General features: G+C 42.7%; 2 protein-coding genes across 12 annotated transcripts; one reads left to right on the top strand and one right to left on the bottom strand.

The window, feature by feature from the left end:
• Positions 1 to 21,459: 21,459 nt before the first annotated feature.
• LOC132503218 (RNA-binding motif protein, X-linked-like-2) lies at positions 21,460 to 24,926 on the bottom strand. Its single transcript, XM_060119636.1, has 2 exons — positions 24,048 to 24,926; positions 21,460 to 21,501 (listed from the first exon to the last, which is right to left on the bottom strand). The coding sequence occupies exon 1, from the start codon at positions 24,924 to 24,926 to the stop codon at positions 24,171 to 24,173; it is 756 nt and encodes a 251-aa protein (XP_059975619.1). The 3' UTR covers positions 21,460 to 21,501; positions 24,048 to 24,170.
• ZNF84 (zinc finger protein 84) lies at positions 24,270 to 58,009 on the top strand. 11 transcript variants are annotated; one of them, XR_009534519.1, is made up of 8 exons: positions 24,270 to 24,465; positions 25,929 to 25,986; positions 29,846 to 30,032; positions 43,549 to 43,675; positions 44,495 to 44,590; positions 46,395 to 49,603; positions 53,023 to 53,139; positions 57,875 to 58,009. XR_009534519.1 is itself a non-coding variant. In XM_060118963.1 (6 exons), the coding sequence occupies exons 3-6, from the start codon at positions 30,018 to 30,020 to the stop codon at positions 48,377 to 48,379; spliced, it is 2,223 nt and encodes a 740-aa protein (XP_059974946.1). In that variant the 5' UTR covers positions 24,270 to 24,366; positions 25,929 to 25,986; positions 29,846 to 30,017; the 3' UTR covers positions 48,380 to 52,443. The 11 variants fall into 11 exon arrangements, 9 of the variants coding, with proteins under 9 accessions (XP_059974946.1, XP_059974945.1, XP_059974943.1 ...); XR_009534520.1 differs by lacking the exons at positions 53,023 to 53,139; positions 57,875 to 58,009 and having other exon boundaries at positions 46,395 to 48,459; positions 49,434 to 52,443; XM_060118963.1 differs by lacking the exons at positions 53,023 to 53,139; positions 57,875 to 58,009 and having other exon boundaries at positions 24,270 to 24,366; positions 46,395 to 52,443.
• Positions 58,010 to 58,519: the final 510 nt, after the last annotated feature.

The raw sequence follows: 58,519 nt of genomic DNA, 5'->3' as shown, positions 1-58,519 counted from the left end.
CAAATGCATAACCTGAATCTAAATTGTGAGGAAATATCTAGCAAACACAAGTTAGGGCCATTTACCGTGAGAATGGCATGCACTTTAAAAAACGTTGAGGTTGTAGAAGAAAAAGGCTGAAAGGCTGCTCCAGTTAAACAAGAGCTAAAGAGACAGGGCACTGCACACTGAACCCAAATTTTGTTTCTTGGACATTATCTGGGCAATTGGTGGGATTTGTATACGTTTTGTGTATTAGGTAATAGTACGACACTTATGTTAATCTCCTCAATTTGGTAATCTTGTGGTCACTAGATAAGAGAACGACCTTGTTGGAGACACTGAAGCACTGGGGAGTGTAGAGGACTCACATCTGCAACTCATGCTCGTGCCTTTCACGAGAAATATGTTCTTTTATAGAGAACGCAGACGTGGTAAAGCATTAAAATCGGGGAAGTGTAAGTAAACGGTATTTAGGAATTCTTTACAATTCTTGTTTTTAATTTAATTTATTTAATTTATACAGCAGGTTCTTATTATCTATTTTATACACATCAGTGTATACATGTCGATCTCAATCTCCCAATTCGTCACACCACCACCACCCTCCCCCCAGCACTTTCCCCCCTTGGTGTCCATACGTTTGTTCTCTCCATCTGTGTCTCTATTTCTGCCTTGCATACTGGTAAATCTGTACCATTTTTCTAGATTCTACATACATGCGTTAGTATAAGATATTAGTTTTTCTCTTTCTGACTTACTTCACTCTGTATGACAATCTCTAGGTCCGTCCACATCTCCACAAATGACCATTTTTGTTGCTTTTTATGGCTGAGTAATATTCCATTGTATATATGTTCCACATCTTCTTAATCCATTTGACTGTCGATGGTCATTTAGGTTGCTTCCATGACCTGGCTATTGTAAATAGTGCTGCAATGAACATTGGGGTGCATGTGTCTTTTTGAATTACGGTTTTCTCTGGGTATATGCCCATTAGTGGCATTGCTGGGTCATATGGTAATTAGATTTTCAGTTTTTTAAGGAACCTCCGTACTGTTCTCCATAGTGGCTGTATCACTTTACATTCCCACCAACAGTGCAAGACGGTTCCCTTTTCTCCACACTCTCTCCAGCATTTGTTGTTTATAGATTTTCTGATGATGCCCATTCTAACTGGTGTGAGGTGATACCTCATTGTAGTTTTGATTTGCATTTCTCTAATAATTAGTGATGTTGAGCAGCTTTTCATGTGCCTCTTGGCCATCTGTATGTCTTCTTCGGAGAAATGTCTATTTAGGTCTGCCCATTTTTGGATTGGGTTGTTTGTTTTGTTAATATTGAGCTGCATGAGCTGTTTATGTATTTTGGAGATTAATCCTTTGTCCGTTGATTCATTTGCAAATATTTTCTCCCATTCTGAGGGTTATCTTTTCATCTTTATAGTTTCCTTTGCTGTGCAAAAGCTTTTAAGTTTCATGAGGTCCCATTTGTTTATTTTTGTTTTTATTTCCATTACTCTAGAATGTGAGTCAAAAAAGATCTTGCTGTGAATTATGTCAAAGAGTGTTTTTCCTATATTTTCCTCTAAGAGTTTTACAGTGTCCAGTCTTACATTCAGGTCTCTAATCCATTTTGAGTTTATTTTTGTGTATGGTGTTAGGGAGTGTTCTAATTTCATTCTTTTACATGTAGCTTCCAGTTTTCCCAGCACCACTTATTGAAGAGACTGTCTTTTCTCCATTGTATATCCTTGCCTACTTTGTCCTAGATTAGTTGACCATAGGTGCGTGGGTTTATCTCTGGGCTTTCTATCCTGTTTCATTGATCTATATTTCTGTTTTTGTGCCAGTACCATACTGTCTTGATTACTGTAGCTTTGTAGTATAGTCTGAAGTCAAGGAGTCTGATTCCTCCAGCTCCATTTTTTTCCCTCAAGACCGCTTTGGCTATTCGGGGTCTTTTGTGTCTCCATACAAATTTTAAGATTTTCTGTCCTAGTTCTGTAAAAAAATACCACTGGTAATTTGATAGGGATTGCATTGAATCTGTAGATTGCTTTGGGTAGTATAGACATTTTCACAATATTGATTCTTTCAGTCCAAGAACATGTTGTAACTCTCCATCTGTTTGTGTCATCTTTGATTTCTTTCATCAGTGACACATAGTTTTCTGAGTACAGGTCTTTTACCTCCTTAGGTAGGTGTATTCCTAGTATTTTATTCTTTTTGTTGCAGTGGTGAATGGGATTGTTTCCTTAATTTCTCTTTCTGATCTTTCATTGTTAGTGTATAGGAATGCAAGAGATTTCTGTGCATTAATTTTGTATCCTGCAACTTTACCAAATTCATTGATTAACTCTCGTAGTTTTCTCGTGGCACCTTTAGGATTCTCTATGTATAGTATCATGTCATCTGTCAACAGTGACAATTTTACTTCTTCTTTTCCAATTTGTGTTCCTTTTATTTCCTTTTCTTCTCTGACTGCCATGGCTAGGACTTCAAAAACTATGTTGAATAATAGTGGTGAGAGTGGACATCCTTGTCTCGTTCCTGATCTTAGAGGAAAAGCTTTCAGTTCTTCACCAGTGAGAATGGTGTTTGCTGTGGGTTTGTCATATATGGCCTTTATTATGTTGCGGTAGGTTCCTTCTATGCCCACTTTCTGGAGAGTTTTTATTCATAAATCAGTGTTGAATTTTGTCAAAAGCTTTTTCTGCATCTCTTGAGATGATCATATGGTTTTCCTTCTTCAGTTTGTTAATATAGTGTACCACATTGATTGATTTGCGTATTTTAAAGAATCCTTGCTTCCCTGGGATAAATCCCGCTTGATCATGGTGCATGTTCCTTTTAATGTGTTGTTGGATCTTGTTTGCTAGTATTTTTTTGGGGGGGGTACGCAGGCCTCTCACTGTTGTGGCCTCTCCCATTGCGGAGAAACAGGCTCCAGACGCGCAGGCTCAGCGGCCATGGCTCATGGGCCCAGCCGCTCCGCGGCGTGTGGGATCCTCCTGGACTGGGGCACGAACCCACGTCCCCTGCATTGGCAGGTAGACCCTCAACCACTGCGCCACCAGGGAAGCCCCTGTTTGCTAGTATTTTGTTGAGGATTTTTGCATCTATATTCATCAGTGATATTGGTCTGTAATTTTCTTTTTCTGTAGTATCTTTGTCTGGTTTTGGTATCAGGATGATGGTGGCCTCGTAGAATGAGGTTGGGAGTGTTCCTTCCTCTGAAATTTTTTGGAAGAGTTTGAGAAGGTTGGGTGTTGGCTCTTCTCTAAATGTTTGATAGAATTCACCTGTGAAGCTATCTGGTCCTGGCCTTTTGTTTGTTGGCAGATTTTTTTTTTTTTCGGTACATGGGTCTCTCATTGTTGTGGTCTCTCCAGTTGTGGAGCACTGGCTCCGGATGTGCAGGCTCAGCAGCCATGGCTCGCGGGCCTAGTTGCTCCGCGGCATGTGGGATCTTCCCGGACCGGGACACGAACCCGTGTCCCCTGCATCGACAGGCAGACTCTCAACCACTATGCCACCAGGGAAGCCCTGTTGGCAGATTTTTAATCACAGTTTCAATTTCATTACTTGTGATTGGTCTGTTCATATTTTCTCTTTCTTCCTGGTTCAGTCTTGGAGGGTTATACCTTTCTAAGAATTTGTCCATTTCTTACAGGTTGTCCATTTTATTGACATAGAGTTGCTTGTAGTAGTCTCTTACGATGCTTTGTACTTTTGCAGTGTCCATTGTAACTTCTACTTTTTCATTTCTAATTTTATTGATTTGAGTCCTCTCCCTCTTTTTCTTGATGAGTCTGGCTAAAGGTTTATCAATTTTGTTCATTTCAAAGAACCAGCTTTTAGTTTTATTGATCCTTGATCCTTGCTATTGTTTTCTTTGTTTCTTTTTCATTTGTTTCTGCTCTGATATTTCTGATTTCTTTCCTTCTACTAATTTGGGTTTCCTTTGTTCTTCTTTCTGTAGTTCCTTTAGGTGTAAGGTTAGATTGTTTGAGATTTTTCTTTTTTCTGAGGTAGGATTGTATTGCTATAAACTTCCCTCTTAGAACTTCTTTTGCTGCATCCCATAGGTTTTGGATCATCGTGTTTTCATTGTCATTTGTCTCTAGGTATTTTTTTATTTCCTCTTTGATTTATTTAGTGATCTCTTGGTTATTTAGTAATGTATTATTTAGCCTCCATGTGTTTGTGTTTTTTAATTTTTTTCCCTGTAATTTATTTCTAATCTCATAGCATTGTGGTCAGAAAAGATGCTTGATATGATTTCAATTTTCTTAAATTTACTGAGGTTTGATTTGTGACCCAAGATGTGATCTATCCTGGAGAATGTTCCATGTGCATTTGAGAAGAAAGCGTACTCCGCTGTTTTCAGATGGAATGTCCTATAAATATCAATTAAATCTATCTGGTCTATTGTGCCATTTAAAGCTTTTGTTTCCTTATTAATTTTGTGTCTGGATTATCTGTCCATTGGTGTAAGTGAGGTGTTGAAAGTCCCCCACTATTACTGAGATACTGTCGCTTATCTCTTTTATAGCTGTTAGCATTTGCCTTATGTATTGAGGTGCTCCTATGTTGGGTGCATATATATTTATAATTGTTATATCTTCTTCTTGGAGTGATCCCTTGATCATTATGTAGTGTCCGTCCTTGTCTCTTGTAACATTATTTTAAAGTCTGTTTTATCTGATAGGAGTATTGTGACTCCAGCTTTCTTTTGATTTCCATTTGCATGGAATATCTTTTTCCATCCCCTTACTTTCTGGCTGTATGTGTCCCTAGGTCTGAAGTGGGTTTCTTGTAGACAGCATATATATGGGTCTTGTTTTTGTATCCATTCAGCAAACCTGTGTCTCTTGGTTGGAGCATTTAATCCATTCACATTTAAGGTAATTATTGATATATATGTTCCTATTACCATTTTCTTAATTGTTTTGGGTTTGTTCTTATTACCATTTTAATTGTTTTGGGTTTGTTTTTGTAGGTCCTTTTCTTCTCTTGTGTTTCCCACTTAGAGAAGTTCCTTTAGCATTTGTTGTAGAGCTGGTTTGGTGATGCTGAATTCTCTTAGCTTTTGCTTGTCTGTAAAGCTTTTGATTTCTCCATCGAACCTGAATGAGATCCTTGCCAGGTAGAGTAATCTTGGTTATGGGTTCTTCCCTTTCATCAACTTAAATATATCATGCCACTCCCTTCTGGCTTGTAGAGTTTCTGCTGAGAAATCAGCTGTTAACCTTATGGGAGCTCCCTTGTATGTTGTCATTTTCCCCTTATTGCTTTAAATAATTTTTCTTTGCCTTTAATTTTTGTCAGTTTGATTACTGTGTGTCTTGGCATGTTTCTCCTTGAGTTTATCCTGCCTGGGACTCTCTGCACTTCCTGGACTTGGGTGGCTATTTCCTTTCCCATGTTAGGGAGTTTTTCAACTATAATCTCTTCATATATTTTCTTGGGTCCTTTCTCTCTCTCTTCTCCTTCTGGGACCCTTATAATGTGAATGTTGGTGTGTTTAATGTTGTCCCAGTAGTCTCTTAGGCTGTCTTGATTTCTTTGCATTCTTTTTTCTTTATTTTGTTCCGTGGCAGTAAATTCCACCATTCTGTCTTCCAGGTCACTTATCCGTTCTTCTGCCTCAGTTATTCTACTACTGATTCCTTCTAGTGTATTTTTCATTTCAGTTATTGTATTGTTCATCTCTGTTTGTTTGTTTTTTAATTCTTCTAGGTGTTTGTTCTTTAATTCTTCTAGATCTTTGTTAAACATTTCTTGCATCTTGTTGGTGTTTGCCTCCATTCTTTTTCCGAGGTCCTGGATCATTTTCAGTATCATTATTCTGAATTCTTTTTCTGGAAGGTTGCCTGTCTCCACTTCATTTAATTGTCTTTCTGGGGTTTTATCTTGTTCCTTCATCTGGTACATAGTCTTCTGCCTTTTCATTTTGTCTGTCTTTCTGTGAACGTGGTTTTTGTTCCACAGGCTGCAGGATTGTAGTTCTTCTTGCTTCTGCTGTGTGCCCTCTGGTGGATGAGGCTATCTAAGAGGCTTGGGCAAGCTTCCTGATGGGAGGGACTGGTGGTGGGTAGATCCAGGTGTTGCTCTGGTCGGCAGAGCTCAGTAAAACTTTAATCTGCTTGTCTGCTGTTGGGTGGGGCTGAGTTCCCTCCCTGTTGGTTGTTTGGCCTGAGGCAACCCAGCAGTGGAAGCTACCCGGCTCTTTGGTGGGGCTAATGGCCGACTCTGGGAGGGCTCACCGCCAAGGAGTACTTCCCAGAACTTCTGCTGCCAGTGCCCTTTCCCTCATGCTGAGACATAGCTACCACCCGCCTCTGCAGGAGACCCTCCAACACTAGCAGGTAGGTCTGGTTCAGTCTCTATGGGGTCACTGCTCCTTCCTCTGGGTCCTGATGCACACACTACTTTGTGTGTGCTCTCCAAGAGTGGAGTCTCTGTTTCCCCCAGTCCTGCCGAAGTCCTGCAAGCAAATCCCTCTAGCCTTCAAAGTCTGATTCTCTGGGAATTCCTCCTCCCGTTGCCAGACCCCCAGGTTGGGAAGCCTGACGTTGGGCTCAGAACCTTCACTCCAGTGGGTGGGCTTCTGTGGTATAAATGTTCTCCAGTTTGTGAGTCACCCACCCAACGGTTATGGGATTTGATTTTATTGTTGTTGTGCCCCTCGTCCTGTCTCATTGCGGCTTCTCCTTTGTCTTTGGATGTGGGGTATCTTTTTTGGTGAGTTCCAGTGTCTTTGTGTTGATGATTGTTCAGCAGTTATTTGTGACTCCGGTGCTCTTGCAACAGGGCGTGAGTGCACATCCGCCTACTTGAACCAATCAGGCATTCTTTACAATTCTTTAAATTCTGTATTTCTGTAGCATTTTTTTCAACTTTCCAGCAGCATGAAATCATTTATAAATAATATAGTTAGGGGGCTTCCCTGGTGGCACAGTGGTTGAGAGTCCACCTGCCGATGCAGGGGACACGGGTTCGTGCCCTGGTCTGGGAGGATCCCACATGCCGCGGAGCGGCTGGGCCCGTGAGCCATGGCTGCTGAGCCTGCACGTCCGGAGCCTGTGCTCCGCAATGGGAGAAGCCACAACAGTGAGAGGCCCGCGTACTGCAAAATAAATAAATAAATAAATAAATAAATAAAATAATAATATAGTTAGGAAGAAAAAATGAATTTAGCAAGGTCACTGGATGTCAGGTCAGTATATCCAAGTCAGTTCTACTTCTACACACCAGAAAAACTTTATAAAATAGGATTTAATATAATGATTTCATTTTCAAAAGTATCAAATTACACAATAAATTTTGTGTGTGTTGGAACTGTTCTGTATCTTGACTGTAGTCATCGATATATAAACATACACAGGTGATAAAATCAAATAGAACTTGATACATATACACATACAACTGTGTGTAAGTAAAACTGGGGAAATCTTAGGAAGTCTTGTGGATTGTATCGATGTCAGTACTCTGGCTGTGCTATTATACTGTAGTTTTGCAAAATGTTAACACTGGGGGTAAACTGGGCAAAGTGTATTAGGGATCGCTTTGTATTTTATTTTATACTGGAGGTGAACTTGCAATTATCTTGATAAAATTTTTAATTAAAACAATAAATCTAATAAGGATGTAAAAGAAGAATGAATAAACTATTATATACAATCAATAGAATACTATGCTGTAACTATGAAATAAACTACAATTGAATAAACAACATGTTTACATCCTAGATATGTAGTATTGAGTAAAAAAAGTCATTCTCAGAAGACTGTATATAATACCATAGTTAAAGTCCAATAAAGTGAAATGGATTATATATTATTTAGACACATGTGTAGGTGATAAGATGATGAAATGAAAAAGCAAGATAATGATAAGCAAAATATTTAGGATAGTGTCTACCTCTGTGGAGAAAGCAGTGAGTTGGAAAGGAGGAACAGAAGACAGAGGCTGCAAGTGATTTGTAATTTTCTGTTTCTCAGACTGGGTGATAGATTCATGGACATTCATGAGAAAGTACTTGTAACTAATATTAGATAAAAAAGGGGACATAAACACAGATAATTTAGATTTTTTAATTATTTGAGAATACTAAGAATAACCACGTGCCACTAAATATGAAAAATTAGATTAAATTTTTCAATTTTCTTGTAAATTATACATTACCAAAATTGACCAAGCAGGAAAAAGTGAGACTGAATAAATCAATCACAAATAAAGGAAACTGAATTGTAGTCAAAAACCCCTCAATGAAATGTAACAAGCCTAGATTGTTGAACAGTAAAATTTTACCAAACATTGAAGGACTTGATCATCATTATATTATACAGCAGTGCTAGAAACATTTTAAAGGATAGATTACTCTCAAATTCATTTACAATCCTGTATAACCTTCACACCGAAATTGGATAGACACAGTAGAAAAAAAAGTAGAGGGCAATCTATAGATGAAAAACTTCTGAATAAAATGGAATCCAGGTTTCTTCCCCCACACATTTGTATATATTAGGTGGAACTATATGAAATCACCAACAATGGACCTGTTATTGACACGTGGCAGATTTTGTTTTCCAAAGTTGACTGTGACAACATGTCCCATCTGGCATCCTCTTCTACAATGTGACTCTGACACTCCCCCCACAGAGAGTCCTGTTGGCTGGTGACTTGTTTGTAGCTAAAAGAATGTGAAGAAAGTTCTACTTTCCTTGCTGGAACACGTGTTCTTGAAGCTTTGGCGGCCCTGTGAGCAGCCCGTCAGGCTGTGATGCTCAGAGAGAAACCTCAGAGAGTGCCGGTGGAGAAACCATGTAGAGAGGCTCTGAGGCTCCATGCAGAAAAAGAGATGCCCATCCAGCCCCACATCTTCCAGTGCCACTGTTTCCAGCTCCAGCCACCAAGGGACAGCGATTGCACGAGGAGCCCTGAACCATAAACCAGCAGCCAAACCCTCCCGGGACTCCTGACCAACAGAAACCGTGAGAGATGTAACATGTTGTTACGTACGCTATGGTTTGGGGGCATGCTTTAGGCAGCAGTACTGACTGGAATAGAAATTTGGTCTTGGAAGCGGGGTGCTACTGCAACAAAACCTTAAAACATCTGCCACTGGTTTGGGTACTAGGTGGTGAGCAGAATCTGGAAGACTTTTGAGGAAAATGTTAGTGAAAGCCTGAAGGGCCCTTAGGAAGGGTGTTAGTAGAGCCTGAAGGTCGTCAAGGAAGTTGTTGATGGGGGCTTGAAGGGACATAAGGAGAGTGTTATGGGAACATGTGGAAAAGGAGACTTTGTTATGAGTGGCAGAAAGTATCTCAATACTGTCGCCTAATGGACATGGAAAATAGAAACGCACCCAATTGTAGCCCAGCAGGAGCCTGTGGGACCTTCCCAGAACAGGACAGCACCCCGACCAGTGCCCTGCCTGCCTCTTGTCTGTGCAAAGCCTTTAGCCTCCTAGGCCTTCCCCCAGTTCCAGAGAACAAATGCAACCAGAGAAGTGAGAAAATGCAGAAAGGAGGGGAAACAGTCAAGCAAGACAAAATAATACTTTAGCTGTTAAAGTCAAAGGTCTTTAGTTCCTCCTCAAGGGCTGTAGATACTCTGCTGAGCCGTGTCCTTGAGCTGTTTTGCAGATACTGAGACCCCTACCAGGTGGGAGAAGTTAACTGTCTGCTGCCCACAAGCAAGTAGACCCCAGACCAGCTGGAACCAGAAGGTTGATGATGCCGACTCTCGATGACCTCACCACCAACCAATCAGAAGAAGGTCCACAAGGTGATCATGCACCTGGAGATCTCCCTCCCTCACTTTGTCTTTAAAAACCTTTCCCTGAAAGCCATCGGGGGTTGGTGTCTTTCAAGCACTAGCCAACCTTGCTCCTTGCTTGGCCCCACGTTGGGCGCCTGCATCAGCGCTGCCCTTTCCTTCACCACAACTGGTGTCAGTAGATTGGCTTTGCTGTGCAGGGGCAAGTGGACCCAAGTTTGGTTCGGTAACATAATGACCTCAAATGGTAGAGCTAAGAGTTTTCTTTCTTTTTTTAAAATTAATTAATTAATTAATTAATTAATTTTTGGCTGCGTTGGGTCTTCGTTGCTGTGCGCAGGCTTTCTCTAGTTGTGGCGAGTGGGGGCTACTCTTTGTTGCGGTGCGTGGGCTCCTCTTTGCAGTGGCTTCTCTAGTTGCGGAGCACGGCCTCTAGGCGCGCAGGCTTCAGTAGTTGTGGCAAGCGGGCTCAGTAGTTGTGGTGCATGGGCTTCATTGCTCCACGGCATGTGGAATCTTCCCGGACCAGGACTCAAACCCATGTCCCCCGCATTAGCAGGTGGATTCTAAACCGCTGCGCCACCGGGGAAGTCCCGAGCTAAGAGTTTTCTACGCACAGTGTTACTGTGCTACCTGGCTTATTCTCACTGCTTATAATAAAATGAGAGAGGAGAGAGAGGAGCTAAAAAATGAACCTGTCCATGAGGAAATGACAGTGGCCCAGTACAGTCTTTTCAGCCAGTTAAAGTGTTCTCAAAGTGAGAAAGGTCCTCAGGGACTGTAAAATCCTTAGGCAAGATTTCAGAAAGACCTAAGGGGGTGCCTCGTGTACCCCTTCAGAGAAAAGAAAACCCTTCTAAGTACTTTATGGGAAAGCCTCTGTGAACCCTCTCATAAAAACAGAGCTTCTGCCAGTGTTAACACAGAATGTTCACAGAGAGCCCAAGGCAGACAAAGTCTTATCTCTAAGAGATATTTTGAAGATGTGGCTTTTGCCTAATTGATATATTTAAAAGCCCACAAAAAATTTCCCCCCATTTCCTATGTATCCTCCCAACAACTCATATGTACATCCACAAAACTCCTCCACCAAAATACTCTCAAAACAGAAATTTGAGAGCTTCGTCTTTAAGAATTGAGGTAAATCAACAAGCTCTCAATGAGGCAAGCTGTGGAGTCAGCTGGTGAATTCTAAGGTCCCAGTTGCAGATCTGGGGAGAATCATTTTGAAGAAAGTCTCATTACAGCCTCAATTCCCAAGAATATTTTCCATTACTTGAGGTTGCAGCCTTGCTAACTAAAGAGATAACATGAGTGTCTACGAAAGCAAAATGGTGAAATTGGGACATGTTTGAGTAGAAAGGAAAATACAGGACAGAATTACCATAGAAGCGTGGCTAATTGTAGGGTTCCCAGCAAGAAGTGGGAAAAGTGAAGGCTACTTGTAAACTGAAAGATAGTATAAACACATACATACACACCACAAAGTTTAAAACCAGCCATAATTGGAGAGGGTGTGGAGAAAAGGGAACCCTCTTGCACTGTTGGTGGGAATGTAAAGTGATACAACCACTATGGAGAACAGTATGGAGGTTCCTTAAAAAACTAAAAATAGAATTACCATATGATCCAGCAATCCCAGTACTGGGCATATACCCAGCGAAAACCATAATTCAAAAAGACACATGCGGACTTCCCTGGTGGTGCAGTGGTTGAGAGTCCGCCTGCCGGTGCAGGGGACGCGGGTTCGTGCCCCGGTCTGGGAGGATCCCACATGCTGCAGAGTGGCTGGGCCCGTGAGCCATGGCCGCTGAGCCTGCGCATCTGGAGCCTGTGCTCCGCAATGGGAGAGGCCACAACAGTGAGAGGCCCGTGTACCGCAAAAAAAAAAAAAAAAAAGACACATGCACCCCAATGTTCATTGCAGCACTATTTACAGTAGCCACGTCATGGAAGCAACCTAAATGCCCATTGACAGACGAATGGTTAAAGAAGTTGTGGTACATATATACAATGGAATAGTACTCGGCCATAAAAAGGAACGAAATTCAGTCATGTGTTGAGACGTGGATGGATCTAGAGACTGCCATACAGAGTGAAGTAAGTCAGAAAGAGAAAAACAAATATTGTATATTAATGCATGTATGCGGAGCCTAGAAAAATGGTACAGATGAACTGGTTTGCAGGGCAGAAGTTGAGACATAGATGTAGAGAACAAACGTATGGACACCAAGGGGGGAAAGGGACAGGGGGTGGGGGTTGGTGTGATGAATTGGGCGATTGGGATTGACATATATACACTGATGTGTATAAAATTGATGACTAATAAGAACCTGCTGTATAAAAAAATAAATAAAATAAAATTCTAAAATTCTAAAAAAGAATATATGTATGAATATATACATATATAAAACAGTCACTTTGCTGTACAGCAGAAATTAACAGGACATTGTAAATCACTATACTTATGTAAAATAAAAAAATTTAAAGAGATCTCAATGAAACTAGGAGATCAGGGAGGGGGGTGGGTGCAGAGCAGAGCCTGTAAAAGACACTAAATGCAATCTTGAAATTTTGCAGGGATTTCACATCCCTGTCACCACAGTTGGACAGAGGGTACCCAGGAGGCAAAGAAGAGGTGGCTGAGGTTCGAGGGTCAGGGCTCTGAGCTCTCTCCAATAACCCCTCCTTTAATTCCCCCCATCTACTCTGTAACACTGCAGTGAGCAGGTCTTAAAATAAATAAATAAATAAATAAAATAAAATATACTTTGTAAAAAAAAAAACCAAAACAAAAAAACCCAGCCAGGGCTTCCGTGGTGGCGCAGTGGTTGAGAGTCCGCCTGCCGATGCAGGGGACGCGGGTTCGTGCCCCGGTCCAGGAAGATCCCACATGCCGTGGAGCGGCTGGGCCCGTGAGCCATGGCCGCTGGGCCTGCGCGTCCGGAGCCTGTGCTCCTCGGTGGGAGAGGCCACAGCAGCAAGAGGCCCGCGTACCACACACACACAAAAAAACCTAAAAAACCCAGCCATATTAACTTGAAAAGACAAACCCTGGACAAAATAAAAAGAGCTCTTTGGGCTCCCAACGTTTTTTGGGCAGGAAGGAGACTGAGAAGGGCACTCTGGCAAACGTGGATCACGTTTAGGATAAGGAAGCGTGGCTCGGCAGAACCAAGCCCCAAGGTGCCGCTAAGAGGTACAGAGAGCTCCATGCGAGGACCGGACCCTAATCAGTTAACTGGTAACACGTACCCAGCAGGATGTGGAATTTCTGTGGACCAGCGGCTGCTGTGTGGGGACTCCTGTTGTCCCCAGTTTGGAATAGGAGTATCTATAGAAGTCTTCCTCTGTCTGCCCCACTATCGTATTCCAGGTGTGTAAGACGAAGACTGAGAGAATAGCACGTAAAGAGCGGTACCCAGGGGAGCAGTCCTGAAGACCCTCACCTGCCACAGGGCCTGATTTCGAGAATGAGATCCTGGAATTCAACCTGACACCGCGATGGAATGGGACATTTGGGGTCTTGGGGCAGGAGATGGTTATGGTTTGCGGATGTCAATGGTCAAAGCCAGAGGGCAGTCTGTGGTAAGTTTTGTTTCCCTGAGATGGCTACAAGAACACCTCCTACACAGCATCCTCTTCTACAATGTGCAATGTGATTTTGCCACTCCTCCCACAGGGAAGAGAGGTTTACGCACCCTGCCCCTTGAATCCAGATGGGCTGGTGATATGTTCATAGTCAACAGATTGCAGCAGAAATGAAGCTGTGTGGCTTCCAAGCCCAGGTCATGAAAGGAAATGCAGCTTCACACCTTGTTCTCAGAAGCTCTCCCTGATGAAGAAGATTTCAGCAGCCGGGTAAGCAGTCCAACTGCCCTGAGGCTGCTGTGCTGTGATGAGGTTCAAACAGCTCACACGAAGAGACCAGTGAAGAGGCCGGAGGCTACGACAAGAGCAGGAGCCGCCTACACCACCCGGGTGTTCCAGCTCCGGCCATCACCTAGCTGCAACCACATGAGAGACCCCCCAAGACAAAACTGCCTAGGTGAGCTTGTCTTGGATTTCTGACCCAGGAAACTGTGAGATATAATAAGCCACTAAATTGTCATCTATTATGTAGAAGAGGAACTGGACCAGCCCACAAAAGGACAATTTCATATTGTTCAACCTTATAAGTAAATAAATAATATGTTCAAGATAATATTAGACTTTATTAATGTATGCATATTAATCTTAATGTAGAAATAGGTTAATAAAAATACATAACTACCTATATAGCTAAAGAAAAATATTCAGTACATTTCAGCAATTCTTCATAATCACATCCTTAACAAACTCAAAATGGAAACTAACTTCCTTTTAAGATAATAAAGGATAGCTACCAACCCCTACAGGAAACATCATACTTAAAGTAAAACTTTAGAAACATTATAAAATCAGGAACAACTGAGTTGACCCCCCTACTTCTCATACTCTTAAGCATTGAACTGGCACCCTAATCAATGCACTAAAAGAGAAGAAATGAAAATTAAGAAATATACAGACTGGAAAGAAAGAGGAAGAATTGTGGTTATTAGAAGCAAGATCTGAAAAGGAATTTCAGCACTGTTGCTAGGTACAAATCAATTCTCTTCCTGTACACCATCTCTCTTAGTCTGATCTGGTTCCTGTGACAAAATACCACAGACTTGGTGCCTTAAACAGCAGAAATTTATTTTCTCACAGTTTTGGAGGCTACATATCCAAGATCAAGGTGCCAGCAGGGTCGGTTTTGGGTGATACCTCTCCTCCTGGCTTGTAAATAGCCGCCACCTTCTCACTGTGTCCTCACATGGGTTTCCTTGGTGTGTGTGCCAGTGAGGCAAGAGATAGATGGGCCCTGAGCTACGCATTTGCAACTGGCCTCCCGTTTACATTTCATGGGGCAGGAGAACGTGGCCTTCAGGCCGGACACTTACAACTAGTCTCCTGTTTGCATTTCCTGAGATAGGAGATAGGTGGGCTCCAGGTTAGACATTTAAAATCAGCCTCCTGTTTGCCCTCTGAAATGGAAGTAACAACAGAAACAGGGTAAATAGCCAGGCTTCATCTCCTGTGGACGCCTTAAGATAAGAGTCGTGGCAGGAACAGAGAGGGGCTAACCCTTGTTTGGGTAAGAGGTCACACATTTACCATCCTTGGGGCAAGGGAGACACTGCACATGTGCAGAAAGCCTCCGTGGGTGTCAAAAGGAGGGGACACCACCCCATAATAGGTGATGTTAAGGCCATCCCATAGGCCTCTGGGCTGGAATCCATGTTGGAAAGAAGCTGCGCACGCATGCTGGGGAGGGTCCTAGGGCAGGGCAGGTGTGGAGAAAGAAACCAGATAATTGGCCAGAGGTGAACAGAGACCCGGAAGAACTGCCCTATATAAGTGACTTTACCGCCTCTTTACTGGGGTCCTCCTCATTAGGGGGGACGCCCACACCCTTGCTCTCCGGGTGTGCGTCTCTGCCCTGCTTCTGTCTTAACTAAACAAGCTGTTTCTCTGTGTGCTCTCCCACTTGTTGTTGTGCTGTGTCCCTAATAATAAACTTTGCACCTGTTTTTACAGTTTTGCCTCCATGAGAAATGCGTCTTTCACTGGGGGCAAGAGCCGGGGGGTGTGGTGGCTGGGATTCCTGTTTTATTTTTTTTTTAATAAATTTTTATTTATCTATCTTTCTATCTATCTATCTATCTATCTATCTATCTATCTATCTATCTATCTATCTATTTATGGCTGCGCCGGGTCTCTGTTGCTGCGTGCAGGCTTTCTCTAGTTGCGGCGAGTGGGGGTTACTCTTCGTTGTGGTGCGCGGGCTTCTCATTGTGGTGGGTTCTCTTGTTGCAGAGCACGGGCTCTAGAGCTCAGGCTTCAGTTGTGGCACACGGGCTCAGTAGTTGTGGCTTGCGGGCTCTAGAGCGCAGCCTCAGTAGTTGTGGCGCACGGCTTAGTTGCTCTGCGGCATGTGGGATCTTCCCGGACCAGGGCTCAAACCCGCGCCCCCCACACCGGCAGGCGGATTCCCAACCCCTGCGCCACCAGTGAAGTCCAGGGTTCCTGGTTTTCATCCAGGCTACCCAGGTTCAATTACTGGACAGGGAATTAAGATCTCGCTTCACACCACCACTCACTGCTGCCTCTCCGAGATTACCAGGAGAGCCAGCTCCCTGGTGTCTCTTTTTTTTTTTTTTTTTTTCTTTTTGCGGTATGTGGGCCTCTCACTGTTGTGGCCTCTCCCGTTGCGGAGCACAGGCTCAGGACGCACAGGCTCAGCGGCCATGGCTCACGGGCCCAGCCGCTCCGCGGCATGTGGGATCCTCCCAGACCGGGGCACGAACCCGTGTCCCCTGCATCGACAGGCGGACTCTCAACCACTGCGCCACCAGGGAGGCCCTGGTGTTTCTTTTTATAAGGACATTAACCCTATGGGATCGGGGTTATGACCTTATGACCTCGCTTAACCTTAATTTTCTTAGAAGCCCCATCTGCAAATACAGCAACATTGGGGGTTACGATTTCAACAAATGAATTTTGGAGGGACACAAACATTCAGTTCATAGTACAATTAATAGGCGATAAGAAATTATACTGGGGAAAAAAACCTTGTCTTCATAATATCACTGGGAATGATAAACTACTTAGGAATACATCTGATACAATGTTGAATTTAAAATTAGAACTATCTAGGAATAAATCTTTTTAAAATTATTTATTTATTTATTTACTTTTGCTGCACCTGGTCTTAGATGTGGCATGCAGGATGGTTAGTTGTGGCATGCGGGATTTAGTTACCTGACCAGGGATTGAACCCCGGCCCCCTGCATTGGGAGGGCAGAGTCTTATCCACTGGACCACCAGGGAAGTCCCTCTAGGAATAAATCTTTAAAAAACTATATAAACTGAGAATTTATTAATAAAATTAAAGTTCTATAAAAGTTCATAAAAGAACTGAAAATTGAAAGATATACTATCTTAATGGAGGAATAGAGTCAATATTGTAAAATATTAATTCTTATAAAATATATATTTAATATAATTTAAATCAAAACAAAATAATTTTTTCTTGAAATGTGATAAACAAATTCTAATATTTACATGAATGTTTACAGGTCTCAGATATACATGACAATAATGAACATGCATAACAATCAGTGAAGCTTTCCCTCCTAGATACAAGAGGACAAGAGGTTTTTATTAAGCTAGAATAGTAAGACAATGTGGTATTCACATAGAACTTCTCAGACAAGCAAAAACTGAAAGAGTTCATCAATACTAAAATGACCCAACAAGAGCTGTTAAAGGATCTTCTCTAAGTGGAAAAGAAAAGGCTACAACAAGAAGTAAGAATTTTATAGGAAAAGTAACATTCCACTGGTAAAGGCAAATGTATAGTAAAGGCTGAGGATCAACCACTTAAATAAGTTAGTAGGAAGCTTAAAAGACAAAAATTGTGAAATCAACTCTAAGTACATTAAACTGTTAAGGGATAGATATGAAGATGTAACATAAGACATCAAAAACACAAAACATGGGGGAAGGGAGTAAAAAAATGTAGATCTTTTAGAATGTGTTGAACTTAAATGACTATCATTTTAAAACAAGTGGATATCATTATAGGTAACATGTATGAACTCCATGGTAACCACAAATCAGAAACCTACAAAAGATAACAAAAACTAGAGAGAAAGGAACACAAGTGTACTACAAAATAAAATCATCAAACCACAAGGAAAGAAACTAAAAGAACAAAATAGAAAAGAATTTGAAAAACCAGAAAACAAATAACAAAATGAGAATAAGTACAGACCTATCAACAATCACTTTATTTTTTACTGTTTGTTTTTATTTTTGTTTCATTATGTTTTGTTTTTATTGAGATACAGTTGATTTACAATATTACTTTAGTTTCAGGTGTAAAACATAGTGACTAAAATTTTTTGTAGATTTTACTCCACTTAAAATTATTATAAAATATTGGCTATATTCCCTGTGTTGTACAATATATCCTTGTAGCTTATTTATTTTATACATAATGGTCTGTACCTCTTAATTCCCTTCCCCTATCTTGTCCCTCTCCCTGCCCTCCCACCACTGGTAACCACTAGTTTGCTTTCTGTATCTGTGAGTCTCTTTCTGTTTTGTTATATTCATTCATTTTTTAGCTTCCATGGATAAGTAATAACATACAGTATTTGTCTTTCTCTTTCTGACTTATTTCACTAGGCATGATAATACCTTGTATTTCCATCCATGTTGTTGAAAATGGCAAGATTTCATTCTATTTTTTATGGCTGAGTAATACTCCAGTATATATATCACATCTTCTTCATCCTTTTATCTACTGATGGGCACTTAACATTGCTTCCATATCTTGGCTATTGTAAATAGTGCTGCTATGAACATTGGGGTGCATGTATCTTTTTGAATTAGTGTTTTCCTTTTCATCAGATATATACCAAGGAGTGGAATTGCTGGATCATATGGTACTTTTCTTTTTAGTTTTTAGAGGAACCTCCATACAGTTTTCCATGCTGGCTGTACCAACTTACATTCTGACCAACTGTGCACAAGGGTCCCCTTTTCTCCACATCTTCACCTGCATTTGTTATTTGTTGTCTTTTTGATGATAGCCATTCTGACAGGTGTGAGGTGATATCTCATTGTTGGTTTTTATTTGCATTTCACTGATGATTAGTGATGTTGATCTTCTTTTCATGTGTCTATTGGCCACCTGCATATCCTCTTTGGAAACATGTCTATTCAGGTCTTCTGCCCATTTTTTAATTGAGTTTTTTTTTATGTTGAGTTTTACGAGCTGTTTATATATTTTGGATATTAACTGATTATCATATCATTTGTAAATATTTTCTCCCAGTCAGTAGATTGTCTTTTCGTTTGATTGATGGCTTCCTTTGCTGTTCAAAAGCTTTTAAATTTAATTAGATCTCATTTGATTATTTTTGCTTTTGTTTCCTTTGCCTTAGGAGACAGATCCAAAAGAATATTGCTATGATTTATGCAAAAGAGTGTTCTGCCTATGTTTTCGTCTAGGAGTTTTATGGTTTCTGGTCTCACATTTAGGTCTTTAATCCATTTTGAATTTATTTTTGCATATGGCATGAGAAAATATTCTACTTTCTTTTATATATAGCTGTCCATTTTTCCCAGCACCACTTATGAAAAAGATAGTCTTTTCCCCATTGTATATTCTTGCCTCTTTTGTCATAGATTATTTGACCATAAGTGTGTGGGTTTATTTCTGGGCTTTGTATCCTGTTCCATTGATCTATATGTCTATTTTTGTCCCAGTACCATACTGGTGGGTTTTTTTTTGGGGGGGGGGTGGGAGCTACGCTGAGTGGCCTTGACCAGGGATTGAACCGGTCCCTCAGCACTGAAAGTGTGGAGTCCTAAGCAGTTGACTACTAGGGAATACCCTACCATATTTTTTTTTAATTAAAAATTTATTTATTTATTTATTTTTTGCTGCATTGGGTCTTTGTTTCTGCACACGGGCTTTCTCTAGTTTTGGTGAGCGGGGGCTACTCTTTGTTGCAGTGCGCGGGCTTCTCATTGCAGTGGTTTCCCTTGTTGCAGAGCACAGGTTCTAGGCACGTGGGCTTCAGGAGTTGTGGCATGTGGGCTCAGTAGTTGTGGCTCGTGGACTCTAGGGCGCAGGCTCAGTAGTTGTGGTGCATGGGCTTAGTTGCTCTGCAGCATGTGGGATCTTCCTGGACCAGGGCTTGAACCCGTATCCCCTGTATTGGCAGGCAGATTCTTAACCACTGTCCCACCAGGGAAGCCTCTTTCATATAATTTTAAATAGGACTTTTTTCTTGCTTTTCTTTCCAATAGTTAATTATTAGTATATATAAAAGCATCAGATTTTCTGTATATTAATCTTGTCCTGCAACTATTCTGAATTCATTTATTAGTTCTAATAGTTTTATTTTTTTCCCTTCAAAATGGCAATAATTATTAGTATATATAAAAGCATCAGATTTTCTGTATATTAATCTTGTCCTGCAACTATTCTGAATTCATTTATTAGTTCTAATAGTTTTTTTCCCTTCAAAATGGCAATAATTATTAGTATATATAAAAGCATCAGATTTTCTATATATTAATCTTGTCCTGCAACTATTCTGAATTCATTTATTAGTTCTAATAGTTTTCTTTTTTTTCCTTCAAAATGGCAAAGGAGGTGGGGGAGGGTAGAAATAGGTGAGGGAGATTAAGAGGTACAAACTTCCAGTTACAAGATAAATCAGTCATGGTTATGAAATATACAGTGTGTGGAATATAATCAATAATTATATAATGTCCTGTATGGTGACAGATGGTAGCTAAACTTATTGTGGTGATCTTTTTGAAATGTATAGAAATATAGAATTGAGACAGGCTGGCACCTGGGATCTGGGACCCTTTGCTGCAGTGCTGGCACCTGGACAAACATCTCCTTGAGCAACAGATACAAAGAAACTATAAGGGACTAAAAATAACTGCATGCATGCACAATTGGGGCAAATTATGAATAAGATACTAAAAGGCTAAAAACCACCTGATGCTTCTGAGGTGCAGTGAGCAAAAGCAGGGTACTGTGCATGATCCCTGCACCAAAGGGGTGGGCAGACCACCTCAGCCACCCCTCTGGCCCGACCCACTGATCTGCCCCTACCCTCACCCCATTTAGGGGACCAGCTTGCCCCACCTCAGAAAGCAAGCAAGGGTACCTGTTTCTTGTATTGCAGAGTCCCGGTAAAGCCTTGTTTGTGAGTTGTTCTTGTTCTTGTTTGTGAGTCCCAGTAAAGCCTTGCCCGAATTCCTCCTCTGGCCACTTACCAATTTCTGTTGATTAAAGTGTCCAAGGACTGAAGTCAGTAACAGAATCACTGTGTTGTGTAACAGGAACTAACTTATAACTTCCAGTTATAAGACAAATAGGTACTAGGGATGGAATGTGTGACGCGGTAAACAGAATCAGCACTGCTGTGTGTTGTGAATACTGCTCCAAGTCGTTAAGAGAGTAAAGCCTAAGCGGTCCCATCACAACGAGAACAGACTTCTTCTATTTCATTAAATTTGTATCTATATGAGATGGTGGATATTCACTGAATTTATTGTGGTAATCATTTCATGGGGTAGGTAAGTCAAATAATTATGCTGTACACCTTAAATTTATACTGTGCTGTATGTCCATTATACCTCAATAAAACTGGAGGAAAAAAAGAGGAGGAGATTAAGATGCAGAAACGCACAGAGGGAGGACCATGTGAAGACACAGGGAGAAGACGGCCACCTGCAAGCCAAGGAAAGAGACCTTCGAAGAAACCAAACCTGCCAACACCGTGAAATCAGACTTCTAGTCTCCAGAATTGTGACAAAATACGTTTCTGGTGTTTACCCCACCCAGTCTGTGATATTTTGTTATGGCAGCTCTAGCAATTGAATGCACTTGGGATGAGGAAATTGGCTTCCCATGTGGAAAGAAAATGAAATTACAGGGACTTCCCTGGTGGTCCAGTGGCTAAGACTCTGAGCTCCCAATGCAGCAGGCCCAGGTTCAATCCCTGGTCAGGGAACTAGATCCCAGATGCCGCAACTAAGAGTTTGTATGCTGCAAGTAAAGATACTGCATGCTGCAACGAAGATCCCACATGTGGCAGTGAAGATCCCATGAGCCACAACTAAGACCTGGTGCAACCTAAACAAACAAACAAACAAACAAACAAACAAATAAATTTATATATATTTTTTTTGCGGTACACAGTCCTCTCACTGTTGTGGCCTCTCCCATTGTGGAGCACAGGCTCCGGACGCGCAGGCTTAGTGGCCATGGCTCACAGGCCCAGCCACTCCGTGGCCTGTGGGATCTTCCCGGACCAGGGCATGAACCCGTGTCCCCTGCATTGGCAGGCGGACTCTCAACCACTGCGCCACCAGGGAAGCCCAAATAAATATTTTTTTAAAAATGAAATTATATCAATATCTACACTACATGCACACACACAACTTCAGACAGATTCCAACTTAAATGTGAAAGCAAAATGCTGAAACTATTAGAAGATAATACATGGAAATCTTTTGTGATACCAGGATGTAGAAAGATTTCTTAACAAGACACATAAGTAAACCACAAATGAAACCATAAAGGAAAAGCTAGATAAAATTTATGTCAAAAATAAAGCCTACGGGATCAACAATTTTATAAACAAAGTTCAAAGACAAGGAATAGGGCCTCCCTGGTGGCGCAGTGGTTGAGAGTCCGCCTGCCGATGCAGGGGATACGGGTTCGTGACCCGATCTGGGAGGATCCCACATGCCGCGGAGCGGCTGGGCCCGTGAGCCATGGCCGCTGGGCCTGCGCATCCGGAGCCTGTGCTCCGCAACGGGAGAGGCCACAACAGTGAGAGGCCCGCATACCGCAAAAAGAAAAAAAAAAAAAAAGACAAGGAATAGACAGAAAAAAATTAAAATATATATTGCATACTGAGGATTAGTAAACAATATACATTCACCTCCATGAATAGATAACACAATAGAAAAATGGTAAAGATAATTGACAATTTATGGAATAAAACCCCCAAATGGTGTAAAAATGTGTTTACTTCAGCAGTGATCATTGACACACATCCTGTGTCATAGGGAAGAACAAATCTGACTCCATATTTGATCTGTTTCTTTTAAGCTTTGTATTCTATTGCTTTTGCCATAATACAAGTTAAGAGTGTAGCCTATAGCCTGAAATTTACAGGATAACCCATTCTCAAGGTTCTGAGAATTAAGAGTATAACATTGCTATACTTATTAAGAGTGTAACACTGTTCCATTCATATAGAGATAAAAAGTTGCAGAACAGAGAATAACATTTGTCTTGTTGGGGGTTTAATGGAACATTGTGACTGGACAGCTGCAAGAACAAAGGATTCGGGCACCAAGAAGTTCACAACAACCAACCACTCCCCTCCCCTTTTAGTATAAAAGAAGCCTGAATTCTAACTTGGGGAAGATGGTTCTTTGGGACACTAGTCCACCATCTTCTCCGTCTGCTGACCTTCCAAATAAAGTTGCTATTCATTGCCCCAGCAAATCACCTCTGGATTTACTGGCCTGTCGTGTGGTGACTGGCATGAGCTTGGACCTGGTAACACTTGTGTTCTGCATTTTAAGTATTAGTCCATTTTATTTGTGTGTTTTTGTTTTTGTTTTGGCTGTGCTGCATGGCCCTGGGATCTTAGTTCCCCGACCAGAATTGAACCTGTGCCCCTGCAGTGGGAGCGCGGAGTCCTAACCGCTGGACCGCCAGGGAAGTCCCAGCGTTAGTCCAGTTTTAAAAATCTTAATCCTGGGTATTGGTACCTTGTTCCTAACTCCTCCTTATATTCCACACTTAAGCAGCATACTGGCTTCAATGGCTGAAGTCTGTATCTTTCATAAGGCTAAGTTAGGAAACAACTTTTTCTGATTTATTTTTTAAAGTCTAGAATGTATTTTTTCAGTTAAAATTTGTTTTCATTTTACTGAGGTAATTCTATTTTCCCCTTATGTATTTATATTAATGTATATCCTGATCACCCTCATATTTCTAGAATAGAATCCACTTGGTTTCTATTCTACAAAAATATTTCTATTTCTACAAAATATTGCCAAATAGTCTACAAAAATTATCTGTTGATAATTTCTCAGTATTTTTGCATGGGCAGCAATAATCAAGTTTTTTTCTGCGCTTCCTTTTCAAATCATACATCTGTCCATTTTGGTGCCTTTATGCTATTAAATAAATAGAAAATTTCCCTTCTAATTCCTCTGTAACTATTTAAATACGAGTTCTCTGATCACTGGATGTTTGAAAGAATTCACTGGAAACTCAATGAACGATGCTTTTCGGCGGAGAATCTCTGACATTGTCTTCATTTCCATTCACGTTTGGGTTTTTTTGTTTCTTGGGTCGAATTTGACACATCTACCCTTTAAGAATCATTTGTGTCACAGAGAATTTCGAATTTATTAACACAAATCGGATTCTCATTCAATCTCCTATGTATCTGTGATTATTCCTCTTTTTTCATCCTACCCTTCACTCTCTTTTTTAAAAAATTAGTGACTTGTAATAACTCCCCCCACAGCCCTTGAATTATAAATTAACGTCCCTTTTTTTCTGCTTTACTATCTGCTTTTTGTTGTTTTCTTCAATTGAATTCTTAAGCCAATTCTCTATCACATCTGTCTACATACGTACCTATCACTTACCAATCTAGCTGATTTGGATTCCCGGTCTTTTAAAAAATCCTAATTCTTTACGTTTCCCCCGAACGCGCGTTCCCACAGCTCGCTCTGGCGGCGGCCGCCCGGGTCTCTAGGCGACCAGCGCTCCTACGGCGCTGCACGCCGCGTGCCGCGGAGCCTCCTGGGAAGTGTAGTTCGGAGGCTGCTCCCCGTCGCGCACGCGCAGCGCACGCAGCAGGTTTGGCCCTTCTCTTTGTCCTTCGCCGCCACGCGAGAGGCCAGTGGGCGCGTGTCCGCGTGCTCGTGCTCGTGCGCGGCCCACCAGGCCAGCTCCGGACCGTCGGTATCCCGCGGGTCCGCCCGGGTCGCGCAAAGGCCGGGGGCGGGGCGGTCACGTGGGTCCCGGTCCCGCGCGTCCGTGGTTCCGAGGCCTTTTTTGCAGGTTCCGGGGCTGGATTCCTGTGGGGAGGGCGGCCGGGGCTGAGGGGGCCCGCGGGGGAGGGGCTGAGGGTCGTGCCAGGGCCGCCAGTGGGCGTCAGCGCTTGGGCCGGGGTCTCCGCGGCTGGGGTGCGGTGGGCACCGGTGGCCCCCGGGGGTCAGGGGGAGGCCCTTCGTCCGCCGCGGTCGGTGCTCGTCGCGCCGGGGCGTCTCCTGCCAGGCCGGCTTGGAAAGGCGGTGCCTCCCCACGCGCGTCCCTGCGCGTCCCCGGCCGCGAGCCCTGGGCGGGCGCGGTCGGAGCGCCGTCGGAGCGTCATCGGAGCGTCGGGACCCACGGCGGGTCGGGGAGCGTCCGGCGAGTGTCCGCGGCGTGACCCGGTTGCAGGGCCTGTGTCGCCCCTCCACCCTAGCTCCACCCAGCTCGCCTCTGCCTTTATCGAGAGGGTTTTTCCGAGGCTCCTCCATTAACGAGAACCCCCAAACAACTTTGACAGTAGCTGGCGGGGTGGGCACCGCGTTGGCTCAAGGCCTTGTCTCTGACGTGGACCCACGTCTGCCCCTTGGAACAACAGCCCACTCACGATTTCTGGGTCTCAGGCTTTTCATCTGAAAATGAGGGAATGGAAAGAAGTGAGCTTTTCTGCCCTAGCCCGGTGGCTTTTTGCTGTCATCAAAACGTACATTAGTTTATTTTATTTATTATTTACTGTTTACTTTGTTTCAACCACGTGGTGCTGGACTGAAACTGCTCGGCTTGCCTGTTTCCTTGGGTTAAGGACTTTGAAATATGTTCACTGTAGTTAATTTAGAGTATCTTGATAAACAGATTCAAATGAAAATCATTCATGATCCCATCAACAGGAAACAGTCACTGCTAACATTTTGTGCATTTATTTTAGTCAAGAAACGTGTGTATGTTTTGAATACACCTTACGTGTTCCCTTTAAAAAAAACAAAATTGGGAATATGCTGCAAATCCTGCTTAAAGACCTTAGAGTATATCACAGATATGTTAAGTTGAAATATTTTGTCCCAAGTGGGGAGTTTAAACTTACCAGGGGAGTTTTTTTCAACTTGCCCCTGAGAACTTATCTTTCTCTTGTTATTCTCCTTAGTCTGCCCTGATGCCATCATTTCTGGGCAGGGGACCGTGTCATGCATGTACTGGGACTATAAACAGGGACTCCCAAGGCCTTTGCCCACCGCTCCCAATACAGTTGTTGAGTGCCTGTGGTCACAGGCTCTGGGGTGGGCTGCATGGGGACCAATGGCCCAGATCTGCCACTTCCTGTGTATGTCATCTGTTTTGGGCATGTTATTGAACTTCTGTGCCTTATTGCTTCTTCTGTGATGAGAACTGAATGCATCAAAAAACACAGTATGGTGTGTAGAACATCTGGCACATAGTAGGTGTAAGTTAATGTTATTTTTTTCATTATTCTTTCCCTTTCCCTTGCAATTCCACAGAATTTGATGCTGAGTGGGAGCTACAGGATGATGATGAAGGTGCCCCTTCCTCCTGCAGGTAAATGTGAGTGCGTGGCAGGGAGAGCTGCAGTGCTCTGCGGGAAACTGCTGAGGTAAAGTCACACCCGTGAAGTTAAAAGGGGCCAAATTGTACAACGAAGGGCGGGCGTAGGCTTCCATTTGCTGAAGGGACACATAAGAGTCAAGTGTAAGAGCATTCAGAGAGAATGTCTCCCTCCAGGGCCAACTTGCAAAAACATTTGTTTAAATTAAATGAAAATAAGGTCCAATCTGTACTGTGCTGAGCAAGTAATATATCAGAAATATTTTAAAACTACACACTGATGGCGTGTCACACCCTGTCCACCTCACATTCTCAACTCTGTTCTCTGCAAAATCTGCCTCATTTTGACATAAGTGTCTCTACTCTTGATAAGTTTTTGCTGAAATCCAGCTAAACTTTACCAAATAGTTTTTGACAAAGCTACAAAGAAAATTTAAAAATCACACTGTGAATTTGGCTGTCTGCTTAAGGAAATAATTTGAATGTAAACATAGTTTTATTTGTCAGAATGCCGGAGTTTTTATTACATGAAATGAGATGATGTGAAAGCATAATGCAAAGGAAATGACGTATTCACTGTTGGTATATTTTCCTTGTCTGGGGTGTGTGTGTGTGTGTGTGTGTGTGTGTGTTTATGTTATGATTGATTTTTCTTGAACCACTCAGAGTTTATTATGTTTTTTAGTGGTTAAATTTATTGACTTTTAAAATAAAATTTTATGGCTTTTGCCTTTGTATCATGTGTTGGGGAGACATTTCCCCCCAAATTATACAAATATTCACTTGTGTTTTCTTTAGGTACTATCGTGGTTTCCATTATTTTAAATTCTGATCCATCTGGAAGTACAGTTGACCCTTGAACAATGCGGGTTTGAACTGCATGGGTCCACTTATATGCAGATTCTTTTCAATAAATACTACAGTACTATATGATCAGAGGTTGGTTGAATCTGCAGATATGGAACCTCTGATACAGAGGGCCAACTATAAAATTAATTATATGAGGATTTTCGAATGCGCGGGTGGGTCGGTGCCCCTAACCCCCAAGTTGTTAAGGGTCAACTGTAGTTTGTTGTAATGTATGAGATAGATAACTAGCTTAATTTTCTAGCTTTATTTTCTCTCAAGTGTTAATCACTTCTGTTCATTAAGTAATCCAGTTTTACTTTGCGTGTGAAATGCCACATTTATTGCATGCTAAATCCTTACATATTTGGGCCATTATGCTTTATTTTTTTATTTTTATTTTTTTTTTTTTTAATTTTTTTTTTTTTTTTTTTTTTTGCTACGCGGGCCTCTCACTGTTGTGGCCTCTCCCGTTGCGGAGCACAGGCTCCGGACGCGCAGGCTCAGCAGCCATGGCTCACGGGCCCAGCCGCTCTGCGGCATGTGGGATCTTCCCGGACCGGGGCACGAACCCGTGTCCCCTGCATCGGCAGGCGGACTCTCAACCACTGCGCCACCGGGGAAGCCCCCATTATGCTTTATTTATCTATATATCCTTTCTGGAGGCAGTGTGAAATACCTTTTTGATAATATAATTTTATAATATACGTTAATATTACATGGGCCTGTTTAAACTCATTATTTTGTATTTCCAAAAGTGTCCAAAGCTGTTCCTGAACCTTTTTTCTTCCAGGTGAACTTTAGAATTGCTTGTTAAAGAAAAGCTTTTTGAGATCGTGATTGGAGTTGACTAAAGATATAAATCATTCGGGACTGACTTATTTTTACTGTATGAAATCTTCCTATCCCAGAACAAGACCAAATTATGCATGTTTGAAGTCTCTTCTTATAGTCCTCATTGGTGTTTTTAGTTTGTTTCCTATGAACCTTACATATTTCTTGTCAAGTATATTTCTGCATGTTTTATGTATTTTTTTCTGTTATGCGTAGATTTTACTTTCTACCTTTTTATTTGTTTAAATAAGAAAGTTGTTGATATTAACAGAACTGTGTCTGTTGATCTGGAAAGATGGTTTGCATAGCGGGAAGAAAACAAAAACAGTTTTTAAATGTGACCATATACCTCTTAAGAGTGGTTATGTGTGGTCATAGGTTATAGTTGTTTCTTATTTAGCTTATATACATTTCTAAGTTTTGCCATCATATTTTACTTTTTTTTTTTTTTTTTTTTGCTGTACGCGGGCCTCTCACTGCTGTGGCCTCTCCCGTTGCGGAGCACAGGCTCCGGACGCGCAGGCTCAGCGGCCATGGCTCACGGGCCCAGCCGCTCCGCGGCATGTGGGATCTTCCCGGACCGGGGCACGAACCCGTGTCCCCTGCATCGGCAGGCGGACTCTCAATCACTGCGCTACCAGGGAAGCCCCATATTTTACTTTTTTAATAATAATTATGGCTTATATTTGTTTAGTGCTGATGTGCACCAGCTCCAGTTCTAAGATGAGTATATTTTCACAATTTAAGATATATAAAGGAATCATTTCTTATGTAACCGGGAGGAACTTCAATATATGTTTCTGAGTTGGCACCGAAGGTTGAATCACAGGAAGACATGAAAGGGAAGAGCTTGGTGTTGTAAGTGCTACTTTTTGGTCCTAGGGATGAGCAGGCTGTTCTTCATTTGTATTTCTGTGGAACTAAGGGGACTGAATGTCTGCATGGAAATAAGAGCTAATTCCAGGATATATGGGGTGTGTGTGTGTGTGTGTGTGTGTGTGTACACATATGTGTACATGAATACACACAAATGACATTATGATTTTGGTAGTAAATACCTTGAACAAGAGGTAGCAAGAAAGAGAAATAACATTCCATTTCTGATATTTAATAATTGTGCAATTATGGGCACATTCTAAGTCTCAGTTTTCTTTCTATAAGATGGAGATTTTGTTAAATGCCTTTCGGGTTGTCTGTGAGGGTTAAATTGTAAAGTGCTTAGTATTTTGTCTTATATATAGAAAGCACTCAGATGTTAGCTATTATTATTACAAGGAACTAGTCACTTTGCTTTTAATATCTTATTTATTCCTCAGAATCCCAGTGGCATTACATAATGATTAAAGAATAATCCTCCAGGGCTTCCCTGGTGGCGCAGTGGTTGAGAGTCCGCCTGCCGATGCAGGGGACACGGGTTCGTGCCCCGATCCCGGAAGATCCCACATGCCGCGGAGCGGCTGGGCCCGCGAGCCATGGCCGCGGAGCCTGTGTGTCCGGAGCCTGTGCTCCGCAACGGGAGAGGCCACAGCAGTGAGAGGCCCGCGTACAGCAAAAAAAAAAAAAAAAAAAAAAAAAAAAGAATAATCCTCCAGAAGTATATAACCTCTGTGCATCAAACAACATAGCTTTACGCATACAATCAACAGAATTGCAATCTATAATTATATTGGGAGAGTTTAACACACTTCCTTCAGAAAATGATAGGATTGGCAGACATAAATTAGGAAGGTTATAGAAAATTTTAATAGGAAACTAAGGCTCAGAAAGATGAGCCTTAGTTTCCTATTTGTTTTTCCCCAAAGTCACAAAGCCAGCAAAGGGAAAAGGTTGATTGAAACTCAGATCTGTTATAATACAAATCACACAAGCTTTCCACAATTCCATGTGCCTAACACAGAGCTGTCATGTCCTTCACAGCACCTGCTCCTCAGTGTCCTCAGTGGACACTGACTGGATCTCAGGATTACTTACTGCTGGTACTTCTTTATTTGTGTGCAGAGACTTTTGCTGTTCTTTTACGTTACATTCTGTTTCTGTTCCTGGTAGTCCTGTTTCAGTTATATAGGAAACACACTCTGGCCTTAGATGATCATGAATTCCTAGTTCCTAGCAAGAGAGGAAAGGATTTTTGGTGCAGCGTGAATATACCAGTTGAAGTTCGTTTGTCCCCAAGTCCACAGATCCTGGTTCCACACAAATAAGCCTGCTCGTGTGAGATAAGAAAGGCGTTCCCAGAAGCAGAAATTCATTCCTAGTGTAAAAGGCCTCACACCAGAGCTTCGGGGCAGAAGCAGAGGCTGCAGGACAGAACAAATCTCAGACTTGCTACTCATCGTGCAGCAGAAATGACCATGTTACAGGTGAGTTCATGTTTATTCCTCATTGTTTTTCCAGGGAATTAGAAGAGGTGTGTAAGACCACTAGTGAAAAAGGAAAGAATAAATGGTTAAGAAATCAGGGGAAAATACCCTCAGAATGGAAGATCCAAGTTGGGACAAAATTGAAGCAGCGATATGTTAACTATAGGGCCTTGAGAAATTCTTAAAGTTTCAATTTTTATAAGCCTTACTGTCCTACATAATTATTGAATTTGAGCTGTAAACTTGGTTTTCAAATTTTTGACAGGTGTAATGAGTATGTTTATATGAATTGAATTATCCAAAGGAAAAAGCAAACTGATTTTTCATAGAAAGTAAATGTTTCTTGGTCATTCCTTGGTGAAGCCTTTGAATAAATGGGTATAGTGGGTAATGTCCTTAGGAGAAAGACTGTAATAAATACATGGTATTATAGCCATTTTTCATAGTTTTCCACAGAGTGTGACCCACGGGGAAAATGCCAAAGCAGAATTTAGTCCCCGTAATTATTTAAATTATTTATTTACCTCTTTAGTTGTGAAGCAGAATTCACATGGAGAAAAGTTCATAAAATGTAAAAGTACAGCTTAATGTATTATCAAATGAATACCCATGAAGCCACCATTTCATTTCAGGAAATAGAGCATTCCCAGCCCAAATGAGGCCCTTCCTGTGCCCCCTCCCAATCACAACTTCTCCCTCCTGACAGACGGAGCCAGGACTCCATCTTTTGTAACCATTTCCTTGCTTTTCTATATAATTTTACTCCTAAGTGTTTATCCTTAAGCACTGCCATTTGGTTTTGTCTGCTGTTGTGTATACTCGTTTGTGTTTTGCTTCTGTCACTTAGCAATTGCAGCCTTCTCTCCAATTAAGGTAGCGTCTCAATATCACCAAATCCAGCCATTATCAAATTTCCAATTGTCTCATAAATTGTCCTCTGTTTGAATCAGAATCTAAGTAAAGTTCATACAGTGCAGTTGATTGATCTGTCTCTGAATCTTGCCTCTGCCTGTTTTTTTCTGTCCAAACTATCTGTTGAGGAAGCCAGGCCGTGTATCTGTAGTTTCCCACGGTCTGAAGGCTTTGACTGAGTGGCGTGCTGGGTAGTGTCCTCGTCTGACTGATGGCACCTCCCAGTGGTGTTGGTGTTCTGCCATCTGCGTTTCCTGTGAGTTGGTAGATTCAGAGCTGCGCTTTCCAGTCCCGAAGCCACCGGCCACATATGAGTGTGTGAACTTAGGTTAATTCAGTTAAATCCCTTTGTCACAGTTGCCACGTTTCAAGCGCTCAGTAGCCACAGATTGGACAGCCACGAATTGGGTGGCACAGATAAAGAAAATTTCCATCACCACAGGAAGTTCCACTTTGAGGCTCGATCAGATTTAAGTGTGACTTTTTGGCAAGAGTGCTTCAGAGGTTGTGGTGCTTCTTTCAGGAGGTGCATAAAGCCCACTTGTCTCTCTCTGTCTTGCTGATGGCTTTATTCTCCTTATTTTTTGGGGTTGTGTTGGGTCTTAGTTGCGGCACATGGGCTCTTTGTTGAGGCACGTGGGATCTTTTTGTTAGGGCGCTCGGTCTGATCAGATTTCTGTCTGGTTGTGCTGAGCAGGCTCCAGGGTGCATGGGCTCTGTAGTTTGCAACATGAGGGCTCTCTCATTGAGGCGCGTGAGCTCAGTAGTTGTGGCGCGTGGGCTTAGTTGCTCCGTGGCACGTGGGATCTTAGTTCCCCAACCAGGGATCGAACCCGCGTCCACTGCATTGGAAGGCAGTTCTTTACCACTGGACCACCAGGGAAGTCCCTTGCTGATGGCTTTAAATGATCCTTGCCCAGATGGATTATTTCATTAGGGGCTGCAAAATGGTAACACCCTCCTTGTAACATTTCTTTTTTTTTTTTTTTTTTTTTTTTTTTCTTTTTTCTTTTTGCGGTATGCGGGCCTCTCACTGTTGTGGCCTCTCCCGTTGCGGAGCACAGGCTCCGGATGCGCAGGCCCAGCGGCCATGGCTCACGGGCCCAGCCGCTCCGCGGCATGTGGGATCCTCCCAGACCGGGGCACGAACCCGTATCCCCTGCATCGGCAGGCGGACTCTTAACCACTGCGCCACCAGGGAGGCCCGTAACATTTCTTTATTAACTAGAATGCAGCTTTCTGGCATGACAAGATATACCAAGGGTCAGTTTGTACATTTTCTGCCCCAGAACTGCAATTAGTATCTTAAAGTTTAGTCATTACTTTTTTTTCTTTTCTTTTTTTAAAAAAATTATTTATTTTTGGCTGCGTTGGGTCCTTGGTGCGCGGGCTTCTCATTGTGGTGGCCTCTCTTGTTGCAGAGCATGGGCTCTAGGCACATGGACTTCAGTAGTTGTGGCACGTGGGCTTCAGTAGTTGTGGCGTGCGGGCTCCAGAGCGCAGGCTCAGCAGCTGCGGCGCATGGGCCCAGTTGCTCCGCAGCATGTGAGATCCTCCCGGACCAGGGCTCGAACCCGTGTCCCCTGCATTGGCAGGCGGACTCCCAACCACTGTGCCACCAGGGAAGCCCTAGTCATTACTTTTAAAAGTGTTTGTTGCTAAAACATGGAAATAAACTAGATTTTTGCATATTGACTTGTTATTCAGGAACTTTGTAAGCCCATTTACTAATTCTAATAATTTTTCTTTAGATTTGGTTAGATTTTCCATGTTTATAAAAATATCAGCAATACTTTTTTTTTAGTAAAAAGAAATTCCACTGACTTCCTAGTTTGATGAGACTTTCTATAACAAATAATTGTTGATTATTTTTCAATTTTTGGTGTGTTCATTTGTTCTTTGTTTCATCTGTTTGTTCTTTTTCATACTTTTATATTCTTATGAAATCTAGTCCTTCTTTTTGAAAACTGTAAACATGCTTTTTAATCTAACTCTGTCAGATTTTTCTGTTATCTGTAGTTTTTGTTATATACATTCTTCCATTTACAGATATGCTTTATCTGCATCTATCGAGGTGATACTATGTTTTTTCTTAATCTGTTAAAGTAGTAAATATCAGTGACTTTAAAAAAAATGTTAAATCAACCTTGAATTTTTGGGATAAACTCCAGCTTGTTCTTGATATATTTTCTTCTTTATGTTTTGCTTAATATAGTAGTTTGGTAACATTGTTTGGGATTTTCACATCAGTGTTCATGTGTAAGTAGGCCTTTGCTTTTCCCTTCTTGCAGTACCCTTATTGGATTTTGTTAACAAGGTCATGTTAGTATCAAAAAGTTTATCAGGGCTTCCCTGGTGGCGCAGTGGTTGAGAGTCCGCCTGCCGATGCAGGGGACACGGGTTTGTGCCCCGGTCCAGGAAGATCCCACATGCCGCGGAGCGGCTAGGCCTGTGAGCCATGGCCGCTGAGCCTGCGCGTCCGGAGCCTGTGCTCCACAACGGGAGAGAGGCCACAACAGTGAGAGGCCTGCATACCGCAAAAAAAAAAAAAAAAGTTTAGCAAAAGTTGCTTCCATATTCTATAAGAGTTTAGTAAAATTGGAATTATTTCTGCATTAAATGTTTACAGAATTAACTGGTAAAGCCATTATTTTGTGAGAAGATGTAAACTCAGGGAACCAGCATTTTCCACATGACCAATGCATGATTTATAAAATCATTAGTGGGTAAATGATCCATTTAAGGAGGAAGATAAAACAATAGATTTTAATGTGACAGTGTGAGAAGTTCATTGATATAGTTGAAGATTCTACATTGTAGCTCATCTTTGTGAGACCAGTTGATTAGTTTTGGTGTTTATGAAAGAAGAATATCCACAATTAACTAATTCTAATTGTTGTAAGGTCTTTTGGATTTTCTTTATGCAGTCATACCATCTATGACAGTTTTACATCTTCCTTTCAATATTCATGCTCTTTCCTTGCATTATATTGTACTGACCTCCTGGCCAGTACTGTACCTGCAGTACCTTGTGGACTAGAGGTGGCATTGGGAACACACTTGCCTCGCCCTAGGCCTGCACTGTCCACTACATAGAACGTCACAGCTGCTCACCTCTGGCACCAGTCACCTGGAGTTAGTGCACACTCTGCAGGGTGAGGGCACCGTCCCCAACAAGAGTGCGTCCACTTCAGTTGCCAGCTGTAAGTTTCGGGGTCCCCAGGTCACCTGCACTTCTGACCAATAGGCTGCAAATTTGGGGGGTTCCTATGACCCCCTCAGGTTTACTGGAATAGTTCACAGAACTTAGGAAAGTGCTATACTTAAAACTGCAGTTTTATTATAAAGGACACAAATTGGGATCAGCCATATGAAGAGACACACAGGGTGAGGTCTGGCAGGGTCCCAAACACGGAGCTTCTACGCCCTCTCCCCATGGAGTCAGGGCACATCGCCCTCTTGGCCCGTGTCCGTTGACCACCCAGGAAGCTCACATGAAGCAGCACTATCCGGAGTGTTTACTGGGTTTTCATTGTGTAGGTGTGGTTGATAACATCATGGCCATGTGACTGGACTCAGCCTCCAGCCTGGAGGTGGGGCTGATAGCATCTGCCTCAGAGCCCCAACCCTCCAATCAAATGGTTGGAACTTCCAGCACGGGCAGTGCCCACCTGGAGACTCCAGGAGCCCACCATGAGTTACCTGTTCCATAAACTCAGGAGGGGCCCACCACGAATTACAAAGGAAGCTCCATCGCAGGAACCTGGGACAAAGACCAGACAGTCTTTATTATACAACAGGTAGCCATTAGCTACGCATGCTCTTTAAATTTAAAGTAATTAAAATTAAATAGAAAAGTCAGTGCCTAGTCACCTTTGAGGTATTCAGTAGATACTGGTGCCTAGTGGCTACTGTATTGGATGGTGCAGATATAGAGCATTTTAGTCGTCACAAGAAATTCTGCTGGACAGTGCTGTTCTCTTCCTCAGAGAGCGAGTACTCAGTGTTTTACCATAAAGTATGATGCTAGCTGTACATATTTTGTCGATTATCAGATTAAATTTCCTTCTATTCCTAGTTTGTTGATAGTATTTTACACTGAACAGATTTTCACCGTATACCTTTTCTGCATTTTGAGGTGATAATGGCTTTTCTCCTTTATTCTGTTAATATGACAGGGATTTCTGAATCGGTATCTTGCACAGATGAAGGAACCCTCATTTGGTCAGGCTATGTTATACTTTTTATGCATGGCTAGATTCAGTTTGTTAAAATTTTGTTAGGAATTTTGATTCTGTGAGTTATTTGCTTGTAATGTTCTTTTCTTGTTGTGTTCCTGTCTTTTTTTTTTTTTTTTTTTTTGCGGTATGCGGGCCTCTCACTGTTGTGGCCTCTCCCGTTGCGGAGCACAGGCTCCGGATGCGCAGGCCCAATGGCCACAGCTCATGGGCCCAGACGCTCCGCGGCATGCGGGATCCTCGCAGACCGGGGCACGAACCCGCGTCCCCTGCATCGGCAGGCGGACTCTCAACCACTGCGCCACCAGGGAAGCCCCAGTTATCCATTTTATATATAGTAGTGTGTGTCTGTTAATCTCAAACTCTGAACTTATTCCTCCCCTCCTTTCCCCTTTGGTAACCATAAGTTTTCTATGTTGGTGAGTTTATTTCTGTTTTGTAAATAAGTCCACTTGTATTACTTTTTTTAGATTCACATATAAGTGATGTCATATATTTGTCCTTCTCTGTCTGACGGACTTCACTCAGCATGATAATCTCTAGGTCCATCCATGTTGCTGCAAATGGCAGTATTTCATTCTTTTTTATGGCTGAATAGTATGCCGCTGTGTGTATATGTACATCTTCTTTATCCATTCATCTGTCGATGAACATTTAGGTTCCTTCCATGTCTTAGCTATTGTAAATAGTGCTGCTGTGAACATAGGGGTGCGTGTATCTTTTCAAATTAGAGTTTTCATCTTTTCTAGATATATGCCCAGGAGTGGGATTGCTGGATCGTATAGTAACTCTGTTTTTTGAGGAACCTCCATACTGTTCTCCCTAGTGGCTGCACCAATTTACATTCCCACCAACAGTGCAAGAGGGTTCCCTTTTCTCCACACCCTCTCTACCATTTACTCTTTGCAGACTTTCTGATGATGGCCATTCTGACTGGTGTGAGGTGATACCTCACTGTAGTTTTGTTTTGCATTTCTCTAATAATTAGCCTTTTTGAGCATCTTTTCATGTGCTTTTTGACCAGCTGTATGTCTTCTTTAGAGAAATGTCTATTTATGTAATCTGCCCATTTTTTGATTGGGGTGTTTGTTTTTTTTTTCAGATGTTGAGCTGTATGAGCTATTTGTATATTTTGGAAATTAAGCCCTTGTCAGTCACACTGATTGCAAATATTTTCTCCCATTCTGTAGGTTGTCTTTTTTTAAATTAATTAATTAATTAATTTTTGGCTGTGTTGGGTCTTCATTGCTGCGCGCAGGCTTTCTGTAGTTGCATTGAGCGGGGGCTACTCTTCGTTGCAGTGCATGGGCTTCTCATTGCGGTGGCTTCTCCTGTTGTGGAGCACTGGCTCTAGGTGCGTAGGCTTCAGTAGTTGTGGCACACAGGCTCAGTAGTTGTGGTTCTCGGGCTGTAGAGAGCAGGCTCGGTAGTTGTGGCACACGGGCTTAGTTACTCCATGGCATGTGGGATCTTCCCAGACCAGGGCTCAAACCTGTATCCCCTGCATTGGCAGGAGGATTCTTAACCACTGCACCATCAGGGAAGTTCCAGTGGGTTGTTTTTAATTTTGTTTCTGGTTTCCTTTGCTGTGCAAAAGCTTTTACGTTTAATTAGGCCCCATTTGTTTATTTTTGCTTTTATCTCCATTACTTCAGGAAGCAGATCCAAAAAAATATTGCTGCAATTTATGTCAAAGAGTGTTCTGCCTGTGTTTTCCTCTAGGAATGTTACAGTATCTGGTCTCGCATTTAGGTCTTTAATACATTTTGAGTTTATTTTTATATATGGTTAGCGAACCTAATTTCATTCCTTTACATGTAATTCTCCAGTTTTCTTAGCACCACTTATTGAAGAGACTGTCTTTTCTCCATTGTATATTCTTGCCTCCTTTGTTGTAGATTAATTGACCATAAGTGTGTGGGTATATTTCTGGGCTTTCTGTCTTGTTCCATTGATCTATATGTCTGTTTTTGTGCCAGTACCATACTTTTTTGATTACTGTGGCTTTGTAGTATAGTCTGAAGTCAGGGAGCGTGATTTGTCCAGCTCCGTTAAAGATTCTTTACTGGCTATTTGGGGTCTTTTGTGTTTCCATACAAATTTTAATACTATTTGTTTTAATTCTGTGAAAAATGCCACTGTTAATTTGATAGGGGTTGCATTGAATCTGTAGATTGTCTTGGGTAGTATGGTCATTTTAACAATATTGACTTCTCCAGTGCAGGAACACAGTATATATTTCCATCTGTTAATGTCACCTTCAATTTCTTTCATCAGCATCTTATAGTTTTCAGATTACAGGTCTTTGACCTCCTTAGGTAGGTTTATTTCTAGGTATTTTATTCTTTGTGATGTGATGGTAAAGGGGATTGTTTCCTTAATTTCTCTTTCTGATATTTTGTTGTTAGCATATAGAAATGCAAGAGATTTCTGTGTACTAATTTTGTATCCTGCAACTTTACTGCATTCATTGATGAGTTCTAGTAGTTTTCTGGAGGCATCTTTAGGACTTTCTATGCATAGTATCATGTCTTCTACAAACAGTGACAGTTTTACTTCCTTTCCAGTTTGGATTCCTTTTATTTCTTTTTCTTCTCTGATTGCCATGGCTAAGACTTCCAAAACTGTGTTGACTAAAAGTGGTGAGAGTGGGCATCCTTGTCTTTTTCCTGATCTTAGAGGGGATACTTTCATCTTTTCACCATGGAGTATGATGTTAGCTGTGATTTTGTCATATATGGCCTTTATTATGTTGAGGTATGTTCCCCCATGCCCCCTTTTTGGAGAGTTTTTATCAAAGTGAATGTTGAATTTTATCAAAAGTTTTTTCTGCGTCTGTTGAGATGATCATGTTGTTTTTATTCTTCCATTTGTTAACGTGGTGTATCACATTGATTTGCGGATATTGGAAAATTCTTGTATCCCTGGGATAAATCCCCCTTGATCATGTTGTATGATCCTTTTACTGTTTTGTTGGATTTGGTTTGCTAGTATTCTGTTGAGGATTTTTGTGTCTATGTTCATCAGTGATATCGGCCTGTAATTCTCTTTTTCTGGTGACATCTTTGTCTGGTTTGGGTATCAGGGTGATCATGGCCTCATAGAATGAGTTTGGAAGTGTTCCTTCCTCTGAAGTTTTTTGGAATAGTTTCAGAAGGATGGGTATTAACTCTTCTCTAAATGTTTGATAGGATTCACCTGTGAAGCCATCTGGTCCTGGACTTTTATTTATTGAGAGTTTTTAAATTACTGATTCAATTTCATTACTGGTAGTTGGTTCATATTTTCTATTTCTTCCTGGTTCAGTCTTGGGAGATTGTACCTTTCTAAGAATTTGTCCATTTCTTCTATGTTGTCCATTTTATTGGTATATAGTTGCATGTAATAATCTCTTACGATCCTTTGTATTTCTATGGTGTTGGTTGTAACTTCTTTTTCATTTCTGATTTTATTGATTTGGGCCCTCTTCCTTTTTTTCCTGATGAGTAATTTTATCTTTTCAAAGATAGTTTCATTGATCTTTTCTATTTTTTTTTAGTCTCTATTTTATTTCTGCTCTGATCTGTATGATTTCTTCCCTTCTACTAACTTTGGGTTTTGTTTTTCTTCCTCTGGTTACTTCAGGTGTAAGATTGGGTTGTTTACTTGAGATTTTTCTTGTTTCTTGTTTCCTGAAGTAAGCTTGTATCACTATAAACTTCCCTCTTAGAACTGCTTTTGGTGCATCCCATAGGTTTTGGGTTGTTGTGTTTTTATTTTCATTTGTCTTTATGTATTTTTTCATTTCCTCTTTGAATTGTTCAGTAATCCGTTGGTTGTTCAGTGGCATGTTGTTTAGCCTCTACATGCTTGTGTTTTTTTGCCGTTTTTTTCTTGTAGTTGATTTCTAGTCTCAACAACATTGTGGTTGGAAAAGATGCTTGGTATGATTTCCGTTTTCTTAAATTTACCCAGGCGTGTTTTGTGGTCTAGCATGTAGTCTGGAGAATGTTCCATGTGCTCTTGAAAAGATTGTATATTCTGCTGCTTTTGAATGGAATGCTCTGTATATATCAATTAAGTCCATTTGGTCTAATATGTTCTTTAGGGCCAGTGTTTCCTTATTGATTTTTTTAGTCTAGATGATCTGTCCATTGATGTAAGTGGGCTGTTAAAGTCCCCTACTACTGTTGTGTTACTGTCGATTTCTCCTTTTATGTCTGTTAATATTTGCATTATATATTGAGGTGCTCCTACGTTAGGTGCATATGTATTTACAATTGTTATATCTTCTTTTTGGATTCGTCCCTTGATCATGATGTAGTGTCCTTTTTTGTCTCTTGTAACAGTCTTTATTTTAATGTCTATTTTGTCTGATATAAGTACTACTACTCTGGCTTTCTTTTGATTTCCATTTGTATGGAATACCTTTTTTCATCCCCTCACTTTCAGTCTGTGTGTGTCCCTAGATCTGAAGTGAGTCTCTTGTAGACAGTATGTATATGGGTCTTGTTTTTTTTATCCGTTCAGCCACTCTGTGCCTTTTGATTGGAGCATTTAGTCCATTTACACTTAAGGTAGTTATCAATATGTTTGTTCTTATTGCCATTTTGTTAATTGTTTTGGATTTGGTTTTGTAGGTCTTTTTTTTCCCCTTGTTTTGTTCTCGTCTCCTGTGATTTGATGACTATCTTTAGTGTTATGCTTGGATTCCTTTTTCTTTTTTGTGTGTGTATCTATTATAGATTTTTTGGTTTGCAGTTACCATGAGGTTTTTGTATATCAGACTGTATATATATGTGATTGTTTTAAGTTGCTGATCTTTTAATTTCAAATGCATTTTAAAAACCCTTCATTTGGGGGCTTCCCTGGTGGCGCAGTGGTTGAGAGTCCGCCTGCCGATGCAGGGGACACGGGTTTGTGCCCTGGTCTGGGAGGATCCCGCGTGCTGCGGAGCGGCTGGTCCCGTGAGCCATGGCTGCTGAGCCTGCGTGTCCGGAGCCTGTGCTTCATAACGGGAGAGGCCACAACAGTGAGAGGCCCGTGTACCACACACAAAAAAACAAAACCAAAAACCTGCATTTGTATTCTCCTCCCCTCACGATTACTGTTGTTGATATCATGTTTTACATCTAATTGTTTTATGTATCCCTTAACTGCTTGTTGTGGATATAAATGATTTTACTACTTTTGTCTTTTAACCTTCCTGCTAGCTTTGTGTGTAGATGATTTCCTCCCTTTACTGTGTGTTTGCCTTTACTGGTGAGCTTTTTTGTTTGATAATTTTCTTGCTTCTAGTTGTAACCATTTCTTTTTCACCTAGAGATGTTCCTTTTACATTTGTTGTAAAGCTGGTTGGGTGGTGCTGAATTCTTTTAGCTTTTGTTTGTGAAGTTTTTGATTTCTCCATCAAATCTGAACAAGAGTGTTGCTGGGTAGAGTATTCTTGGTTGTAGGTTTTTCCCTTTCATCACTTTAAATATATCATGCCATATATGGCCTGCTGAAAAATCTGGCAAGCTGAAAAATCAGCTCATAGTCTTATGGGAGTTCCCTTGTATGTTATTTGTTGCTTTTCCCTTAATGCTTTTAATATTCTCTCTTCATCTTTATTTTTTGTCAGTTTGATTACAGTGTGTCTTGGTGTGTCCCTTTTTGGGTTAATCCTGTATGGGACTCTCTACACTTCTTGGCTTAGGTGACTGTTTCTTTTCCCAGGTTAGGGACATTTTCAGCTGTTACCTTTTCAAATATTTTCTCAGGTCCTCTCTCTCTTCTCCTCTGGGACCATGTACAAGTTTTTGTATGAGCATGTATTTATTTCTCTTGGGTACATACCTAAGAGTGTAATTGCTGGGTTCTATGGTAAAATTATATTTAACTTCTAAAGAAGTTGCCACAGTTCCAGTGTCTGAACGTTTTATATTTCTCCCAGTATGAAGTTCCAGTTTCTCCACAACTTTTTGAACACTTGTTATTGTGTCTTTTTGAGTACAGTCATTCTAGTGAACACGAAGTGGTGTCTCATTGTGGTTTCTTTCCTTAATAAGTAATGATGTTGGTCATCATTTCACGTGCATATTAGCCATTTCTGTATCTTCTGTGTTAAAATGTATTCAAATATTCTGCCTATTTTTTAATTGGGTTACTTATCTTTTATTATTGAGTTTTTAAAATAAGCTTTTGGGTCAAGTTCTTTATCATAAATAGGATTTACAAATAATTTTTTTCAGTCTGTGGCTTGTCATTTCATTTTTCAGTTACGTTGGTTGAAGTGCAAAGTTTTAAATTTTATTTTGCCCCTTCAATAGGAATGTAGAAACCTCACCACTGTCTAGGCCCCTCACCCTCTTTCCTTTATATCGTAACCGTCTTACACCTGCATACACTGAAAACTCCATCAGAAAACATTACGATTTTTGCTGTCAACCATGAAACATATTTAAAGAACTGAAGAGGAGAATAGTGTATTTTATTTGCCCATATATTTGCCATTTCTGTTCTTTCTTCATTCTCGATTTTTTTAACTTGCCTTCTGGTATCATGTCCATCTGAAGATTTTCCACTAGTAAATCTTTTAGAACAGGTCTGCTACCCTTGAATTCTCTTAGTTTTTCTTCATAAGAAAGTATTATCACACTATTCCTTTTTTTTTAATATAAATTTATTTATTTTACTTTAGTTATTTATTTTTGGCTGCATTGGGTCTTCGTTGCTACACACAGGCTTTCTCTAGTTGTGGTAAGCGGGGGCTACTCTTCATTGCGGAGTGCAGGCTTCTCATTGTGGTGGCTTCTCTTGTTGTGGAGCATGGGCTCTAGGTGCTCGGGCTTCAGTAGTTGTGGCACACGGGCTCAGTAGTTGTGGCACACAGGCTCAGTAGTTGTGGCTTGCAGGCTCTAGAGCTCAGGCTTGGTAGTTGTGGCACATGGGCATAGTTGCTACACGGCATGTGGGATCTTCCTGCACCAGGGATTGAACCCACATCCCTTGCATTGGCAGGTGGATTCTTAACCCCTGTACCACCAGGGAAGTTCCTCTCATTCTATTCCTGATGAACATTGAAGCTGGCTACAGAATTCTGTCTTAGCAGGTCTTTCCTTTCAGTGCTTCCTTCTGGCCTCTTTGCTATTTAATAAGACATTTGCAGTCATTTGAATCACTGTTCCCTATAAGTGATGTGATTTTGTCTTCATCTTGTAGCAGTTTGGTTGTGATGTGATTGGTCATGGATTTCTTTGTGTTTATCCAGTTGGGGTGTTCACTGAGCTTGTTGAATCTGCAGGCTTATATCTTTTGCCAAATTTGGGGGACGGTTTAGCCTCATTTAGCCCATTTCTTGAGACTTTTTGTCCACCATGCTCTTTCTTTTCTCTTTCTGGGACTCCCATGACATCATTTGCTTTGTCTTGCAGTGACCTGAGCTCTGTCCGTTCTCAAGTTTTTCTCTCTTGGTTGCTCAAAATGGATACTTTCTATGGACTGTCTTTCAGATTCCCTTGCTACTCTCAAAGTCTGTGATGTGCTGTTTCTTATTCTCTGACAGTATTCTGGATTTTTAAAAGAGTGTTTGTGCTTTCTTGTCGTCTTAGGAGACTTTGGGACAGAAATCCATCTTGATCTAAAATCCAGATACCTTTCTAAAAGTTTAATTTGGTTATATCATTTCCATCCTGTAAAAGCTCTAGTGGCTAACTGTCAGCAGCAAGAAGGCGGTGTGGTCACCACGTCTGCCCTGCCCCCACTGTGGCCTGCAGTCCAGTCACTACCCCACGCCCTGTGGCCTTGTCTGACTGCACTGTTGGTACCACCTCAGCCCCAGCAGTGCGGGGTCCCATATTGGAGCTGCTATCTCTCAGAATGCTCTTGCATCCCCTTTTCTGTAGAAAGCACTACTAATTTCCTAAAACTCGTTTCAAGCTTCACCTCTTCAGTAGAGGCTGATGTGACCACAGGTGGAGTGCCATGCTCCCTGCTCCTGACGCATGTCATGCCCTCCCTGTCTTTCTGTCTCAGCTCTTAAAGCAGTTTCTTTTATTTATAGGTGTACATGTTTGCAGCTGTCTACAAACTGAGCAGTTTCTTAGGATACTACTTTATTATCTGTCTTTTGCTGTCATCTCTTCTGGTGCCAGATTTGAGGTTCAGTAAATATTTTTTTGGTGGTTTGGAAGATTTAAAGTCGTGTATTTCAGTTCTCATGTAAGTGGAAGGATGAAAGAATGCATCATGGCATTTTATCTCACAAAATAAGAGTGCAAAACTAGGGACCCAGTAGACATTCTGTAACTTGCCTTGGTGAGAATGATGTGCTCAAGCTCTGGTACTTCTTTCCCACATTACCTAGTGATACCTCCTTCTGATTCACTGGGATTGTGCTCTTACAGGGGTCATTCTCATTTGAAGATTTATCTGTGGACTTCACCCAGAAGGAATGGCAACTACTGGCCCCTTATCAGAAGGACTTATACAAGGATGTCATGTTGGAGAACTATAGCAGCCTCGTGTCACTAGGTAAGAGAAGCTGCCTAGGAATTCCCTGGCAGTCCAGCAGTTAGGACTCTGCTTCGACTGCAGAGGGCAAAAGTTCGATCCCTGTTTGGGGAACTAGGATCCCGCAAGCCGTGAGTGTGGCCAAAAAAAAAGAAAAAAAAAAAAAAGGAAACTTGCCAGAGGACCTCATATTGTGTCTAGTACCTGCTTGTTCTTTTTTAGTTGCTGAGAGCTCTGGGACTTCCAAATTTTTTAATGATTTTGGACCTAAATTTAGGAGATCAAAGTTCTTGGACTGTGACTCCAGGGAAAGTATTTGGATCTCACCTTCCAATAATGAAGTCTTAATTTCATTGTGCAGCCTCTGAAGCTAATAGTAACAGTGGTAGTGGTAGCTCCTGAAGCATGTAATTAACTGTATTTCACATATCGTACATATATTGGCTCACTTAATCATAAGAGCAATCCTGTGTGGCAGGTGTGTTACTTTCCTTTTTTTCTTTTTTTTATTCTAATGAGGAAATTGAGGCAAAGGAGGTTAAGTAACTTTTGCAAAGACTGACAGCTAGTAAATGAAAGAGCCCGAATTTGAACCCAGGCAGACCGGCTACAGTGTCTCTGAACGGTTTATGGTTTTGGACTTGAATTATAGAAGTCAAAGATTCTTAGACCTTATTAGCCACTGAGGAGACCATTACCTTTCCTCTGAGAATTATTTACTCTGTTGATATTCAGATGGGTGGCTTCACTGGGCCAACTAATGCCAAACCTTGCTCATTCTTCAGAGGCCCCAGAGGCCAAGCAGTGGGGGCCAAGGCCTTTGTGATTTCCCCTGAACAGGGTATGAAGTTATGAAACCTGGTGTCATCCTCAAGTTGGAGCACGGAGAAGAGCCGTGGACAGGAGATGGAGAAATTCCAGGTTCAGACTCTCCAGGTGAGTGTATGAGGACCAGACCGAGGGGAGAATGTGGAAGTTCAGTCTCAGCTGGGTAGGTTTGGTATCTTTGAAATGTGCTTTAGAGAGCTCTTCTCAAAATCTCCAACCTTTGATGGCGATTCAGAACAGTTGATGTGAGCTACTCAGGTAAAGCACATTTACATGTGACTTCTTTGCTCATAGCTTGAAGTGATATATTTCCAGCTGGTCTGGGCCATGATGTTATTCCCTGTCTGTCACATCTGGGACTTTGACTTCTCGTTAGGTATTCTGTCCCCTGATGTGGTTAATCTTCTTCTGTCCTCCCTCCTTCTGTGGTCAGAGACACCTGTGCTTGTCCACCAGGGCTTTATTTTCCCTCACTTTGGGCATCTCTGGCATGAAGCGCTCTCTGTTCAGTCTCATTATGTCAGAAAATGGATTTTTGTTCCTCCCAAACCATTGGTCCATTTCTCCCCCCCACCTTTTTTTAAAGGAATGTAGCACAATCATTTTTTTAAAAATTTTTAAACAAATTTATTTATTTATTTATTTTTGGCTGCGTTGGGTCTTCATTGCTGTGCGTGGGGTTTCTCTAGTTGCAGAGAGCAAGGGCTACTCTTTGTTGCGGTGCGCAGGCTTCTCATTGTGGTGGCTTCTCTTGTTGCGGAGCACGGGCTCTAGGTGCGCAGGCTTCAATAGTTGTGACATGTGGGCTCAGTAGTTGTGGCTCGCAGGCTCAGGAGTTGTGCACAGGCTTAGTTGCTTAGTTGATCCCGTGGCATGTGGGATCTTCCCAGACCAGGGCTCAAACCCGTGTCCCGTGCACTGGCAGGCAGATTCTTAACCACTGTGCCACCAGGGAAGTCCCATCTTCCCTTTTTAAATTAGGTTCCGGTGTGCTTTTTCTGTGGTTTAGACACCATGGAGTACCTGGAATTATCTCTTCCTAACATGTTTTCTTATTATTTAAGTTTTTTGCCCTTTGGAAAACATCTTTTTAAAGACTTCTCAATTCCCACTTAAAACTGGGCCTAATCTTGAACTTCTCAAATTGCTAGATAGATCCAGGTTCTCATCTCCTTTTGTAAGTTGTCTTATGTGGCACCACCAAGCATCCAGCAGTGCTCTGATCAGCTGGACTTCCCTCCTCTTTCCTTGCTGTGATATTGACTTACTTCAAGGCCCCTCAAAAACAGACCCTGAGATACTTATCTGAGTGCAAGAACTTAGTGGGGCTGTGACCCCACAGTGTTAGTGGGAGAAGGGGAAGTGAGATGGGGCGGGGGAGGAATGCACAAAGGGTGTGCTGCTGGGAACGCTCTGAGGGACCAGGAAGCTGGTATCACCGTAACCCTCCTGTCTCTCAGTGACTGAGCACTACTGCAGGGAACATTAGGGCTCCAGAGTGTTTAGCATCCCTGCACATGGCCCAGACGTGCACTTGCAGCCCACGGAAGGTCTTGGTGGAGAGATATGGGCACCTGGGGCGGGCCCCACAGTCAGCTCGAGCTGCAGTGTCCTCTGAGTGTAGCTGAGGGAGCAGGTGAGGCTGAGGACCCATGGAGCGATCCCATGTGGCCTGTTCAGCTGTTTCCCCTTTTCCGCCAAGTTGGTGGTCGACTCCATTCAAACTTAATCTACTGTCTGCTTTCTGTTCTTGTTTACAGCGTTTAAATTTTTTTCAATACCTAGAGGATAGACATTGTATTCAGACTGGGAAACTAAGCTTTAAAAGGCATTCATTCCCTCAGATAGCATTTCTAGGTTTTATTCAGTAAGCACAACTATAGAAGGGTTCACAGGATTTTTTTTTTCCTAGAACAAGCCTTGCAAGTAAATGGTCACATCACTTGGCACAAGGATAACCAAGAGAAGCTTAAAAATATGAAACAAGATCAAGAATGTGATGCACTTGGAAAAAATTTCAATCTGAGCATGAACTTTGTTCCTTTAAGGAAATCAAACAGTGAAGGTGACATAGGTGGATTAATTTTAAAACATCATATAGATTTACTTATTCCAAAAGCAGATTATGGAAAAACAGAACCAGCTGACTTAAATGTATTTGATAAATTGTTTCTCCATACCAAGACTGAGGAAACTGATACTTGGTTAAAATACTATGAATGTGATAAGTATGATAAAGCTAGCTGTAAGAAGTCACAGATTATCATATATCACAGAACCCGTTTAGGGGAGAAGCTCTATGAATGCAGTGAATGTAGGAAACGCTTCAGTAAGAAATCAAGTCTCATTAAACATCAGAGCAGACACGTAAGAGAAATAGCCTACGGCTGTGGTAAATGTGGCAGAACCTTTCCCCAGAAGTCACAGTTTATTACACATCACAGAACGCACACAGGAGAGAAGCCTTACAGTTGTAGCCAGTGTGGGAAAGCCTTCTCCCAGAAGTCACAGCTGACATCCCATCAGAGGACACATACAGGAGAGAAACCCTATGAATGTGGTGAGTGTGGGAAAGCCTTCTCCCGGAAGTCACACCTCATATCACACTGGAGGACACACACTGGAGAGAAGCCCTATGGATGCACTGAATGTGGGAGAGCCTTTAGTGAAAAGTCAAATCTCATCAATCATCAGAGGACTCACACAGGAGAGAAACCTTTTGAATGCAGAGAATGTGGGAAAGCCTTCAGCAGGAAATCACAGCTCGTCACACATCACAGGACCCACACAGGAACAAAACCCTATGGATGTAGTGATTGTAGAAAAGCCTTCTTTGAGAAATCAGAGCTCATTAGACATCAGACAATTCATACTGGAGAGAAACCCTATGAATGCAGTGAGTGTCAGAAAGCCTTCAGAGAGAGGTCCAGTCTTATTAACCATCAGAGAACCCATACAGGAGAGAAGCCTCATGGGTGTGTCCAGTGTGGGAAAGCTTTCTCCCAGAAGTCACACCTCTTATCACATCAGATGACACACACCGGAGAGAAACCCTTTGTATGCACTAAATGTGGGAAGGCCTTCAGTAGGAAATCCCAGCTTGTCAGACATCAGAGAACTCACACAGGTGAAAAACCCTATGAATGCAGTGAATGTGGGAAGGCTTTCAGTGAAAAACTAAGCCTCACTAATCATCAGAGAATTCATACAGGAGAGAAACCCTATGTGTGCAGTGAGTGTGGGAGAGCCTTTTGTCAGAAGTCACATCTCATTTCACATCAGAGGACTCACACAGGAGAGAAACCCTATGAATGCAGTGAGTGTGGGAGAGCCTTTGGCGAGAAGTCAAGTCTGGCAACTCATCATAGAACGCACACAGGAGAAAAACCTTATGAATGCAGGGATTGTGAAAAAGCCTTCTCCCAGAAGTCACAGCTCAACATTCACCAGAGAATTCACACAGGAGAGAAACCTTATGGATGCACTCTTTGTCAGAAAGCTTTCTTTGAGAAATCAGAACTAATTAGACATCAGAGAACTCATACAGGAGAAAAACCTTATGAGTGCAGTGAATGTAGGAAAGCCTTCAGGGAGAGGTCAAGTCTCATCAATCATCAGAGGACACATACAGGAGAGAAGCCCTTTGAGTGCAGCGACTGTGGCAAAGCCTTCTCTCGGAAGTCGCACCTCATACCACATCAGAGAACCCACACAGGAGAGAAACCCTATGGATGCAGTGAATGTAGGAAGGCCTTCTCTCAGAAGTCACAGCTTGTTAATCATCAGAGAATTCATACTGGAGAGAAACCTTATCAGTGCAGTGAATGTGGGAAAGCCTTCTCCCAAAAGTCACAGCTCATTAATCATCGGAGAACTCATACAGTAAAGAAGTCCTAGGAATGGCATTAACACTAGTCTTTGACAGAGATCTTAACCGCATTGTACTTCAGAAGATGTAGTTATGGTAAATCTTCCAGGTAAGAGTCGCATCACGTTACATGTCTGAGTCCCTGTTTAGGGTAAGAACTCTTAAGTGAGGTTCAGCAGATTAATGTGTTTATTATTACATGTTAAAATGCATAGAGGTGAATGACGCTATGAAATGCAGTGGATTTCAAAAACCTTTCAAATCATACTCAAACCTTACACAGCAGAGAACTAACAGCAAAGAAGAATGCTGTGAATATCAGGAAGTCTTCCAGAGATCAGATCTCATTAGCTGTCAGAAACTTTCCCACTGGGAATGAATCCTAGTCCAGTGAGTTAAGGAAAAACTTCATGAACACAGCAAGTGAGATAATATTTTCATCAAGAAATGAAGCTCATTGTACACAAAAAGATGCCCTCAGGAATGAAAATCGATGAAAATACTAAATATGGGACGATCTTCAGCAAGTAACCCCACCATATTGTATTCTGTGGGTAAACCTAACAATTTGAAAACATTAGGAATATGTGCCCCTAGAAATAATGCTATAATGGAAAGCCATGCATTCTTTATAGACATGGGTACCAAAAATACCCAATTCTAAATGATATTTAGGCAGAAGTATGAAGTTTTTAAAAATATGTGACTAAATTGAGTCACTGGAATATCTAAATGAGAAATTTCTCAGTGGTATGTAATTGTGGCTTATTTTCCTGTGTCACATAACGTGTTTTGCATTTAGGAATTGCATATGGTAATGTAATTGGGAGCATGAGATGCACATGCCTTGTAGTGCCTCTGATGTCTGTCAAGACACATCACATGCCACTGGTTTTTCTATTTTAATGTTACTATAAAAATGGTAACTCATACATGTCTTGTTGCTCAGTAAGTAGCATGGGTAATATCACCACATTTCCTTTTCCTTATGATTTGTTGGTTTATAAAAGGGTCTATTGTTGTCACTGACCTTTCTCTTTAGTAACAAAAGCCAACATTATATAAAGTCTTTTGCATCCCCAGAGTCTGAGAAGCAGTTTATATAAAACCTGGTTAACAAGTATTCAAGGGCAGAACCGCAGAACAGCACAAGTGACTCATGAGCAGAGGAGAGGAGGTGTGTGGACTGCGGCTCTGCGCTCACCCTAAACGGTGGGACCCTCTCCTCACGGAGTGCGGTGCCCCCTGGTATCGTAAGTGCCATGTCACCCAAGTACAACTTGTATTTTAACTTACTGTGATGAAATAGCATGGATACTGTGTGCTGCCATTATGTTTTTCGTGTTCCGTAAGATATCTTGTAAAAAAATTAGATGCAGAAACCAGTTATTTGAGAATTTTGTGGTGAGAAGTATATTTTTGACGTATTCAAGGAAGCCTATTTTGCCTTCCTGCAGATTTCTGTGATTAGTGGACAAGTATTAGGAAACAGGTTTTTTATTATTTCATCATTTGAAATATTTGTGTTTCACCGGCCTTTCACCTGTTACATCATGCACATGGGAAAGTTACCATTGCATAAGTGTGGTTCCTTTTGAAAATGCATGAACTATTCCTGAGCTTATTTAGAATTTTGTAGTAATCTCCCTATAATGTTGCTTGACAAAGTCAACTGTATTTTTTGTGTGATGGTGAAATTCAGAAAAGTCCAGGATTGGCCTTGTTTCCAAACTTGGGAAAATCAGGCCTTCTCTCATGCATAAGTTGTTTTATCAGTGTGGTGTATGGTACCTTTGATTCTAGCAGTATTTTTCCCTCTAATTACCAATTTTACATCACGGTTGGAAAATTGGGACTTTTTTTTTTTTTTTTTTTTTTGTGGTACGCGGGCCTCTCACTGTTGCGACCTCTCCCGTTGTGGAGCACAGGCTCCGGTCGCACAGGCTCAGCAGCCATGGCTCACGGACCCAGCCACTCCACGGCATGTGGGATCTTCCCGGACCGGGGCATGAACCCGTGTCCCCTGCATCGGCAGGCGGACTCTCAACCACTGCGCCACCAGGAAGCCCGAAAATTGGGACTTTTAATAAATGATAATAATTTTGTGAACCATTGTTCCAGAATTTCAACAGCCAGATAATCCTTTTTTTCCATGTGGTAATTTTTAAAAGTCCCATTTCCCAAATTTTTATTCATACTCAAATTTATGGACTTCCTACTTTTCTTCCTAATACCTGAAGGTCATTTTACCAGGTGAGGGAACAAGTAGTTACAGTGTGGTGTTTTACTTTGTGGTGTTTTTCCATTTTTTCCTTTCCATCTATCCTGGGTCTCTTTCCTCAGCCTAGAGGTTGATTCGTTAGGTCTTGGATTGAGCTCGGGAGTCTGTTGTCTAAAAACTTTCTAATTTTGCTCACTCCTATTCTAGATTATTCTGTTAACTATTAAGTACTTAAGCTTAGAACTTCCTTTACGAGTTGATGGAACTTCAGCACTAGCCTCTTGATTGAATCCCAAGAGCAAATGTGTTTTCTAAGGGTCTGGTGTTAGTCATCAGGAGGGCTGATGCTGGCAGCAGAGGTTTTGTTTATCAAAGTACCTGAGGTGGAGACCCAGGTGTGTTGTGTAGAATTCACTGGGAGCTCTCTCTTCTGAAGGGTCACAAGAGGGCTCTGATTCTGAAATTGGAGATTCTTAGTGTCGTGTTTTAAAATTACCTTGGTAAACCACAAAAGAATGTGTCTCCACATTTCCCCTCATTGATCCTACCACAAACCCCACATCAAGAAGAAAACCACTTTTAAAGTTAGACTGGATTTACTTGCAGTTTCATGAAGCACAATAAATTACAGTGAGATTGAATACATGAGGAGGAGCATCTCCTTTCCTTTCCTGTTTCACCACCCAGTTCCCTCCGCTGGCCTGGGGACGATCCTGCAGAGCACAATTTCTGTTGTATCCCTTTTACTAAGTAGTGGATCTTCTGGAGGTCCCGTCTGTGAATTTTGAGACCTGTCTCAGGACTGCCTTGTGTTCAGCCTTTCTTTGTGGGCTTTGATATCTTCTGACAGTTATCTGTATGGGTCCATGTGTTCCTGACATTTTGGTTTCAAGAACATCACTTGTAGAGCCCCGAAATAAAATGAACCTAAAGAATACCAGATTTATCTACCAATACCTGTATTACATAGAATATACATGCATAGATATTTGGATTCTACACTTGGGACCTCAGTCATTTGGTCATTTATTCCAGCAATACGTGCCCAGGATGTCAATTTCAATGAGTTTGTTAGTCTACAAACATGGTACTGACAAGCTTTCAGATGTTGAGCACCTGGTCCTGGCCCACATGCTGATAAGCTAACTCAGCCATGACCCTTGCGGCTGTATTTGCATATTTTTGGCCCCTTTACTTTCATCCTTTTTTAGTCCATTTTTTGCACTTATACATAGTAGTTATTTTAAGATGCAATTCTGATTATGTACTCCTGTGCTGATGTATCGTGTCGCTAATTGTGGACTTAAGGTGTAATATGCTGTGGTACATGAGGACTTTTACACATCATTTCTGAATACTTTATCTTTCCTCTTACACAGTAGTTTTTTGGCTTTCTTGAACTACTCGCAGTTCCTTGAGATTTCTACAATCTCATTGTATGCTTTTTGCAAATCTACTGCCAGCGAAATGCCCTTTGTTACTTGTTAACGCCTCTTCAGCATATGTGAACCTGTACATGTATTTGTCACTGGTGGTATTTTCATTGCATGTTTTATCTTTCCCATTAGAAAGCTTCTGGAAAGCTGGGACTATCTTGTTTGTCTGTATAATTTTAGCAACTGAAGCTTTAGTACATAAATGTGGGTGGTGTCAGTGGCTGTGTTTTCTACCACATGGGGAAGTGTAGTCTGCAATGAGAGAGAAGAGTGAAGCCACCATGGAAGCAAAGTCATGAGCACCCTGGCTGCGCCCCAGAATCTGGTTCTTGTCTTGATGTCTGGGTTCATCTCTGCCCTTTTTCCTGCCTTGGTTGTTGGATTGTTCTGTGAGATATCCCAAACATCCTTCTAATAAATCCCCATGTTTGCTTCAGCTGGTTCAAGTTGTGTTTGTTACAACCCAACTAACAGCGAGGTCAGGCCGTGTCGTAAGTTGGGGCTTCTGGAAGCAGATACTGAGATGAAGTTGGGGGTGCAAGATGTTTATTGAGGATCAGCATGAAGTGATGGGAGAATTGAAAGGAAAGGATTGGTCAGAGGAAGAGGTGACAGTGCGCTGTAGGTTGTGGAGACCTTGGCCGGGCCGGCGGGGGTGCTGAAGCAAGCATCACTCGTAAGAGCATCTCGTATTTGGCCAGGATGCTCAGGCCCTTACAGCCCTGAGTGGTCAGTCAGCAGAGGCAGGCTGCCCTGGGAAGGGAGTGACCTCAGGTGAAGCGGCTCTTTTCCCCCTGAGGCCAAATCTGGACACGCTGGCGAGGGGGGGTGCATCCCTGCTGCTGGGCAGAAGGTCGTTCCCTGAAGAGGGACCTGGGTGGTGCATCTCCATGACTGCACAGAGCATCCCTTCCCAGTGCTGGGTGTGTCTAAAGAGAGACGAACAAAAGGGAGATCAGGACAAACTATAGCCCTCCTGTTGCAGTTGTTTCCTCTCATCTGTTACCCATTCCAGATTCTCACACAGCTACCACCCATGCTGGCGTCAGCATGAGCCACATCGAGAACCTGAGGGGCGTCTGAGGCCTGGTCACCGTGCCCTTCTCAGATCCCAGCTGCTGAGTTTCTCCAGGTACTGTCACAAGTGGGCAAGGAAGCCCCAGGAAGCCCCACGGTGGGTCACCCGAGTCCACTCAGACTCCTCCCGGCCCAGCTGTAGCAGCACCTGTTCTCCCTGTGGTGTGTCAGACACCCCTGCAGAGACCACGGCTTCGCTCACCTGATGGTCACCGGGTACAGGCACACAGTCCCCAGGTCATGGGCTTCTTATAATTAAGTGGAAGATGCTCTGTCCCTGTGAAACGTGTGTCCCTTTGGGGGTTCAAGACCTCTAACTCTGCAGAGCCCAGAGTGGATGGTATTGGAAGCACAAAGGCCCCTGGAGGGTCGTTGGTAGTGGTGGTAGGTGAGGCCTACCCTCACTTCAGCACCCAGACCCATGGGTTCTACTTTGAGGACACAGCACCATATAAAGGGCTTTTGTCCAATTCATAGGCTGCACTTTGAAAGGTGGCACCCTGTCCTGACAGAATATTGCTTCTGAGCTGGGGCTTCAGCTGTGCTTTCACTAGGCTGTTCCAAAGCTCTCTTGCACAAGCAGCTACAGGTGCACCCAGTGGGTCCTTTTGTGCTGAGCATAGTCTTGCACACCCTTTGGCTGCAAAGTGGGTCCTCTGGTCTGATGCAGCGTATGTGGGATCCCATACTGGCTGAGCAGACATTTCATAAGCCTCTGGATAGTGGTGCTGGCTGAGGCCCTCTGGGCAGAAAAGAAAACGCATACCTGGAATATGTGTCTCTCCTATGAGAAACACACCAGCCTTTTGAGGGCCAACATAGTCAAGTGCCAGTTGGTCTCCCCAAGGAATGGTGCTGTACTGGGGCTCAGTCTTGGTCTCTTATTTTAGACACTCCGTAGTGGCCAAATCAGCCATGGTGAGAGAGGCTCTGTGCTGTTGGATGGGGTGGACATTCTTGGCAATTAGAGTAACCCTTGCCTTGGATCCCTGGCCTTTGGTTAAGGGCCACCATGGTGGGGAAGGCCAGATGGATGGCTCTGAAACTTACTCCCCAGATAAGGTAGTAAATAAAAACAATACTGGGACTTCCCTGGTGGTGCAGTGGTTAAGAATCCGCCTGCCAATGCAGGGGATACGGGTTCGAGCCCTGGTCCAGGAAGATCCCACATGCCGTAGAGCAACTAAGGCCGTGCGCCACAACTACTGAGCCTGCGCTCTAGAGCCCGCGAGCCACAGCTACTGAGCCTGTGCTCTAGAGCCCGCAAGCCACAAGTACTGAACACGCGTGCCACAACTACTGAAGCTCATGCGCCTAGAGCCCATGCTCCGCAACAAGAGAAGCCACCGCAATGAGAAGCCCGCGCACCACAACGAAGAGTAGCCCCCGCTCACAGCAACTAGAGGAAGCCCGCGTGCAGCAACGAAGACCTAACTCAGCCAAAATAAATAAATTTATTTTTTAAAAAAACCACTACTGCCTTCCAGGTAGGGGCTGAGAGGGAGGGTGGCAGAGATTAGTGCTGTTCTTAAAGACCTGAAGGGTGCCTGGGGGGTGTCCCTATCATGCCCCTGTTTGATTCGGTAGCATAGCCCGGGTTATCCTAGAGAATGACTATAGGCTAAACACTAGGCTAGACCATAGCCAAGTAGTGGTCCAACTTGCACACGTGGCCTTGTTTCTGTAGCAGATTTACGTGCCCTTGGGTACATGGCATGCAGCCTTTGATTTGACAAGAGCGCTCTTTTTATCCTGCTCAGGAAAAAGGATCAGGAAATGTTTGCATTACCATGGAGCAGACAGCATTACACACTCGGTGTTATCCCAGGGCTGTCATAATATAGTCTGAAGAGATCCAGACTATCTGGATGTGCATAGAACATCAGCATGCTCCACTGAGGCAGTGAAATCCCTCCAGTCAAGCAGGATGCACATGAGGTGGCCAGCAGCCTGGGGACCTGATGCACTACACGCATCCCAGAGGCTGGGCGACACCCTGTGAAGGGTTAGCAACTTACCACAAAGGTAGCATAGGACTCACTTTGCTGCACACTACTTTATAGATTATTCAGGAAGTTTGGGGAGGCTGCTTTTCTAGTCAGTTACACATTTATTGACATCAAGTTATAGGTATTTTCATACTAATTTTGGAATCTCTGTATCTGTAGTTATGTTGATTTTTCTTTTTGAAAAATTCTTTTTTTTTTTTTTTTGGCTGCGTTGGGTCTTTGTTTCTGCACGCAGACTTTCTCTAGTTTCAGTGAGCAGGGGCTACTCTTCATTGCGGTGCGTGAACTTCTCACTGCGGTGGCTTCTCTTGTTGCGGAGCACAGGCTCTAGGCGCGTGGGCTTCAGTAGTTGCGGCACACGGGCTCAGTAGTTGTGGCTTATGGGCTCTAGAGCGCAGGCTCAGTAGTTGTGGCACATGGGCTTAGTTGCTCTGCGGCATGTGGGATCTTCCTGGACCAGGGATCGAACCTGTGTCCCCCTGAACTGGCAAACAGATTCTCAACCACTGAGCCACCAGGGAAGTTCTGAATTTTTCATTAATAATATTAGTGAATTCCCTTTTATTCTTGTTCCATCTTGGCAGAAGTTTATTAATTAGCTTTTACAGTGAACAAGATTTTGATTTTGTTGATCTGTCAGTACCTTTGTTTCTGTTCAGTTAATTAGCTGAAAGCTGGACATGGCAGAGGCCAATCCTAAGGCACCAGAAATTCCTTGGCATAAGTATTTAAAGAAATATGATTGTTGATCTAGATTTATCATGAGTAATTCACTCACCAATTCCTCCAATTTTGACCCCCAAGAGGGACCAGAAGACACTTCTTTTACCCGGACACTGAGACACTACAGGGAGATGGGAGTCCCAGCATCCTATAACAATGTGCTTGTTTTCCAAACTGCCCCCCCATACCAGCCCTAACCACGGATCTGCTTGCTTTTACGTTATGCCAGGTCTAGAATTTTTGATAAATTGAATCTTATAAAAGAAAATGTGCTTATCGGCTAAGAGTGAAGAGGGGAGATGCTGCCGCTGAAGTGAGACCCCTGCTATCAGAGGGGAGTGTAGGATTCTGGGAGGGAGCAGTCCTGGTAGCAGAATTTAGTTTCGAGAAGCTAGGTGGGCATGGTTACTGTGTCACTGAACATAAGTCCATGTACCCGACAGCACAGTGAGGCCCAACAATAACAAAACGTCAGAGTTTGGAGCAGAGGAAGGTTTATTGCAGGGCCAAGCAAGGCGACAGGTGGCTCATGCCTTAAAAACCCTGAACTCCTGGAAAGCTTTCCCCAAAGCCCTTTTATAGGAAAGGTGAGGGAGGGGCCTGGGTAGCTGTTGCAGACTTCTTGGTGTCAGATCGTTTGTTCCTGGGGTTAGGTCACCGTCAGGTCATGATGTTCCTGTAAACCTCTAACAAAACAGATGCTAGTCTCTGTTCTGTTTCTAAGCCTCCTGGCGACTTTTAACACTTAACAAATCCCATGAGCAAAGCAACATCATTACCCCTAGTTTACTTGTTCAAAGTCCCAAGGCTTGACTTTCGCCCCCAAGGTCCAGGGCCTACCTATGAGCAGAGGGTCCCTGCACGGGCTGGTCACCCTGCCCCAGAGTGCTTGTCCAGCATCCGGTCTGGGTCCTCCTGCCGGTACCCAGGCCTGGCTGAAGAGGCAGATCTCAGCTAGTGGCGCCCTCGGGCCAGGTCCCCAGACCCTGCCCAGCCGTCGTCACCGAGGGAGCCAGGCGCCCAGGACCCAGCTGGCCCTCAGCTCACCCACCAGCCCCAAGGCTGGAGGACCCGGAGGGCCCTGGGGAGAAGGCTGCGATCCACCTCTCACCACGCTCTCTGACCCAGGACCCCTGCGCGTCTGACTGTTGGCCCAGTGGGACCTCGAACCGCCAGGCTGACGCTCCCGAGCTAAGGGTCTCTCCCTTACGGTCATTCGCTAATGGCTGCTCCCCCGCCCCACCCCTCTTATAACTGCAGTGGGTTCAGGCCATGATGGTAGTCAGAATTGCTGGACCCATAGAGACCTTTGGAAGTGGTTAACTGATCAGGGGATCTTAAGGTCCAAAATAAAGGGACAGCTTATGAAGGTCTTATCTTTGTAATAAAAAGTATAGAAGCTGGATATCCTTGAGGATAAACCCTGTCATTGGGTCACAAGTACATACTGTAAAACTTAGGGACCGTCCACAGGCCATTTCACTGACTGTTTCTGTGTAAGCAGATAAACGTTAACACTGGTGGACTTACCCATGATCACCATCCCATTATTACACTATCTTTGCTTAAAAGGGGTCATTGGATCCGCACAAGATGAGTCACCGTGTCCCGTTTTCTTTCTCTGCCTCTTCTCGGCATCAGTGTGAAACACAAAACCCCACATGCTTGATGTCCACGAGCAAAGTGCCAAGCTCAACCACGTGACCTTTCTCTCATATTTCCTTATCCCTGCTGTCCCAGTTTTGTTCCTGTTGGGATTCTAACAACCAGCCAGGTCAGTTACTTCTGCCAAGCAATTGGTCCATATCCATGTTCCCAGCCACCCCTCGTCCTACATGAAGCAGGGTTCCAAGAGTCCTGCTCAAATCTTTGGCCACTGGGAAGGTTTCCCTTAAAACTGTCCTTTAGGGTCTTCACAGAATGGGGGCTGCACATCAGCGGTCCCTTCAGATGGTGCTGATGCATCTGTGAGCCAGGCCTGTGGTCATAGGGAGCCCCCCATGAGGGACATAGGGGTCTGGACTCCCCATTAAAACATTTTACTTTTGGACTTTCCAGGGCCCGGTCCCAAATAAATCATTTCCACAGTACGATGAATTGCAGCAGCAGTCAACGAACCCGATAATCCACCTGAGGATGGCCGTCAGTGGTCAATGACTGCACAGCGGTGAGGCTTGGTCTCTATTAGAGTGTGTGGCATGCCAGAATCTGTTTCTCCAATGCAGAGTCGTTCTCTGCCACAGAAGTCATGGCCTTGTTACTGAATCCGAGGGCTTTGTAGCTCTATTAGAGACTGAAGAAGACTCCCCACAGCATCCCACCTGCCTCAGGTCCTAACACAGCAAGAGCTGCAGCATCATGTGGCTTCATCTGGAGGATGAAGCCCTGGGCCTTGCTGCCGAGCTCTTGCTCTGGGCTCTGCTCAAAACTGGAAGCATTCCAAGATACCCACAAATTATTCACAGTAGAATTTCCAAGTGTGTCCCCAACTGCCTTCCAGATTCAAAGTGTTGTACGTCTTTGTGGTGTGGGGTGTGAGTTTTAGTACCTCATCCCTTACTTTAGAGGGCTGTCCCAGCATTGCTGGTTCACTAAACTTCTAAAAACGTCACTGATATCAGGCTCCTAAGTCTTTGGGGGGGGGGGTTTACCTCCCACCTTTTGGGGCATGTGTGCATCATCAGGGCATCTTGGGTACTTGCT

This window comes from Mesoplodon densirostris, chromosome 15, assembly GCF_025265405.1.
Source record: "Mesoplodon densirostris isolate mMesDen1 chromosome 15, mMesDen1 primary haplotype, whole genome shotgun sequence".
Classification (NCBI taxonomy): Eukaryota; Metazoa; Chordata; class Mammalia; order Artiodactyla; family Ziphiidae; genus Mesoplodon; species Mesoplodon densirostris.
The sequence above is the reverse complement of the archived record's forward strand: the minus strand, read 5'-3'. Positions and strand labels throughout refer to the sequence as shown.

What these genes read in the sequence shown, in the direction of transcription:
- LOC132503218 (XM_060119636.1), bottom strand. Translation starts at nt 24,926, where the DNA reads ATGGAGGAGCCTCGGAAAAACCCTCTCGATAAAGGCAGAGGCGAGCTG.
- ZNF84 (XM_060118963.1), top strand. An exon ending in TAGCAGCCTCGTGTCACTAG is followed by an intron (nt 43,676 to 44,494) that starts GTAAGAGAAGCT and finishes TCCCCTGAACAG; the next exon opens with GGTATGAAGTTATGAAACCT. An exon ending in TCCAGGTTCAGACTCTCCAG is followed by an intron (nt 44,591 to 46,394) that starts GTGAGTGTATGA and finishes TTTTTTTCCTAG; the next exon opens with AACAAGCCTTGCAAGTAAAT.